This window comes from Hippoglossus stenolepis, chromosome 7 (assembly GCF_022539355.2).
Source record: "Hippoglossus stenolepis isolate QCI-W04-F060 chromosome 7, HSTE1.2, whole genome shotgun sequence".
NCBI classification, from domain to species: Eukaryota; Metazoa; Chordata; class Actinopteri; order Pleuronectiformes; family Pleuronectidae; genus Hippoglossus; species Hippoglossus stenolepis.
The window spans coordinates 26549507-26621595 of NC_061489.1; positions in this window are offsets into that span (position 1 = coordinate 26549507).

Below are 72089 nucleotides of genomic sequence, written 5' to 3' on the forward strand. Positions count from 1 at the left end.
GCCTCGGGAGTTTAAACGCAGGACGTCAGCGGCGCAGGTTCGTCAGGTTGTCGGATCCCGTGGGAAGTTTTTGCTGCTTGGAAAAGGTCAACACACACAGAGGCACAAAGATCTGCAGGAGTTTGTTCCCGGGGGGGGGGGGACACACGTCTGTCCAGCTTCAGACGCTGTCCACACTCTGATGTTTCACTTATATAATAAAGGGAACAGGTAGAGGGGCGACATGTGTGCAGGGAACGGGCTGCGTTCAGTTAGAGATCCACACGTTGGTGAACACTGCTCCACAGCACTAGTTCTATAACTGTAACTCTTACAATGTGTGATTCCTTATATAAAAATGTATTATATCAAATTACATTTATGTTAAAATAATGTATTATACCTATATAAACATACATATTAATATGGGCTGGACCTATATTTCATGTATGTTATTCTATAGGTACTTTTATTTCATAAATGGAAGTTTAATATATTACACTTTATATTATATTTGTTTCAGTCCTGTTCTCATGTGTCTTTGAACATTTATTTCATTTACACCCTGTATTTACATTTTATTATATTTATATATGGTCGAGGAAAATACACATCCAAGATGTTTTGAGTTGACAAAAGTTTAATTTCTCTCCAATTTTGTTCAGAAATGTTTTCATATCTGTATGAGTGAACATTTGTGGTATTTTGTTGTATGTTGTTGTATCTTTGTTTGCACATTTTAAATGTCGGAGGAGCTGTTGTTCTCCTGCTGAGAGTCCGATGACAGGACAGATACGACCCAGCAGCCAGTCAGCTTCTCAAAGTTCACAAAATAAACCTCCATAACAAACCTGCTGATTATTTAATCTGTACAAACCCACGCTGCGTCTCTGCGTCTTCAGTGACTGAAATCTAGTTCACCACTGTGAGCCTGCAGAGCTGTTGCGTCACGTTGAAGAGCAGCTTACAGAATGTTACAGGCAGGATGGGACTGAGTCAGCGAGCTGCCTTCTGGACGCCGTCCTGCTGGTCGCATGTACCCAGGGACCTCATTAGTCTGGGCAGAGCGCTCCGTGGTCACCGGTGGCTCCTTTGAGGTCGGCAGACAGCCACAGGGACCTGCTTCCTACCTGCCGCCGGTTCAGAGCTGAAAGGCCAGAGCAGCGACCTGAGACTCCAAATAGGCCGGCCGCCTTGCCGGGGGGAAATCAGTGCGAGGGAGGGCGACACATCGGTGCGCTCCGACACTTGTTTGGACTTCAGGAGGTAGATGCTCGCCGCCGGCTGCGCCTCAGAGTTCAGATTTTATGGCTTTACTAAACCTTCAGAGTTTGTGTGCAGAGAAAAGGAGAAGAAAGCTTTTATCCTCAGACTTGAATCGTGGATTTAACCTTTTTGTTTGAACACACTCGCACAATTTAACTTTAAATTAACCTTAAAGAACATTTTAAATCTGCTGATTGAAACTAATCCATTATTTTTCAGTGAACAGTATGTAGAGTATTTATGAGTTTTAACAGCTACTTCATGCTTCTCTTCACTGGCTTCAAATTACATTAATAGTCAAATTTAAGATTTTATTATTAACATGGAGGAGGTGGTGGTGGTATAGGTGGTATACTTCAGCCAGCCATCATCGATCGAGGGGCCTTGGGAAACTTGAGTCTTTCCTGAGATGTTCACAAGAGCAAAACCATATTTGTGAGATCACAGTGACCTTTGACCTTTGACCAAAACATTCGGATCAGTTCATTCTTGAGACTAAGTAAATGTTTTGAGAAAATATTTCCGTCTTCCATCTCCAGGGAAACCACTTGCTTCCTGATAATTTGCTGTTTCAGACACGTGTGGAGGAATCTGACCCCGACATCGTCCACCAACCACAACACAACCTCCAGGTCCGATCTCTCAACACAAACCTCCAGGTCCGATCTCTCAACACAAACCTCCAGGTCCGATCTCTCAACACAAACCTCCAGGTCCGATCTCTCAACACAAACCTCCAGGTCTGATCTCTCAACACAAACCTCCAGGTCCGATCTCTCAACACAAACCTCCAGGTCCGATCTCTCAACACAAACCTCCAGGTCTGATCTCTCAACACAAAAACACAAGCCTCCAGGTCTGATCTCTCAACACAAACCTCCAGGTCTGATCTCTCAACACAACCTCCAGGTCTGATCTCTCAACACAACCTCCAGGTCCGATCTCTCAACACAAACCTCCAGGTCTGATCTCTCAACACAAACCTCCAGGTCCGATCTCTCAACACAAACCTCCAGGTCCGATCTCTCAACACAAACCTCCAGGTCCGATCTCTCAACACAAACCTCCAGGTCTGATCTCTCAACACAAACCTCCAGGTCTGATCTCTCAACACAACCTCCAGGTCTGATCTCTCAACACAAACCTCTGCCCTCACACTCACTCTGTGTCTGCAGCAGCCGGGGTTCGTCCTCGCTGCTGCGAGTCGATGTTAATGTGAACGCTCTCCGCTCTGCAGCGCTCCGCCTGTGTCCTGGACTGTTTCCATGGCGATGTTCAGCTGCTTTTGTCCGCCGGTACACAAAAAGGTATTAGTGTTCAGGATATGAAGATGCATGTAAACAAATCACCCTGCACTTATCTGTGAAGCGACCAGGATATGAATCAATATGTGGGGGAATTTGTTTAGAGTTAATTTCCACCGCTCTCACTCGGGCCCTGATGTGACACACGTTGTTACAGAGGAAATAAAAAAGATGGTACTGATTTTGAAAACATTTTTTGGCAAGAAAAACATAAAATGAATATAAATGTTCATTGCATCATTGTTGTGTGGTCACGCTGTGAAGACTCACCCTGAGGTTTGTCCTTAAAATCCTCTGCTGACGTATAATTCTTTGAATTTCTGTGACTGAAATCCATCAAGCGGATTCACCAGGAGGATCTTTTCAAATCTAAAGCTCATTAAAGACGAGGACGTACAGTATCTGATGATTGATTATTCCACCAATCAGCTCTGGAGCAGCAGCGTTAATCAATCTTTGCACAACAATGCTTTAACTGACAACAATAAATCCTCATTTATTGAGCTCGTGTCAATTTCACTTCTCTGTAAGTTGATTTTAGTGAAATGAAGCGAATGCAAAGGTCACCTGAAAGCACAAAAAGGACGTAGAGAACGACTTGATCAATCAAACTGTGGCAGGTACTGAATCATCTGTAAAGTAATCAAGAGCCTGGAAACGCTCCGATCCCTTAAAGGTGCACTGACGGCTGTTGTTGGCCACTTGGGGGCAGCACAACAGGCTGAAAACACAATGTGCTCTATTCTAATGATCTTAGCTCACGGAATAAAGAGTCCCGTGGTTCAAAAGGGTTCAAGAACGGGAAATAAACAAATCCCACTGCGATTTTCTGTTTCCTTTAAAAGTCAAAGTCAACTTTATTGTCAATTCTGCTGTTTCTCTCTGATCCCAGGGCCAGAGGAGCTTACAGCTGCGTGTATAATGCTGGGTTTACCAGCCAGTGAAATAAAAGCTTATCTGCAATAAAGATGGACGATATGATAGCTCCCTAAAAAGTGAAGTCAAACATCTGGATCGCCCCCTGGTGGCTGGCTGCAGTGTAGATCATAAACCCCACTCGTAAATAAAGATGGTCGACGCATCTCCACTTCCTGTCACTATCCAGAAATGAAGCTAAAACATCTCAGAGCCGAACGCTGCCATCTTGCTGTAGCGATCTTAAACTCGTCCGTCTCAGCTGTCAATCATGACGTCTCCCCTGTTTTTATATCATCAAATAACTAATTAAAACCAAACTTATCTGAAACATGAACAAACACCAACTAACTTAAATGACAGAAACCAAAATGTGACAGTTTGTGTTGGGTTAGGTTTTTAGTTTAGGTCCATGTCCTATCTCCTAACATGGAGGAGGCAGGCCACCAGGGGGCAGTCAAGACACTTTGGCTTCACTTTTAGGAGCCGTCACGTCGACCATCTTTATTCACACTCTGTGGTTTGCAGAGAAAACTCACATCAACAAATTAATTAAAACCCTTTCTCCAAAGAAGTTGAAAAAACGTCTTTGATAGTTGAATAATTTTAACCGTTTCAGAGCTAAACTTCAGAAACACTTTCCCTCCGTGTCGCCTTGAAGGTGAGTCGCCGCCGCTCTGCTTCACCCGAGGCTCTGGATCAGAACTGAGCTGAAGGTCGTTCACCTGCCGCGCTCGTCCACTCGTGACATTTTATCAGCTCCACTACAAGGAGGGAATGTCAGAAATGTTTTCTGAGTCCTCTGTCTTCAGTCCGCTCCTCATTTCAAATCCGCGGGCGTCGTGTTTGTGTTGCATCAACATTCCAGTCTGAGCGCGCGACCTCGGTGTCACTTCGTTTCTGACAAAGCAATCAGGTAAAAATGGGTCTGAAATGGCAGATTACTTGAGACGGCGCGGCGGGCGGGGAGCGCAGGCGGACTGCAGGCAAATTGCCTCTTTCAGCACTTAAATAAAGGCGGGAGGTCAGGAGAGGCTGAACGAGAGGCTTCACACACACACACACACACACACACACACACACACACACACAGACACACAAACACACACACGTCACACTCCTCCTCCACGCCTCCGTCCTCTCTCTCTATCTTTCTCCCAATCCCGTTCAATTAATCGTTATTGACATGATGCTTTGATCCAATGAGAACTGAGCTCAGCGTCTCTGCTCCTGACTTCATTCAGATTTCACTCGTTCAGTTTGACATCGTTCAGGCTCCATGTGATTTTCTTTTTCTTTGAAAGGAGAGGACACTTCACGGACACTTGTTTCCCACAATGCAATGCACAAAGCAAAGCGAGAAAAGACGAATCGGCCCGGACCTTGATATCGCGGCTCCGCCTCACAAACACTACTTTGCAGACTTCTGCTCCAAATTAAGTCAAAAGCGCAACTTGGCGGCGTTTCAGATATTTAAGCTTCATTTTTGTGCACTGGAGGAAAGTGGAGATGCGTCGTCCATCTTTATTTACAGTCTATTGTCTTCAGCCGTCTGACAGAAGCTAATTTAGTTTTGAATCTAGTTTGAAAAGCCAAAAGCTGCTGTTTGGATATTAAGTTTAAATCAAATAAGTTCCTGTTTTTCGTTATTATGAAACTTGCCAGTTTCCAGACAAACTGCAGCGAGTGAGTTTTCTTTAACTAGACAGTACTTGTCTTCCTCGTTTTCTCACAGTTTAACAATAACGCTGTTTTTTTTTAGGCTTTTTATCTGAATCTTTAATCATCTCGACCAGAAACAAATCCAAAAACTGTTTTATTAAAAATAGAAACCAAGAAAAGAACCTGGTTCTGAAGTTTGGATCCTGTTTATTCAAACAGAGACGATGCAGCTCAAGATGACAGTTGCACATATTTTCATATTGTACATATTTTTAGACATATTTACTATTATTGTATATTAATTTTGTACTGTAGCTTCCTGTCCTTGTCTTTCTCCTTCAACTTTAGTACTTGCTTCAAAATGTACATTATTTCCCCCTTATTTTTATATCTAATCTGTTTTTTATGCAACAAAAACCGAAGCTAATTCTTTGTATGTTGAAAACCTACTTGACAATAATTGGATTCTGTATTTATTTAGTGTAAACCTACTAAATGGATAAGAAGGAGCTGCTTGTTCCATATAAATAATAAAATAAACACTGATGGCCATCGGCCTTGCTGATTTCATTTCTTTCCAAAGATCACAACAAATCAAATGTACATAAAATCATAACATACGTTTCTTTATATTGAGAATAAAAATAACATCTCACGGTTTTAAACAAGCTTCGATTGTCACAGAACCTTTTTCCAGGAAAGTATAATATTTTCCCACAAGCTGAGGATAATCGTCAGGAGGGGGTCTCCTTGAAATCAGGCTCTGAACCCGCAGCACATGGCAGCTCTTCTTCATCCTCCTCCTCCTCCTCTTCCTCCTGCACAGCTCCAATCATCAGACCGACTTCTGTCACAGACGATGGGCAAGAGAACGACCCCCCCCATCCCTCTTCAGATTCACCACGAGCATGTTAACCATAACCCCCAGTAACACACACACACACACACACACACACACACACACACACACACACCACCATCACTCTAACACCCCCCCCACACCCACACACCCACACACCTCCACCGACGCATCACTGTCTCTGTGGTTTGTCCCCCAGCTGCTCGGCCCAGGTTGGCAGTGTTCACTGAGTCTGGGTTTCTGAGCCGTCGTCTGACATCTGTTACAGTAAAGGTTCATCCTGGCATGTGTTCACACACAGACACACACAGACACACACAGACACACACTTCTCATGAGGCCAGGAGACTAATGACTGAGATGGCTGGGCTTTAAAAAAGGGGAGAAAAGGGAAGGTGACAGGAGATGATTCATCTGAGCCGCTCTCTCCGCCTGCGATGACTGACGGCTGATTTATGATTCAGCGCCGAGCCGTGAGAGCTTAGAATCATTTCCACCCATTTCTTATTTTAATTCCTTACCGCAGGTGACGGCGGGAGGGATGGGAGCCAATTATCTTAAGTGTCTTTCTGCTCTCTCTCTCTCAGACACTGACAGTCACTGAAACTCTCCAATCCGCCTGCGAACAGGTGACTGCGCCGCCGCCGCCGCCGCCGCCTCCTCCTCCATCACAATCAGAACTCAGGTTTTTCATTTGCGTGTCAAACTCGCACTCATCTGAAGCATGTGAATCCTCCTGCTGCTGTTTGACCGGAGCACTAACAAGCTTCTTTATGAAATCTATTCACCCTCCAAATCCTTTCAGTCAGTCAGCGTGTTCTGGAGAAATATGTATTTATATTTATGTTTTACAAACGGTAAGTCAGTCTTACATAACTGGGTTTTCAACATGTTTTCAATACAATTCATTTATTCATTTCACAGTTCAATTTCAACCAATGACCGAATAATAATAACAAATGTCAGAGCTAAACAAATTATAATAAATCAACATATTCACCTGTGATGATAAAGTAATTCACCACATGATGATCTGAGCAACATGTCGTCCAACTTATATCAACTTTAATTATGATACAGGAACCAGCGGCGTACTGGACCTCTGTCGTCACGGTAACGGTAACAGGTCCACACACAAAACCGACTTTGATGGATTTAAGAGAAGTTATTGGTTTGGGTTAAAGTAAGAACTTTGTTTAGGTTAAAACCTGTAGTTTGTTTTTTATGTTTATGGAAAAAACATAATAACATATAGACACATGTTCAAAAAACACAGAGGTACATACACACATACTTATATACATATTTAATAAATCATAGATATAACTGTATGACATAAAAACATGGACATTGATTGATTGATTGATTGATGACCCTCCTTAGCAGGGTAAAAATACTTAAATACTTTAGATATGTATTGATATATATATATATATAGGAGTAAATTTCAAACTTTATAAGAAAAGGCCAGATCATTTATGAATAAAAATATGTTCAAAGTTTGTATATCTCTTTTTACATGTGTGATTACAACAGGAACCATCAGGGTCACTCCAACACTCCATCTTTTAAATAAAGATGTTTTTTTCAGAGTGCAGATGGAGAAGATATCCAGTGTGAGACGTCACAGCGCGGCCTGTCACTCACCCCCCCGCCCCCCCATCCAATATACTCCAATCAATTTAGCGTCCGCTGCGATCCAATGTGACAGAAAGACAAATCGGACTTCCAATGTAAAATAATTGAAACAGACACTTATTTGAGTGGGTGGTGGGGGGGGGCAGAGTGAGCGGCGTATTCTGCATCAGCTGAATGCTTCACGTCCGTCCGTGTCAGAGATGGATTGTGGTGTCAGAGTTACAGATAAGCCTCCGTTTAGTTAGGCCCGTCGGGAGGAAGCAACATTGTGGTCATATTAAAGATAACAAATGTTTTTATCCACGTCACTGCGCACACACACACACACACACACACACACACACACACACACACACACGCTGGGGAATCAGACGCTCGCATTCCCGTCAAGTGAATTGTAATTGCCGTTTGCCAGAGGACACATGATTGAAAAATTGGAGGAGAGCAAAAAGTCAGCAGCGTCTGCGTCGTAAACAAATATTGGAGCAAATCCTCCGCGGTCGTGGGCGGACGACATCAGAAGCTCCGTGAAAAGAAGAAAAAAAAAACACGGAGAAAAGGCTTCGACTCTCGACTGAAATCCACTTTAACAAAATATAAAACAGAGGTCTTTGGGTAGCAGGGGATTTAACCGTGTTCACGCACACAAACACACGGATTCACACAGCGAGCGGCCGCGTTCGCTGCCAAACAGCCGTGTTCCGACGAGCGAGAAGTGGTGCTTGAAAAGAGAAAAAGGTTTGTGGGGGAAATAAAGAAGGTGAATTTGGCTTGATGTGAATCACGCTCGCCACTCTGGCCTGGAGTCGGTCCAGCCGGGGATGAATCGCCTACCTGTGTCAGAGGGATGTGTGAGAGCAACATGCAACAACAACAACCCCCTCCCCTCCAACCACCACCACCATTACCCGCCACCCACGCCTGCCTCGCCGCCGGGCACGTTGAAGTGAGGATTAGATCGTACAATCAAAGGCATTCCACCTTCAGACTGGCACCACCTCAGGGTCTCCTCTTCCTCGCCGCTTCACAAACCGTCTCCGGGAGCCAAACGGTGAGTCAAGCAGGACGACAGGCGAGGAGGGGTCACCGCAGCCGAGCGAAACCCACCCACGGCTCGGGGAACGCACGGCAGGGGTCAGAGGTCGGGCGAACTCCACCGCAGCCGCCCGCTAATGGAGCCCAGAACGAGGAGGCGAACAAAGAGGCGGGCAGGAGGTGAAAACCTGTTTCCGATCATCTGCAGAATCCTGTGATGAGATGGAATCAAAGTATTTTCTACAGAAACAAACATTTAACATAATGAGATAACAGGCGTCAGCGCCCCCTGCTGTTAACGAAGAGTGAAAACCAGGAATCATGGATGGTATTTATTAATGAAAACGTAGAAAGTCTGACGGACTGTTTAAAACCATTCAACACAAATTACATTGCTCAATCTTCAGGGTTTTTAGTCGTGCAAATCACGTATTATTGCTTTTTATTAAAACTCTGATGTAATTAACACTAACTGAGTTTTAATTAAAGGTTTAAAAGGTTTTAGAAACAACGTCAACACGCTCGCTGTGGATCTTCCTTCTGTTTTCTCACATGGACTCACATGTTCTGCTCTATGTTTTATGTTCTGCTCTATGTTTCATGTTCTGCTCTATGTTTTATGTTCTGCTCTATGTTTCATGTTCTGCTCTATGTTTTATGTTCTGCTCTATGTTTCATGTTCTGCTCTATGTTTCATGTTCTGCTCTATGTTTCATGTTGTGCTCTATGTTTCTGTTCTATTTCATGTTGTGTGACGGCACTAATAGAGACACGTTAATGAAGAACCCAGAGCGGCATACGAGCGCAGCAGGCCTCTGTCTACAGCTCTCGACTGTCTGATTGATCGGGGAAATCCCTCTAGTCGTGTGCAGATGTGCATGTGTGTAACCGTGGTTACCGAATGATTTTCATAAATACTTTACTTAAATAACTATGAGTTCCTTTTCCGAGCAGTGAAGCTGAAGAACTCATCGCAGGTGAGTTCACCTTCACACCTCAAACACATCGATTTAAACTGGACCAACTGTAAATGTGCCCAAAATAACTAATCGTACGTGAACCAGATCAATGCAGCTGCTAAAAACAACAATAAATTGAACAGTGTGAGATCAGCGTTGTATAACTCAGCACTTAGCTACCGGGGTTTGAATCGGTCAATTTATTCTTAACAATAAATGAGTGTAATAACGAAGGTCTGCAGGGAGCGAGCCTGAAAAACGTCTGTGACTCGGAGCCGGGGAAAAACAAAACAGTCTTTTATAAAAGTCACTGTACACAGTTCAGACTTCACTTAAATTACAATCATATTTAATGTTAATTAGTACTAATGCATTATTTCATTGGACAAACGGCATCGGCAGAGGTAATTAAACACCGCAGGGCCCAGCTTCACTGTGTGTGTGTGTGTGAGAGAGAGAGTGTGCACGTGTGTGTGTGTGTGAGAGAGAGAGTGTGCACGTGTGTGTGTGTGCGTGAGCGTGCACGTGCAGTTGGCAGGTGAATGCACTCGGTTCAATAGAATCTATTTCTGTGGCTTTGTTCTTCCGGCGGCGCTCCGGCCGACGCTGTGATCCTCGGAGGTCGACATCCAGCAGCGGCAGCAGCAGGTAATGAGGTCAGAGGTCAGAGGTCACAGCCGACACTCGCCGGAACAAACATTCCTGTGACCCCGGAGTTCACCATGAAAGCTGAGACTGAGCCGAACAATCTGCTGAGGTCAGAGAGCGCGGCCACACTGAGCGCCAAATCTCATTGGCCAACACACGTGTCAATCGCATGAAGGTGTGGGGCAGCATTAAAGGGATATTTCCACATTTTGTTCTGTTCTGTTGACCTTTGACCTTTCAGGCCCTTCAGGGAGCCTCATGCTCCAATTGTTTGCTTATCTGATATCAGAAGGAAACTGAAACCAGGTCAATTTATCTGAAATAAAATAGTTTCTGAGGCTGGGCATCAAATTTGAGACAAAAAAAAGATTTTTTTTCTGCTTATGCTTTTACTAATGGCTAAAATACAAAAACCACATGTAAGAAAATAACTTCATTAGCCCCTCCTCCTCCATGTTAGCAGATGGGACATGGACCAAACTAAAACAATCTAAGTGGTTTCTGTGATTCAAGGTCGTTCTTATCACACTGATGTTTGTTTAAGTGTTTCTATCTGGATTATTTCGGCGTCATACCAACTAGCAGTTCACTTTTTTTGCTGCTACAATTTTTATTATTCTTTTATTTTATTATTTGTATTATTCGTTAGGGTTAGGGAAAAAACAGCTTAGTTATTTTAAATCAAGGCTAAAGACTTTTCTGTTTGTTTATTGAATCAAATAATTACTTTTACTCTTCTTTATCTCGTTGTTTTGTTAATTTATAATCTATTTAGGTTTTTTTTTGTATTTTCTTATGTTGCTTTTATATTTTCTCACGATGCCTTTCATGAGAAGGCACTTGGAAACGGACTCGCTCTCGTAATGTGCTGCACAAATATGCTGCTTTTACTCGAAGCGAGTCCACACAGAACAAACAGGTCTCAGAGTGGAAAGAACAGCATCGACACAAATGTCCTCTGATGGGAACGTACAGAATTACAAAGTGTTTACAGACAGAAACAGAGAGCGAGGGACGTTGTGACGGCGTCTCTGTGGTCCAAGGACGCTGAAGGCCACCACATCCTTGCAGCGAACATATACTCAGGAGGCTGTGAATTGAGTCTCGTGGCCTCTGCGGGCGGCCGCCCCTTTTTCCTCGCCGCTCCGACACTCGCTCGCTCGCCACTCAGAGGAAACTTCGAGGGAAGAGGGGTGAGGAAGAAAAAAAAGATTGGAGCTCATTTCGTCAGGAGTGCTGAGAGAGGAGAAGCTCAACATCACTTGTGAGGAGCAGGAAGGAGCCGCTGATTGCACGGGAAGAGGAAGAGGGGTCTTTAATTTGGGGGCCTCAGCGGTGTTCAAGCCTTCAGCCTCATGGGGAGTTAATCAGCACTTGGGCTATAGATAGGACGACAGAGATGGAGAGGATGAAGAGAGGAGGAGGAAGAAGAGGGAGGCTCGTCTGTGTGAAGCCCTTCTGTCGACGGGTGGATCCACCAGCACTGTTTCCTACACAATATTCATTTGCTCGTCTTTCCAGGTGATTCCCGATCTCTTAGTAATGGTTTAATTCCTTTTTTAGAGAATCTAAAATGCTGCTGTTCTTATTCAGTCGACCACATTATAATAATGATTCACTCAGTGTGGTTGCAATTAGGGTGTTTCCACAAATTCTGGACTAAAAGATGGTATCACAAGCAAATTGGATGTGACAATGGGGGTAAAGGGAGAAATGACAAACATGTCCCATCATCCCAGAGAAACTAAGGTCGGGCTTTCACACCAAGGGGCATTAAAGGGGGCTGAACTGGGGACGCCAATCACAGAAACCCCTCGATATATTTTCCATCATCGGTTTAAAACGATTATTTCTGCCCCTACATCGGTTATTTATGTGGAATGAGTATAATAGAATTTACCAATCACATAATGGAGCCGTGACACTAACCAGCTAATCAATAACACGTATGAAGCAGGATGTCGTACGTGACTCGAGCAGCCGCCTCTCCTTCTCTCGGCCTCGTGGCTTCACTGCCGCCTGATTTATTGCTGCGTGTCAATGTAAAGTAAAGTCATCTTTCTTAATGTGTCTGATGTTCCCCTAATTTTCAGACTTCCACTCGCTGCCCTCTCTGCTTTTAGTCCACCTGATTCATCAGAAGTCACAATGATTTAGACTTTAGCGCTTTCAATTAAATAAGTGTGTCACTGAAGTGTTTTATAGAGCAATAAAGCACAAAACCCAAAGCATTAAAGTTAAAAGATAAACGAGGCCCACTTACGAGACGCTGGTGCCGAGTGTGAGAGCGTAACGTTCCTGCTGCACCGGGCATGTAAACACATTATAAACCTGTACAGCTGCACAAATAATGACGCACAGGAAACATTTGTCATTAAGAAATAAAAATAAACACTTTTTCAAATGTTTTCCATATTTTGGCGCGTGTCCGAACATTCATGTAACCATGGAAACCAAAGAGACAGTAGAGGTTAGGTCACATGTGTCTATAACTAAAAGTGTAAACGTCTTTAATCTTATTCTGAAGCATCATAAATCGTTCTTATTAATTCTGTGCTCAGTCAAATTCATGCTGACTTTACTCGCTTTAGGAAACTCGTTAGGTGTTTTCTAATGCAAGCAGCTGCAGGCGTCATATTAGCATTTGAAAATGAGTATTTACTGTACATGCGTGACCTCAGACCGACACAGCACATATTTAATAAATTGAATATTTATTACATGACCCAAGTCGTTGCACTAACCCAGAGAGTCCAGGCCACACGGTGCACATCAACAGAAAACACCGAACACACGGAGGAATAGACAAACCAGAACCATACACTGATCTGGAAGCAGCTAAATGCTTCAAGGAAATCAATGACGTGGCCTCGACCACCGCAGCACAGCAGTTACAGTTTATTACGACGGGTTTGTTTTACAGTGTGGGAAGAGGAAGAAGGCCGGTGTATCACGAGCTAAACTGGCCAAGGTGGTTAAAGCCAGTGGGACCAAGGTTTATCTAACGTGAGCGACACTTGTTCAGCTTTAAGTCCGAACCATGACCAGGACCTTGAGGTTTACATTACACGTTATTAGCTGTGTAGTAATATAATCAAACCAAAGTAATACATTTCTCAATTCCTGCTTGATTACAACATGTCGGCCTGAATTACTTTCATTCAGGAAAGACTGGGGTTGATTTGATAATTCATAGATGAGCGAGTTTACTCAATGACACAAAATGATAAAGTTACAAAACCTCTACTCCAGAACTTAGTTAGTGCGCAGATCCTGGATTTGATTGTTGTGGAGGTTTTGGACAATAAGACAAATGACACCATCGAAACCCAGCTCACTCTGCCAACTAGTGGCTGCTTCGTGTATCATCCACGCTGCACAGTTAACATCGCACTTCAGTGTAACACGACATCACAGCCGGGTGGGGTCAACAGACGAGAACCTCTTAACTCAGAGGTCAGGGCACTGTTATAAGATTAATGTGGGGGTGTGAGTCTGTATGACAAAGGACACACACACACACACACACACACACACACACACACACAATGTACAGTATGTGCAGGTTGTGGTGCTTCCGTTAACAAAACAACAAACACTGTGGCGGCGGCGGCAGTGAGGCTCCAGGACCGGCTCCTTCCAGTGGACGGACCTTGCTGCTGGTGACAAATTGCATGTGGAAGGAAATCTGCAGGGCCCATTGAACTTCAGGATTGCTTTTATTCCTCTGTCATGTTCCCGCAGAGATGAAATGGGAAAGGTTTCTTCTTCTTTTATTCACAGCTCCATGCCCGCCGGTTTGCAGGATAAACGGCCAACGCCGCCCGACAGTCAGAGACATTCTTCTCTCCTTTTCTTTTCTCTTTCCCTCCTTCTCCTTCTCTCACTCGCCTTGAGTTTTCGGGCACTTGAAATGAAGCAGGAGGAGAAAAAAAATATGAGAAAAAACGACGTACATTCATCGCGGCGGTGGAGCCGAGGCCGAGCAGCACGTCTGGACTCTTTTCTTCCTCTGAATGTTGCCGACACGGATCTTTGTCAGACGTTTTACACAACACAAAACTCACTTTCCATTCAGCAAACTCACTTTCCAGAACATTTTACATGTTGTCAGCGAATATGGCGGCATTGTCCTAAACGTACTGGAGCCTTTCAAAATATGACTCTGGTTAGACCTCGTCTTATTTCATGTGGTGTCGCTTTGAGATGGAGAAATTTGTCCGAACAACACTTACGTCCACAGCATGACAGCTGGAAAAAAACGACTGTGCAATCTATTGTGAATATTAATCGTCTCCACTGAATCCATTTGAGAACGATTTTGTTTTTTTCTGACCTTCACTCCAGCAGCTTCCCGACAAAGAGCCTGAGTATTAAACTACACTTCTAGCTTAAAGAAAGAAATGACAGTAATGTTATATAACAACACATCTACACTGTGTTTATAGAGAATGAAAATACATTACATTTAAAATAACCTGGAAAACAATATGAACGGTTTTAGTTTTATTTAGAGATGTATGGTGGGATTGGTGCAGCACGGCCTCTTGTGGCTGAAATGAGAATCACAACAACAAACAACAGGAGGTGAGTCAAAGAGCTTTGGAATCACAAGTATGGATAAAAAGAATAAGTCGTGCAATAATGACAATAATAACACAAACACAACACAAAGAATAATTGGGTGTTAGTCGGTCCATGTCCCATCTACTAACATGGGGGTGTATGACCTATACTGCAGCCAGCCACCAGGTGGCGATAGTCACTTTTGGGAGGTGCCATGTCGTCCATCTTTATTTAGTTTTTGGTTTACACAGATTAAATCGTACCAAAACAGAGGATGTTTGTCTTTTTCCTTGAAAATGAATTACAACAGTGCTTCTGTTATCTGTAATTACAGTTAAAGTCTCTAATTGATTAATTAACTAATGGCTGCAGCTCGATATCACCTCTAATGAAAACGTTCCTGTGGTTCTGAGAGAATCTCGCTGTGGACACTTCCTGCGTCAAACAATCGTATTGAATAATAACAAGTAGAGACTTAGAGACCTAATTAATCAGACTCGCGACGCTCCACTTGACCCGGGACTCATCAGCGCTGCGTTCAGCTGTCGACGCCAACAGCAGGTTATAAAACCTGTTGGTGGGGGAGTGTCTGTCGGGTTCAAACAAACAAACAAATCCCCCCGTTCAGGTGCTGCCTGGGAAAATAAAGACAAGCCACTTAGACGCCACTGAGCTGTTTAATTAGAAGCCCTGCTGCTTGGTAATGAGGACACTAACTCGGAGCGCCGCCCACTGCTCAGTAATGAGTGGCGGAGGCTGGAAACAGGGCAGGAGCAGAGGGGACGCCGTGATTGGCAGGCCACAGCAGGGGGGCGGGGCCACCAGGCCGCCTCGACTAATTGCAAAGTTAAGAAACAGCGGGAGTCTGTAATGTGTTGCTGCACTTTTACTTTTATCGAACAGGGCGCTATTGATCGGGCGTGCTGTTTATTTGTACAGATGGCGGCGTGGTGTGTTTCTCATAGAAAGGTTATCAGGTATCGATGAGCGAGCTGATGGGTTGTGGCCTTTGGCTTCGCTCCGCGCCGCGGCGCCGATGGAAACGTGAAGAGGAAGCGTCAGCAGCCGAATCGCAGCAGGAAACAGCCACGGAGCAGTGAGGAGGTTTATCACCGAGTGAAACTGAAGCTCCGCTGCAGGTTCCATCCTGTGATGAACCCACAAGTCACATGACGTGAACAAGTGTCACAGCTTCAACCTTAACACAAAATAAACACACAAACAGGTGTGTGTGTGAATCCACACCTGCCTGCGTGGACTTGTGTCACTGTGGGGACACAAATAGAGGTTTGGTTATGTTTGTGTATTACTGACATTACGGGGACCTACATCTGTTTCCATAGACACATTGTGGGGACTTGTCTTCCTTATGGGGACAAAGACCAAGTTCCCATAATGCAATGTTTCTCAGTCAGATTTGAGTCTTGTATCCCAACAGTTTTTAGCTTAAATCCACGTAAACAAACTTGACCTACACTACAAGAAGTTTGTATTTGGAGTCTGTAAATGAATCATGTTCTGTTTCCCAGTTACACAAAGTCAGAATCATGTTTTTAGTTTTATTCAGGATCTAGAAACTGGAGTTTTGATTGTTGATGTTTTTCTCCAGCTGCACAGACACGTCAAAATATAAAAAAACTGTTTCTCAAAGAAATTGTAAAGTTTAAGTTTCAAATCTTAAATAAAGTCGGATGTGAATAAACTGACTTAAGTACAAACTGGGGAGTCGTGCGCTGTCCCCATCAGTGTATACCTGGTTGCATAATGTACAGGTTTAGTATAAAGTATGGAAGTGGGTCGCAGCGACAGCCTCCTGCAGTCCGCTGGGAGCAGGTGTGGGTTCTGTGCCTTGCTCAAAGGCACCTTGAACCTCCGACCTTCCTTGCCGCTGTCCCTCCTGCTCAGCTGTGCTGCCGAGCGCCAGGCTGTGGCGGCGGCGAGCGGAGCTGGGTCACCTCCAGGAGCGCCGATGTTGCTGTTTCTCCTCCTCATCCGTCTTGCGGCCTCTGCGATGGAGGCGATGCATCTCCCGTGTCGAACAGGTGAGCACAGCCATGCATTACAAGCGCCAAGCTGCCGACCCTGCGGGACGCAACACACACACACACACGTATACATAGCCTACATATACACACTTACACACAACCGCACCAGGTGGCTGCCTGGCTGAAAAAAAAGAAAACTCAAACTCCTGACAGAAAATAATCCCCTGAACAAGGGCGAGCGGAGAGCACGTTTATTTTTGTATAATGTACAACATGCTGCGTGTATGTTCTGCTGCATCAGGTTTAAAATCAAATATCATCACAGGGAAGGCAGAGCAGGCTCATTAGCTGCTGCTGCTGCTGCTCCACCGCAAACTGAAACCTGAGCAAATACTCAAGTACTCCATTTACTGTAATTGCAGTGTCGAGGTTCTGGTACTTTAGTCAAGTATTTCCAATTTGCAGACATTCAAATTTTTCCTCCACAGGGAAATATTGTACTTTATTGTACAGTGCACTCTACTGCGTTAATCTGACAGCCGGAGTTAGTGGCTTTACTTCGGAGATTAACATTTCACATTCGAGAAAAACTGCAGGAATAAAACATTTGATCTTGATTTTAAATAATGCAGCAGTTGAGAAGTGATCCAGATCAGAAAGAGAACTTTTACTTTTGTTGCCTGATACCATTTTACTACTGCAGCTTCAGGGAGATTTTGGATATGTAACTTTAACCTCTTAGTGAAAATGGTTATACTTTTTAAATATTAGTATTTTGTGGTTTAACTTGCCTAAAAATCTATTTTAACTCATGACTCATGACTCATGACAACCTGTTACATCATGTTGAGGATTTTCTGGCTCTTGCACAACAGTCAGTGTTGGGTGATGAAATCATTCCTAATACAAATCATCACTAATCATCACAACATAGTTATTGGCTGCAGGAAACAGTCACACCTGACACTCAGCACAGGAACTGCACATCGACAGAGACACGGTGACCAACTAGAAAGATGATCATTCCACCGCCATCGCCCTGTTGACACGTACGCCCTCATCTCGCCACGTTAATGAAAAATCCATGCCCCGCCCCTTCAAAAACATTTCACGTGAACGGGTTCAGTAGTTTTTGCGAAATCCTGTTGACTCACAAACAGACAGACAAACAAACGCCAATAAAAGGTCATTAGAAACCTGAGCAGGTGGAAAGTGGACATGGAGACAAACACCAGATCTTGATCTTACGTCTGACAAAGTGTTAAAACCTCAGACTAATCAATCAATTATCACGTGATGGACAGAAGTTAATTGTCGTTTAGCTTCTTCAGTGTGAAGATAAGCTGCGTGCGTCAGTTTCATCTTCAGTGAAATTGATTCGAGGGTTTTTCTGGAAGGCTGGTGAGAAATTCAATAACAGAGACGATCAACCAATCAGGGGAAAAGCTCTTCAGTAAATTATTAACTAATAACGATAATCGCCATCTGCAGCCCCGTAGCAGAAAAGCCAGACTTTGCGCGCGGAGGAGGAGAAGTTGTGATTTCTGGGTTAGAGGATCCACTGAGCTTCAGAGGATTCTTTTCTCTGTTCTGCACGAGTCAGCATTGACCTGAATTCCAACAATATCACCCAGTAGGATGTAATACCGGCTGGTGCAGCGAGAGCTTTCCCCCCTCTATGATATTGCACGCAGAAAAGTCATCGGGCTCAGCCCCCGACAAGCACCTGTATTCGATTTCTCATCTCGACTCGGCGGAGAGCGCTAAGCCTTGTTCTCGCCGGCACTAATCCTCGCTAGAAAACAGGTTTCAGAGGATTAGCATCAAGGGGGGCAGAGCGGCGCTCATCGGAGGAGGAGGCACGCTTCCCCTCTTCTTCTACTCCTGCTTCTTTCCGGCCTCTTTCCTCTGTAAATTAACCTCACACACACGGCTTGACTTGACCCGGAAAATCTTCGACCTTCCGCTCGGCTTCCTCCCCGTCGACCTCCAGTATCCTCCATTAAAGCTCAGAGATCCCCACTGACATTCAGTTAAAACTCCCCTCGGGTCCGTCCCCCTTCACGCTGGCTGGATAACTTACCCGTGTAATTCCACGTTATCTGGAGGAACTGGACAACACGCGCGTGCCCCACATGCTGAACTGGACTTGACCTACTGCAGTAAGCTACTGTATCTCATTGTGTGAGAATAACAAAACCCTCCCAAAAGCTCAGGATAAAGAGGCCCTGGGGTGCACAGGTCGAGCGAAGTGGGGGAAACGACTTATTCCAGCTGCGAGCGATGCAGGGATGGATATCAGACCGAGCGCGGAGCAGCGTCCCGGCTGCGAGGAAACACAGAGGAGAACACCGGCGCTCAAGGCCTCCTATAGATCCTGAAAGCAACGACTGTGCTTCTCTGAACAAAGAGGATTCTTCTGCGCGGTGACGAGAGCGAGCTGCTGGAGGCCGCGGCTCCTGCAGCGAACACAAACTCAACAACTTTTTGGAGATGGCAACTTTTTCTCCCGCTTCCCTCAAACCTCTGCAAATATTTCATTCTAATCAGCGGCTTTGATTCCATTGCGCCCCCCACAAACAGCGGGCCGCTCTGTTAAGAGCACCGAGAGATGAAGGCTGGTGCATCCGGGCAGGGATCAAATTAAAAAAAAAAATGCTTTTCCCCTCAGCTTCCAAATTCTTTCTGGTTGTGACAGAGTTGTAAATACTCGAGATAAAAAGACGGCTCTGCCTGCTTGTACTTAACATTCCCATTAGACGCTGCACAATGGCTGCGTCTGTGCGCTCTCATGTACGGATAGGAAGGAAATTTCATTTGCCTCTTGTGCTTTTGCAAAAACACAATTCAGTCAGAATATTTCTGATAAAAAAAAGCAGCGAGCGAGAGACAGAGAGAGGGAGAAGAAGGAGGAAATGAAAAGATCAGCGCTCTCAGCGATCTGACAACGTTGTGGGATTTCTCCAAGGTGAGAGCCGAGGCATGGATGAGCTTCAGAGGAGGACGAGTGAAGAACTGACGACAGGACCGTGTGTTGTTAGCAAACGCTGCGTTTAAGCAGCTGCGGGAGGCCTATTAGAGATGAGAGAGTCACCAGCCTGATCGGGACTGTTCTAATGAGCCGTTAGTGACGACAGGAAACTAAATTCAGTAACATCCCGAAAGTTACTGGAGCGGGGTCGCTGCTTTAACAGAGGGAAATCTGCTCAGATGTCAACTTTATATATATATAACACATTTAAAACAACTTACAAAGAAGGTACAAGAAAACAGCAATATGTAATATATCAAAATATGTTTATATGTTTTAAATCAAGTAGTCATGTTCTCATAGACTTCTATAGAAACAACCAGTGGAGTCGCCCCCTGCTGGTCAGAGAGAGAACACAGGTTTCACTTCCGCATCGGCTCTATTTTTATAAACAGTCTGTTCGTGAGTTTGCCCCAAATATAAGTTTAAAACAGTTTTTTCTTAACATATTTCAACTTCTACTTTAACAAGTGTGAGAGTTTATATTGTTTAAATAAGTACAAGTTTTTAATGTTTATTCCATCTGCAAGACGACTCTTTGATTTGGACAATCAGCTGTTTTGAGGAAGGGGCAGTACACACATCATATAACTTCCATCTTTGGAGTCTTAGTATTTTCTATTCAGGTTCGTCTCTGTTTCATCAGAAAGAACAGTTGTATGTTTATTTCACTGAATCTCCGTTGTCTTCTCCTTTAATCAGCCTCGACTAACACGGTGGTTTATATCCAGACGTCTCTGAACTCTCGTGTTCCCAGATTAACCTGGTGAGCGTTATTAGTGAGAGAAATGATAGGCAAAGATATAAATGAAGAACCAAGCTGTAGTAAATGAGAGAATTATCCTTTAACCCGTGGTGATTATATTCATATCCGTCCCTGCTGCTCCTCGGCGGCTGTGTGCCGGCTGCTGTGTCCGTGTTCCAGCTGCTTGCTCGAGCGGCGGCCGTCCCTAAATGTGAGCTTCTGGTGGCGTGAGAGTGTCGGTTAAACCCCTCAGACTGTAAAATGAAAATGTAACGGGCCTTTCCTCGCTCCAGACTCACACGCTCACGGTGAAACCCCCGGCGCCACATCCAGGTTTATGAATGTGAATGAATCTGCTGCACTTAGTTTGGGATGCAAACGCTAACAGTCCGCAGCGCCTTGCCGCCGCTGGGGGGGGTGAACCGTGAGGTGACACGAGTCAGAGGAAGTCAGGACGTGACAGGGCATGACTGGGAAACACCAGGACTCGGAAAAACAAACATTGAACCGACAGAGATCGGATATTCTGGGAGAGAGTTAGTAAAGGACGCCAGCAGCAGGAAGGACAACAAAGAGAAAATCTCCCTCTTTTCCACCCACACCACCACCAGCACCACTATCACCACCACCAGCACCACTATCACCACCACCAGCACCACTATCACCACCACCAGCACCACTATCACCACCACCAGCACCACTATCACCACCAGCAGCACCACTATCACCACCACCAGCACCACTATCACCACCACCAGCACCACTATCACCACCACCAGCACCACTATCACCACCACCAGCACCACTATCACCACCACCAGCACCACTATCACCACCACCAGCACCACTATCACCACCAGCAGCACCACTATCACCACCACCAGCACCACTATCACCACCACCAGCACCACTATCACCACCACCAGCACCACTATCACCACCACCAGCACCACTATCACCAGCAGCAGCACCACTATCACCACCACCAGCACCACTATCACCACCACCAGCACCACTATCACCACCACCAGCACCACTATCACCACCACCAGCACCACTATCACCACCACCAGCACCACTATCACCACCAGCACCACTATCACCAACACCAGCACCACTATCACCAGCAGCAGCACCACTATCACCACCACCAGCACCACTATCACCACCACCAGCACCACTATCACCACCACCAGCACCACTATCACAACACCAGCACCACTATCACCAGCAGCAGCACCACTATCACCACCAGCACCACTATCACCAGCAGCAGCACCACTATCACCACCACCAGCACCACTATCACCACCAGCACCACTATCACCACCACCAGCACCACTATCACCACCACCAGCACCACTATCACCACCACCAGCACCACTATCACCAGCAGCAGCACTATCACCAGCAGCAGCACCACTATCACCACCACCAGCACCACTATCACCACCACCAGCACCACTATCACCACCACCAGCACCACTATCACCACCACCAGCACCACTATCACCACCAGCACCACTATCACCACCACCAGCACCACTATCACCACCACCAGCACCACTATCACCACCACCAGCACCACTATCACCACCAGCAGCACTATCACCACCACCAGCACCACTATCACCACCACCAGCACCACTATCACCACCACCAGCACCACTATCACCACCACCAGCACCACTATCACCACCAGCACCACTATCACCACCACCAGCACCACTATCACCAGCAGCAGCTTTCCAAAAGCACAGAGCCGCTCGCCGTCCGCTCTCACAGGTGACCCAGCAGAGGTCGCCATGGCTGACGAGTGAAGGGGCTGAAAAATGGTCTCCTGTCTGGGGGAGAAAACACACACACACACACACACACACACACACACACACACACGGGGATATAAAATATGATCACTTTTGTTGATTGAGCTTTTTTGGGTCTGCTCGTCTTTCTGCTGCGTCAGCTGTTCCTGTCCAAAGGGGATTTGATGACGATGCTAAATAAAGCTCCTCCGCCCGGGCAGGTCGTACATTTCCCCCCCGTTGCCTCACGGCTTTAACAAGTGGACAGCTCTGCTAATTTAGCATGCTGTTAAAGGTCGTGAGCTAATTCCAGAGGGCGGCGCTTTGCTCTGACGTCCAGTCGACCTCACCGACCTGATTCTACTACTTTCTTTTCCCCCGCTGTCAGCCGCTGCACACAAACACACACAAACACAGACACACAAACACACACACACACACACACACGATGTTTAATACCCAACAAGCCCCATTAACCAGTCCTTTAATGAACTGGGTGTCATTAACTCAAACACTGTCAGGTAAAGTGCTGTTATGAAGTTAAAATGAAGCGACGCATCATAAACTAAGTTGACACCAGTTATTAACTTCCCATAATAATAACAAAGCTCAGAAATGTGGCTGGTTGTGAATAAATGACAGTTTGCACAGAAGACTGAATTTAATATCTGCTCATAATGAGCCGCGCAGATTAAAAGTGAAGTGGAAAATGATCTCAACGTAATAATACACAGTAGTTTATATTTTTATTTTGGTTTGACCTTTATTGGAATGGGATGCCCCTCGTTAGAATAAAAAAATATTTTATTTACTGTCCTGGAAATAAATCACACTGAGCTGCAGATGAAGCACAAACTAATATTTAATAATAAAAAAGTACGTTTGACGGGTCACATGAAGGAACCAGCTGGAACAAACAGAGCTGCTCAGACGGCTGCAGGCCGCCGCCGCCGCCCGCAGCCGAGGAGCAGGGGGAAGTTTACTGATTGGTCCTGTTAATCTGGTGTAAGCAGAATGTAAACTTGCTGATGGTGACCTCAACAACAACAGCGGCGCCGCTGCTTGTGATGCAGTTATGCTCTGATTCGGTCCCTGTGGAGGTGGAGGTGGTGGATGATGTGGACAAAGCAACGTAAAGAGCGATTGTGCCGCGCTCAGCTCCCCGCTGACCTGCAGACCTTGATCAGCGCACTGGGCGATTCATAACAATAGGCAGACAGGTCATTACGTGAGGAATCCAACAAACACGCAAAGCTGCAGCAGCGGTCGACAGGAAGCTCCGTGCAGCAGCCAGGAGCCGGGGTCAAAGGTCAGAACACTGGGGCAGGAAATACTGACACCTCCTTTCAGAACAGGAGACATTCATTTTTGCTTTCTGCTCGAAAACACAACGCGTTTGGTTTTCAGGTCACTTCATGTCAGATCTCTGCTTCCTCAACAAAATAAATCTCCCTCCCAGAGCAACGAGGCGTCCAACCTTCTGTTTGTGCTGCTTACGTTAAAGTTCCTGCTCCTCTCACCAGTCAGAACACACGGGAGCCACAGGCAGGATCCAGCAGACACAGTAAAAACACATGTGAAGGATTGGTTTAACACATTTAATCTGAGTCTGCTCACAGGAAACAGTCTTTACACTTTGTACAGTTTCATTAAAAAGACAGTGACGGGGAGAAATCCCTCCTCAGGCGACAACATCAGTTGTTCATGTGATTATCCATGAAACCTATTTCTAAAGAACCTTTTATCAATGTTTGTATACATATAAAAACATAATCCATCCTGTTTATGACTCCCTCCTCCATGTTCGCAGAGGGGACAGGCTGAAAACTAAAAGTAGACGTTGAATAAATGTTTCTCAACAATGGTTTCTGTCATTTTAGGTACGAGAGAGGGAGCCACTGCTGTTCACACTATGATAAACACACATACACACACACACACACACACACACAGACACACACACGTCGCTGGTTGTTTTGCCCTCCAGGAGCTTCCATAGCGACCCGACGCTGAGCCTCCCGCTGTGTGATAATTCTCATTTACCTTCATCGCGGCTTCGTTGTGACGCTGTTCACCTCGGGCCACGTTCACCTCACACTGCGCCTGTAGCCGCCAGCGGACTCCAGCGGTGACGGGTTCAAATGAACATGAAAACACGAGGCATGTTTTCTCACCTCCTCTGATCTTTTTTATTTTCCTTATTATCCCTTGTTAGGACACTTCCTGTGGGGGGGGGGGAATCGTGATCTGCAGGGAAATAAATCTGTTTATTCTCACAGGATTATCTCGTAAAACAAGTTGTATGAGTTTCAATACAGACATTATGCTGCCTTTATGAAATGAAAGAGTTACCGTTAGCGGCAACGTTCCATGCGTCCTTTACGTGGGCCTGGTTTTTTAACAATACATCCACTAGAGGGCAGCGCAGAGTCGAGACTTTCCGACGGTGGTGACGTAACATCGTATCGACGCTTGTCTACAGTTTCCTGACAACTCACAAAGTCTCTCCTCAAACACATTTCAGGTTAAAACTAAGCGTGTGTTGAGCCTGGCTCCGTTTCAGTGGAACTGGAGAAGAAGTGCAGCTGGACAGACGGAGCGAAACGCTTCGTCTGCAGACGTGATCACCTGATCGATAAGTAGATCGGGCTAACGTCAATAAGCATGTGTAGTTTCCTCTGCTCCGGCGACTCGAGGAGCGGCTCCACTCGGCCCTTCAGGCGGCTGCTCCGCGCCAACACCTGCCGCATCCGCCTTTTTCATTATAGATGTGATGATGAAGAAGCGCCGTCACCTCCTGACGCCCTCACGAAGCTGCTAAATGCAAAACACTTCTGCCTCTGGATGTTTAAGTCCATAAACACATCGCACCACAAAACACCTCCAGCAATGATACGATTTCCATTTCAGCTCAGGAGGAGACATCCACCGGGAACCGAACAAGACAAATATAATCTTCACCAGGAGCAGTGTGTTCTTAAGTGGATACTACACACGTCTGGTTCGCTGCAGACTCCATATTTAATTCCTTCGGCGCTCGGCATGTACGAGGAATTAAATCGTATCTAAGCTGTAATTCTGACTTAAATATCTGCGTGTTGTCACCGAAGATTGAGTCAAAGTCCACTTGATTGATTTTATTTACATAAACTGATATAAATGAACTGTGATTATCTACGAGAGATAATAAGCTAATTTATTAAACCCACATAAACTAGTGATGATTATTGATAATATCTTCATATGGAGGGTTTGACTTTAGAGCATCTCAACACAAAAATCGGATATGATTCAATTGAATTTTTAATTATTTATGTCTGTTACACTTGACCCTTTTTCTTTTCTCTTCATTATCATGTGAATATTTGAGGTTATCGAGGTGTTTAAATGCTCTAAACACATTAATACAACACAGCGATTTCATAACTCGGGGAATTGGATCCTCAGAGGAGATCGAGAAACCACAGAAAGAAAAAGTAAAATGTTAATTGATAAATAAAATCATCAGATTGTTCAAGTTATAAAAAAGTTTAAATGAAATCCATCCAGAGACTGAAAACATTTAACTTTCCAGTTTCACAACACGAGTTCAGTCATCGTTCACTTTCATGTGCAAACAACTTGATGGAATTTGATATAATTTACACGATACTAACGGAGCTTTGTGCGTCTCTGTGTTAAGAGACATGGAGACAGACTCGTATATTGCAGACTCTTGTGAAAAGGTCACTGTACGTTCTACACAGACGGTTCTTTGATTCGATTCAGCCTCGTCTGGTTCGTGATTGAGTTGAATTAAGACACGTTGTTTTTTTCAGTCCATCAATCTCACGGTGAAAACCTCAGCACTTGATATTTTCTGCCGTTAAAAAACGCGCTGAATGTTTTTCCGACCTTTTGATTCGAGTCTAATTCATTAGAGTGAGATGTTGTTTTCTGATTCACGAGCGGCGGCTGCTTCCCTTCACGCTGATCAATTTACCGGTAAAAACCTTTTCATATCCCTGTTGTGTTATTAATATTTCTGTGGATACAAATGAAGCAGGTCAAAGCTCAAAGAGAAAACAAGCCGACGTTTCCCTTTCATCCAAATTCTCATAAACACGGAGAATAAATAAGAATAAATAAGACTAAATAAGTGAAGCTGATGCAGGTTGGGCTGTTTAATCCTCCAGGAGATGACGGGAGTTTGTTTCCTGACGACAGTCGGTCGGAGGACGCGGGTCTGACGCCTCGGGGGAAATCACAGCCGCTCTGTGAGGGACGCCTCCGGGCCACCGTACACAATCAAACACAACCCAGTTCAAACGTCCAGTGAAAACCACTTTGGTCCAAATACGTCCAACAGCAAATTGTCCCGATATTGTTGTGCGACAGTTTGAGTCCCACCGTCAAATTTTAAATTAGGCTGCAGAAGCATTTTGTAAGTTCCTCAAATCAAAGAGACATAAAAGCTAATTTCGGAGTTTCCTTATAGACGGAAAGGACAATAGAGACGATCTGACTAAAGTCTCACAGGACACGTTCACACCTGGTTTGGTTCAGACCTCGTGAAACAATGTGAAACCAGAACTAACAGATCAAATCAAACTATGGAACAAAAATATGAAGCTTCAGACTCTCAGGTGAGAAAAACGTCCTTTGTGCATAATTTGCTCTAAAAAGGAAGAAACAGTAGATTTAGACGAGGAGAGTTAAAGTTAATATGTTCAAATAAAAATCAATACCAGTGAAATTGGTGCATTAAATCAAAAGGAGCCATTTGAGTCGGTCTAACCTTGTGCACAGAAATAAGAGCAACCCAGTATAAATATGCATGAGTCGATTCGATGTAACATTGAAGGGACAAAGTAATTATTCTTCTCATTGTGTCACAGAATTGTTTGTTTAAAGTTAAATCGCAACTCTGTGAAACTCCACTTGTGTGTTTCTCTCCAGCTGCGAGGTCTGATGTGAATTCATAATTATGATGCTCTTATTTAAAACCTGAAATGTGACATAACAGTAGCATTAAAAAGCTAAATGTTCACATTAATGACTGTAAACACAGATGGACGATATGACAGCTGTTATGAGTGAGGATGAAAACATCTGGATCGGTGGCTGGCTGCAGTACGGGTCAAAAAAACATAATTCATCCAGTACGTTTGGTTTTAATATTAATATGATCATCATACGATGCTATAAGAAAAGGGGGAAACTCATGATTGACAGCTAAGATTGTCTCGCGATTGGCCGGTTGCATCTTCTCTGCATGTTTGCATCATTTGTTATTTGATGACCGCGAGCAGGAGCGTCATGATTGACAGCTGAGACTGACTCGTGATTGGTTGACTGGACCTCGACACTGCGACTCCGGCTCCAAACGATGCATCCGAGATATTTCTGCTTAACGTTGGTAAAGTGGAATAAGTGGAGACTCCTCGTCCGTATTCATTTACAATCATTGTTAACAAGCTGTGTTTTTGTAGATAACGTTTAAATACTAAACATTTGAAATCACTGTATTTGAGTTAATGGTCCTTCCCACTCGTTTTCTGTTTCCTCGTTTTATAATTTAGATTTTTGGCATTTCACTATTTGGTTCTTGAATAATGAGTTGATACAAACCTAATTTCCACAGATATAAACTGAGGTTGCGGCTCTCGGATTGGAAATCAATCTACAAACTTTGCTTTGGCAGATCTGATGACTTAACTAACATTATTTCATTATCCTACGTGTTCCACCTCCAGATCTCAGCCTCGGAGTTAAGATCCCCCACACCCCCCCGTCTGTCAATATTGTCATGAATTTTCAAAAGAGCATCTGAGCAGAATCCAAGTGTTGAATGAAAAGAGATTTACTGCTCCTCCTCCTCCAGAGAGCTGCCTGCAAGAAAGAAAGAAAAGAAAGAGCTGAGGATGTCACACTGAAATAATATAATCCTTTTAGCATGGGAGGAATATTGTGGCAAAATGAAGAAAAGACATAAAACAGCTGAGAATACACATTTCTTTCTGTTGCATGTTGACAACCAGCAGCACAATAACATCGCCTCGGGCCCCAGCACTCAGCGGAGGAGAAGAAAACACGACTTTCTAAATGAAAGACTGACACGACCGAGAGGAAGAGCGAGCGCGAGCGAAATAGAGACGGAGCGACAAATAGGACGAGGGAGAGAGATAACAGGCGAAAAAATTAACAGGAGAGTGATGTAAAGTGAAGTCTGGAGGCCGACACCTGTCACTGCCATTTAAACCCTTTTTACTAAACCTTATCAGGATGAGTCGGGAAATGAGACATCCAGCAATCCCTGCTTTGTCCCTGTCAGACCGCCGTGACCAGGGCGCCGTCAAGGCGACAGTGACGGCCCGCCATGAATAAAACATCAGCGCCGCCGCTGAGGAACCTGAGAGCTGCGAATGTTCAGGTGTGGTTTTGTGTCAGTCAGGTGACAAACAGCAAGAGTTTTATAAAGTTATATTTACTAAAACACACCCAGGCACTTTGAAGATTCTTGATAAAAGTATTTTCTTTTTGTTTTTATTTATATTTTAATATATATATCATTTTATATTTGTATATTTCCTTTGCAAGAACAGTAACAGTTCAATTTGAGGATGACTTTGGTAATTTCGTTGGGCTAAATTGCACAAAGACGTTAAAGTTCTTGAATCGTGAGTTAAATATTTCATTGTTCGTCTTTGCTTTCGTCTTCAGAGAGAAGTGAGGAGATAGAAGTCCAAGCCTGAGTTAGCGTAGCTTAGCATTAGGACAAGAAGAGGGAAACATTTATATCTGTAAATAAAAAGATAACACAAACGTTCCTCCATGTTTCCCGGTTGTCTTCATTTCCACAACGCACATTTTACCTTGTACACATTTTCTGTCGTCAGCCATTACTGAAAAGTTTACTGCATATTTTACTCTGAATAATACCAGTAAACATGACGTGAGATTCAAAATGTAATGTACATGAAAACATGATTTATCTTTTGACAGAAAAACCTTTACAGTGCGTTTATAGAAAGAAAAACGTGTACGACTACAAACGCTTCTGAAAACACGTGTAACAGCGCTGGATTCATCTGACAGAAACATCTCAGCTGTGGTGAACGAGCTTTTTAATCTTAATGTGATGGACCAAACAGGAAGAAACATCACACACACACACACACACACACACACACACACACAGAGACACACACACAGACACACACACACACAGGTCTCACGACTCATTAGACGAAGGTTTCGACAGTTTTTGACAATTCCAACAAAAAATATTCATTTATCTGCTTCACGTCTTTCTGATGCAACCTGAAGAAAGACGAGTTCAAAGTGTTGTCACAATGACAAACACACACACACACACACACACACACACACACACACACACACACACACACACACACACACACACACACTCGGGCTGGAGAGAAACGATTCAGTGTTCTCACTCTCTCATCTTTCTTATTAATCGCATCTTTCAAACAAGCGAAGCTAATGTCCAGGAATCCGACAGACAGCAGTGAAAACACAGAGAACAAGAGAGCGGCGCCATTAGAGTCTGTAAACGCAGCCGATGTGACCATAAAGATAAATACTAATTGGCATCGATCTCGCTTGTGTACGAACAGTGAAACCTGCGCTCCGTGACAATTAGTTTAATTAGTCTGTCACGAGGACGCAGCGCGAGCTACAGCGGACGAGGAGCAGGATGACAGCTCATTAACGGAGACGCAGATCAGCGGCGTCCTGCTTCAGATCAGGTCTGAGCGTTTGTTCAGGGAACCGACACAGAAACCTGATCGTTAAACTACGAGTCGCCCTCAGCTTCAATCAGGGGCTGGATTCACCAACGTTCTCACACGTCTCCATCACCTCAGTGTATCAGATATACGAACGCCGCCATCTTGCTCCGTCACTGGAGTCTGTGCAGCGGTGATGATGGAGTTGAGTCAGTGATCTGCAGGTTACCAGGAAACGTCAGGAGAGAAGAAACCTGGAGCACGGTGGGGGTGAAAAGTCATAAATATATATATAATACTGTGAGCAGATAAATAAAAAGGTCTGTTGATAGACCTTCCCACACAAACAGGGGGCGCTGTTTCACCCAAATGCAGAAACTCTGGGCCAAAGTAAAGATATGCTGCCTCTTAAAACACAATAACTAAAGAAACTGATTTAATCTTTTCATTAAAGAAGTCATAAAAAAAAGATACTGGTCCAGCCACAGATTCATATCATGTGACGTCTCTGTCACTCTGCTGTCACGGCTCCAGCTCACCAACGCGGAAACGCCAGAGAAACAATAAACACACAAATATATATATATTTGTGTGTTTGTGATCAGACAACAGCAGATTAATCCCCGACAGATTCGTCCAAACTGGAATAAAAACTAAAAGCCGGCGGGTTAAATAACCTGCAAACACAAAGCTGCGTCGAATGAATCCGTCAATCAAACCGAAGAATAATTGGATTGTTGAAGTTGTTGTTTCTGATTCTGTTGCCAGGATTTCTGCTTCATCAACATCTGGCCGAACTGCTGCATTTCTCATTTGGACTCCTGTGGAACGAAAAGACACACGTGTTGGCGGCGGTTCAGACGGAGGTGGAGACGGGAGAACAGGATGTGGAGGATTCCTCCCTCACACTCGTGTTTCCACTCGTTCTCGTCCACAGAGTTTTACAGAAACACTTTTTCCTGGTCACCAGAGAAACGTTTCTGCGCGTCTCTCAAAAACTCCTCGTAATCTGCCCTCGGAGGCATTTCCACAACAAATTAGAGTGCCACGTTTCATGTTTTAATTACAGTTTGCCCTTCAGATCGGGCCTCAGTGTAGCAGCCCGTCTGGATTTCACACTGTCCGATAATAATTCCTCTCACTTTCTGTCACACTCGCACATTCCGGTTCCCGCTGGCGGCGGCGCTCGAGCGGTGAAGTGGCTCTTTCCCTTCGCCTCACATGTCGGCCCCGGAGTGAGACATCTCGAAGACGACAGCCTGCACTTACATGAAATATGATGTAAAAATTCATGAGCGCCAGGGGGCGAGTTGTATAAACCATCTCTGCAGAATGCCCACGTGTGCACAGGAAATATGATGAACTGCATCTTATTATGAGAAAAGTGTCCTGATCCAAGGGTCATTTTGAAACATGGACGTGATAATTAATTATTGCTGAAAATCAAGAACCTGCTTTAGATGCTGATCCCATTCAGACCTGATATTAACATCTGTCCTGATGTTTCCTCAACGCGTCTCGACCTGATCTCTCAGACTTCAGGTTAAACTGTTGCTTCGGATTAACGAATAAAGTAAAGTCAAAAAATCATTTGCAGAATTTGAACTTCAAACACAACAATGTAGAATTTCTAAAGAAGCCTGAAAAATCAGCCACGAGATTCTTATTATGCGAGAAAACAAAATAAAGTCATTTCTGTGCCGTTTTATTTATTTAACAGGTGAAATTTCTGGGCATGTAAACTCGGAGTGTGAGTCATCTCATTGTGCTCCGGTGTTTCAAGTCGTTCTGTGGGAAAAAGATGTTGAATGAGTTAAAGCAGGAAACAAAACGAACGCCCTCGGCCTCCCGGCTGCCAGGACGCTCCTCCGCTGAGCCTTCGCTCGTTGAGACTCTCAATCAGCTCTGGCACCGAGACGTTGCACATATTGGAGTAGGCTGATTGGCTTTCACGTGTTGGCGGTGGAAGAGAAAAAAAATGGAATGGTTAGTGATTAAATTCACTGGCAGCCCGGGAAACACAACACACACACACGTCTGTATTTATGCTGTTGGACGGTAATCCTGTTAATGAAAAATGTGCTGTTTTTCACAGCCACTGGCACCGAGAGCGCCAGCCCTGTCCTGTGGGACGGGAGGTGGGATGAGTGTGCGGCCGCCAGAATAAAAGACACATTAATAAGAAAAGAATGTCGCAATCAACTGAAATTATGTCCTGGACACAAAGCGGAGGCCGGCGCTCGCCTGCTGCTGCACCTGAGTGATGGACCTGTTGTTCCTGAGCAGGTGAAGCTCTGACGCCAGGAGACGGAGCTGGGATCTGACAGACTGTGTGTGTGTGTGTGTGTGTGTGTGTGTGTGTGTGTGTGTGTGTGTGTGTGTTCTCCTGCAGGGATACTCCAACACAACTGCAGAGGAGGCAGCAAACACACAACAACGTGCACACAGGCAGATAAAAGCGCACACATCGTGTCACACAGTGCGGTGACTCCTTCAGGCGGCAGCTGGGAGAAAAGGGTTAATCTCTGAACACTCAGGTGATTAGAACGCCACTGAATTCTGAAATATCATCCATAAATCGTATTCTTTCAAAACCGCTGCATGAGGCTGGAGCCGATCTCAACAACCGTTCACACCCACATTTACAGCTATGGACAAATGGACTGTGGGAGGACCAGACACGTGAAGAACATGCGAACACAGGTTCAAACCCTCGGTACTGACTCACTGAAAGCTTTGTCCTCAGAGAGGAGATGTTGGGAGGTTTAGTTCTTAAAATGTTTTGAAACATTTTCACCAATCAATGTTTTTATGAGTTTTGCCCAACTAACAGTGTAAATACCCAAATATACAGATAACGATCATCAAGGCCAGAGGAAATAAAACTTCAGAAGCTTGTGAGTTTTCGAGCATTTTCTTTAATAAATTAATTGCAAGATGATGAATGATTTTTTGTAGATTGAATAACCATTTATTGCATTCATCTCCTGTGGGTTTAATTATCGTTGCAGTCGATGAATAAACAACACGTCTGAGCTTGTTTTTCAAACATAAAACTTCCCTTTTATTTACAATTAAATAAGATCCTGAATTTAATTGAACTCGTTTGTTGAGGTCGCTGCTGCCAGTCGAGCTGAAATTACCACATTTACACTTGTGGCTTCATTTGAGGTAACATCATAAAATACATCGAGAGTTTCTGGCCCAGAAAATCGTCCTGTCAAATATTTAACAGCGGTGCAGCCCGGCCGCGACTCCGAGCGGTGACAAATATCCGTCTCTGAAGTTTCATCAAAATCTGATCAGCAGCATCCCAGATATTGTGTGTGACAGACGGAGGGATGGGGGGATGGACGAGTGCCGACCCTCAGTCCTCCGCGGGGGGGCAACAGTGGTACCAACGGCTAATTAATCAAATTATATGACAGATGGTGTGGAGGAACTATTTCCCCCACAGGAGGCTTCTCGATGAGCCTCCCGCCTCACGGTGAAACGGAGCGTCAGCACTTGACTGAAGTCCTTTCATTCTGTCCAATAAGAGGGGGAAGCCTTGGGAGGGGAGGGAGGGCCCGGCGTTAGTGGAGGACTGGGAGAGAGAAAGAATGATGGAAAAATATTGCTCTTTCCCTTTGGATGTGATACGATCGCAGTCTGGTTATATTGCTTTGTGGAATATTGCTGGAGCGCAGAATTAGATTGGGTCCCCCCCTCTGGCTTCCATGATAAGGCCTCGGGAAAAGCAGCTTTGGATCGATCCGACGGACAAAAAACGGGACGAGAGAGGCTTAAACGGATTATGGACCTTTGAAATGGCTTCATTTCCAGGCAGAGGGCCACACCCACTCACCCAGAATCCCCCCCGCCCTCCAGCCTCCTCCCCTCAGCAGGAGGGAGCCCCCCCCCGCCCCGCCGAGCCCTCACCACCCACACAAACGTTTATTTTACATGTTGTATCTGAATCTGACTCATTGGTCAAGTTTCTTTGCACACACAAGGTTTTTGGTTTCTGCAGTTTGGTGACAACACGGAGAATATGATTTACAGACGATACACAAGCAATGTACTGGTGTTAAAGAACATACAGAACATACAGAACCTCGTGAACACGTCTGGAACACGTCTGGAACACGTCTGGAACGTGTCAGGACTTCAGTACAGGTCCAGCAGCAGATTTCTCTGTGAACCAGGATGTAATATCGAGGTCTATCTGAAGACTTGATCTTTACGAGGTGACGGCTTCATCTGCTGCTCATTTGCATCGACACTGAACCAAAGCACTGAATGAAACTGCTTCTGACCGTCTCCGTCCTTCCAGGGAGATATTTCTCTCCGTCTCCGTCTGTCTGTTCGATTCTCTCGACAACCACTCCACCGCTCGACTTCTGGGTGTCGAGGGTGTGAGGAATCTGTAATGATTTTCTTCCAGAGGTTGCCAGAGGTTTGATTGGGGGCTGTTGTGTGATGGGGAAGCTGGAGCGGGTGTGGAGTGTGAATTTGTCACTTTCAAACCTGCAGTAGAAGATATTGAGGTCGTCAACCAGGTCTGTGTTTGCCCTCAGCAGGGGGTTGTGTGTCTGTGTGTGTGTGTCGTTGGCTGAAAACCTGTTTTCCAGCTTGTCTTTGCAGCTTCTTTCAGCCGCTCTGATCTCCTTTGTCAGAGTCTCTCAGCTGCGTGTACTCGGCTCTATTTCCCGATTATGACAGTTTCCTCCTTGGCCTGACAAAGTCTTTATCTGGCTGGGAAAAACATATTTCTATTGTTGCATGTGCAGGAGGGCTTAGGTGGCACATGCACGTCTTCACAAAAGATGATGGACGGTGTCAGTCAGTTGTCAGTTACAGCTACAAAAACACTCCAGTGTGTGTCTGCACAGCTTCTCCTCGCTGGTCCACGTCTTCACTGGTTCGACCTCAGACTCTGCAGATTGGAGTCTGTCCCTGTCGGTGGGAGATGAACCGAGCAGCGGTTCGAGTGTCACACTGCTGCCCACGGTACAGACTGGTCTTTATGGATCGTGGAGCAGTGGACCAGTGTGTTATCTGGTTGCTCCGGGTGAGCAGTGCATCGCTCACTCTGATGAAAACAAAGAGGAGAGGAGGAACTCAGACGGTGAATAAAATGGTTTTGCGGGTTGAGGACCTCCGAGTGTTTCCACCAACCTGCAGTGAAGCAGAAGCAGATTCATGCAAACTGCTCAGCTGAGACACATCTGTTTGTAATGTCCCAATGATACACTGGAAATGTAGAGTTTAATTTGTGTAGCCCATATTCATAAAGGTCAAACATTGTTGTAAGGTGTATTAATATATAAAGTATAATAATAGCGGTATTGCCAATAATTGTAATATCTGTGAGGAGGCATATTGTGTAACAAAGTAATCAAGTTGTATCACAATCCACCATCAGATACCTCTGTGATTCATAATCATGATTCACATTCCACGATCCATGAATTATTCTCTGGGAAATCGACCAACATGTTGAGAAATCTCTCAAGTGAAAATAAATTCCTCGATCCAGATCCACACAAAAGATTTAACAGGTTCTTTCTTTTCTCAAATCCTTCCACCAAGTTTCCCTCCTGTAGTTTTTGTGTAATCCTTCCAAATAACAAACAAACAGAAATAGAAACATAATTTCCATGGTGACGTATTTACATAGTGTACATGGTTCTGTACCTTTGTTGATGCAGAAGCAAATTTGTTTTGCGTTCCGCTGGGTGGAGATAGGGTGTCAACTTATCACACTGCAAATAAAGATGGACGACACATCTCCGCTTTCCCCCTCTGGCAAGAAATGAAGCCAGAATATCCTGAATATGAGTGTTGCCGTCATTTGGAGTCAGAGTCTGTGCAGCCATGGAGTCAAGGTCCTGACGTGCACATGGTCGAACAATCTCATCTTAATTATGACGTTTCACCCAATTTTAATAGCATCATCTCAACACTGAAAAGAAATGAAGCAGTAGATGGATATAAATATGAACCATCATTTAGATTTAACGTCATCTTTCATAAACAAGTCCCTGGTCCCCCACCACCAGCCTCCTGAATCAATGCTCCGTCGTGTCAGTTCACCTGGTCTCAATAAAAAAGACGTTAAAAGAACAAGAAGTAAAATCCAAATGAAAAACCTCAACATTACCTTTAACTTCCAGTTTATTACGTTTCCAGAGGCGCAGTGGTGTGTGTGTGTGTGTGTGTGTGTGTGTGTGTGTGTGTGTGTGTGTGTGTGTGTGTGTGTGTGTGTGTAGGAGAAGAAAAAGCTTCCAGATTTATTGTGAGGAGACGGCAGCAGGACAGCATCGTCAGAGATGACAAAACAGATCCAATATTGCTGCTCTCTCCCTCTAATCTTATGAGTGGTCGGGGAGCGAGGTGATACCGCAGATAAAAGTAAATCTGCTTGGCAGCGGAGATTTGTTGTCCTCATTTGTTTGTTGTGTGCGAGGCACGAGAGGGTATTAAGGCCGGAGCGCGCTCTGCACGGAGATTCTCCAATGAGAGCAGAGAAGACAACGGACACACGAGGAGATAAATTAGGACTGTGGCCGTCGCTGTAATGGCGGGATGATGGCTGAATTGTTTTCCTGGGGCAGAGTCGGCTCTTATTTTCCCGACAGGAAGCTTCTCCACCTGATTAGCGAGCAGAAAACCAGCTGAACGGAGCGAGCGAGGCGAGTGTGGGCGAGAGCCACAGCACAGAGCTGCAGCTTCCTGCTGAAGGAGAAACACACACAGCAAACCAGCAGAAAGAAGAACAACATAGTTAACCAGGTTCACACACAGAGTCAGGATGTGTTCTAACGAGTTCCCAGGGTTCAGGAACATGTCACATCCAGCACAGAGCCGTCAGTCAGCCCGCTGAGCCCCGAGAGTTCACTTCACAGTACTACACAGTACTGTGATCACTACTATACTGCACCCAGTGTACTCACAGTACTGTGATCACTACTATACTACACCCAGTGTACTCACAGTACTGCGATCACAACTACTATTTGTTAAATGTAAAGACACTGATACATACATGTTTTAATAGCTGCACTTTTCTGGATAATTTGTAAACCTCTGGACGACAAGAATTCAGAAATAAAGTTCTGTGGGTTTGAACGAAGCTGGATTTCGTGGATCTGACATCAGTTGTTTAGCAGCAGCAGTTTAATGCATAAAGTCGGACTAAAACACAGAGTATCGTGGAGCGTAACAGGTTTTCCTCCGGAGCGATGAGCTTCTTCAGTGCAGCGTGAACGACAGTTTCATCACCACACAGGAAATGGGGCTTGTGATTTAAACTGACGCTGAAAGCAGCCATTACTCCGTCAGTGCTTGAAACTGATCAGGGCCATGATCGGCCGCTCGCTGGAAAAAAAGCGAAAGCAGGAAAATACAGGAGGAGAAAACGTTGGAGGGAGATGAGATTCTCTGCGGTGAATCTAATCCTCGCTCGCTCTGTGCGGCTCTTTGCCGGATGATGAAAGCAGAGTTGGAGGCAAAACTATCTTCCCCTTAAGTGTTTCCTCCTCTCAAAGCTCAACCGCCCGTCTGCCGCTCAAACTGCAGGGAAACAGTGTTGCTGCTGCTGGAGTGATGAAGAGGAGGGAGGCGGCTGCACCAGGCTCAGGAGGACACAAGAAGAAATGGAGGCTCTTAAATGTTCTATTTACAACAAAGGCACAGAAATGTTTATGAAGCAGCGTGCTACGATTTCTTTTCAGGGCAAAATCCAATTTTTGGCACAGATAAATATTTTAAGTGCAGATTGTTTTCACTGTTTCTTTACGGACGTCCTCAACAAAATCCTCCTCGTCACCTAGAAATGCCGCCGTGGCCTCGACCTCCTGTCTGACCTGGATCCAGGGACACGGGTCCGCTCGCCCTCCTCAGAACCTACAGAGCTCCTGGAAGTCTCTCAGGGCTGAAACCCACAGGGACCCACCTCTGGACACTTCTTAATAACATTTCTTCCTCTCACAACTCGCTGACGTATTTGCATTCAAACCTTTTTCCTCGCACACAAAAACAAGTCTTTCCTCAGAAGCCGAACTTGTTCTTGTTAGAAGCGTCTTCACACAAAAACAACTGACTCACACGCTCTTTCTTTTCCTGCCAGTGTGTTTCAGCCTCCATGCCAGACTCTTAGCATCCGCGCAGCCGAGGAACAAGAAATCACAAACTGAACGAAGAGATGAAACGCTCGCTGCAGCTGCACGCAGAGACGCTGTCCGCCCACCTTCATCTCACCCGGGATCCTAACCCTCCACGCGCTGCAGCCGCCTCACCCTCCTCGCTAACAGTGACAGAGGAGGAACACAGCGCGCTGTCGAGAGGAGTTTTCTCTGCCGGAGCCGGAGGTGAGTCAGTGCTGCGAGCTCCAGCATCACCTGCAAAGCACAAACAACGGGCGTCACATGGCAGGGAGAGGCCGCAGGACTCAGGGAGGTGAACTCGGACAAAAGGAAGAGTCGAGACAATGTCGAGTTTAAGAATAAATCACTTCTACATTACGTGATTTTTATCAAATTTAAAGTAAATTAACAATTTTACTTCTACATCTTCCCCGTCTGAGACCTTGTTAAACTCGAGTTTGTGAAACTGCAGGATAAATAGTTTTTTTCTTTGTATCTATCTTAACGTATATGTGCGAAAACCTCAATTATCAATATTCCGCCCCACAGTTTTGTCTCGACGTCCACGTTTGTTCCTCGTCTCAGTAACTGGCAGACGTCCGCTGTGCCGACAGTCGTCACGGTGATAAAATGTGACGGTGCCAGGAAAAACCTCGGATCCAAATCAGGCCCGTCGCGACTCGCGGAGCCATAAAGCAGCTCGCTGAATACACAGCGCTGATTAAAGAGGTCAGCGGCGTCCATAAATCCTCCGTTATATTAAAGGACAATTTGGTCTGTGTTGGGGAAGCTGTAAAACGCCCTGATGTCCAATCTGGTGGAAGCATATGTGAGCTGTAAAAGGTGCTTATGGATGACATATTTATCTGTGTGCACGTTCAACAATCCACCAGGAAAACAGCAGAATCAGGAGCTTCTTCAACGAGCCGCTCCAGGAGGAGGAAGAGGAGGAGGAGGAGGAGGATTGATGAATCAGCATATCTCATCGGCCATCACGTCTGGGCACGGCCGATGATAGACCCGCCGCCGGGCTGAGAGGCTTTTAGCTGCTGGACGGGTCAAACGCCTGTATCGTCACGGTAAAAGGCCGGCGTAAATCTCCCCGCCGCCGCCACTGCCGCTGCCGCTGCCCTACCAGCTGATCAATACTGATCTAAAAGTGATGAACGAGAGCTCGGAGGAGTCCATCGTTCTTCTAACGGCGGCAGGACGAGGAGCATCTTATCTCTCTCTCTCTCTCTGTGGAGTGAGTGTGTAAGTGCAGGGGGCGAAGGTCACGGAGATAAAACAGAGCATCTTAAATATGTTCTGTACGTCATTCAGTCTCCGAGGGCAGCGCCTCACAGTTCTGGTCTCAGGGTCACAGGACGGTGCAGAGGTCAAGGACTGAAGACACCGAAGCTACAGCGGATCTGTTCTGTGATAACATGTTTCTCCTTCTTCCACCGAGTGAAAGGTTTCAGGATATTAAACTCTGACCCTCTTCACAATACCAAGGAGAAAATATGAGAAAGAGAATTGTCTCAACGAAGCACAAACAATATCGATGCTTTTTTCCATCCGACCTGCGCTTGTGCTTAGATTTGTACTTTTACTCAGATAGTTTGTTGCTTGGACAAATTTCCAGCTGTAGCTCTTTTTCTTGCGCTCAGGTGATTTCTCAGCCGCTCCATGTTTGACGAGGTATCTGTCAGACTCCGCTGTAGAAGATGTGATGTACGTAAAGTTAGCTCATGTCATCGCTGCAGCGTCAGCGCTGTGCAGCGGCGCTAAATCTCCACAACACGACTGAAGCTGCATCAGCAACAACTGCTTTCACTGCACACGAGGTGAAAACGAAGTGAGAAGATCCACGAGCGTTGATTTGATTCTGAGACTCTGGTTGTTATGGTGGAGTGAGATCCGCGCAGCTCGTTTCAGACCTGCTCTGAAATCTGGACGAACACTACAGAGAATTGTCTGAACCTGATTTTTCGAACTCTTTCGACAGCTTAACAATCAGATAAACAACCAGACTCATGCTGTTAATGAAAGAATCTGCTTTAATGAAACAAAAATGATAAAACCACATTCTGCATTTGTTTTAATGGACGTGAAAACAGTTGACGGTAATGAGCCTGATATAAAAGCCTCCATTTTCTCCTTCCAAAGTACAAAATATCCCTCTTTCTCTCATAAGGACCCACTTGCAGCTCACCTAGAAGCCATTAGTGACCTGCGGGGCCTGAATGGAGATGATGGACCTTCACTGGGGCCCTGGGGAGCCACACGAATGTGGAGCTCGCTGACGTACGGTCAATAAAAGGACGGTGTGACAGTTCATCTCGGGGCATTACAATGAGCATCAGTTGTTTTCTCTCGCTCTCAAGCTGCGTTTTTCCCCGAGACGAAGCCTCCCCTCCACCCGCCCGCCCACACATTATGATAAAGGCCATGAATTGAAGCCATAAATTACCTCCCAACATTGAAGAGAGTGATGATTAATCACTCCACAAAGTCTCCGCTGAGGAGACACACAAAGACGCAAAGTCTCCCGGTGCCAAGTGGCGTCTGTGTTTGCCTGCCGATGATTTACAGCGCGTCCGAGCAGCCGCGCTCAGCTCGACTGTCAGCGGCTGAATCAGAGAACGGCTGGAAGATGCCAAGCTGACAAAGAGCAGGAGACAAAAGTCGGCCGTACCTGAGAAAAGCGGCGGTACGCGGACACATTTCGCTGATGACGGCCGCGCTCACTCCTGCTTCTTTCACTGGCAATAATGGCCAACCGGTCAACGAGGCCCTCCATAAATCAAGCCGACTGCCGGTTTGTTTACCCGTCGGGGTTGGGGAGAGGTCTGAAACAGCAGTATCTGTCCCAGCCAGCTGTTCACTCCCCCCCCCCTGTCTCTCCGCAGCCTCGGCTAATCTCTGCTTTCCAACTTTCTTTAATTCTGCTCCTTCATTGTCCTCCTCATAAAGAGTTTTGGGCAAACTTTACCTCTGCACCCCGCCTGCTATCTCAGCGCCAGAGCCGTGACTCTGTGTGCGCTCGTTAATTCAGTCCCTCTCTGCTGTTCCTGGGAGAGCTCAGAGGAAACTGTTTGCTTTAGCCAGCCGGGGCTTGTGGGTAAATAGGTAGCTCCTTGACTCCTCTGTGTGTGTCCAGTGTAAACAGCGGCGTCCGCACCGGAGGCCGGCGGCCATCGCTGCCTTCGCTCAAGGTCAAAGTATCATATCAGACCAGGAAGCAGATCTTTACCACTGACTTCCTGACGTTAGAACCATTCAACTACAACAGGGCTGAAGACGTAACCTCCTCCATGGTGGGGATAAAGTACGGAGGTGAAATAGATGTTATTTAAATGCTATACCAGCACATATGGTTATGAGCATGTTATGAGTCTGAGCTGCTAACGCCTGTTTTTTTACACAAACTGTGTGAAGGTCCCAATGAATGTGTGTTGACAACATGGAGAATGTGTGAGTTGGATTTATGAGTTTAAAGCCTTTAAACTGCACTTTTTTACCATATTTTCATCACAACGAAGAACAAACTAAAAGGATCGGGTGTGACAGACAGACATTTGCACGTTAATCATAAAAACATCTGTTTTGGATAAAAAGTGTTGTTAGGAGCTTGTGAGAGAAACACATAGTTTGCATTTCCCCATTAGCAGCTACTTGTAATTTATGTTAATTGGTTTAAAAGTGATGACGTCAGCGACTCGTGTTCCAACATTTTCATTTTCAAACTTTCGCGAGCTGAGTTTGCGTTCACGTTTTCCCAGTCAGGAACTGAGTTTTCCGTTTATTCCGACACCACATGAACGAACAAAGCGACAGTTCATTGCTCGATTTGTTCGCAGTCGTCATGACAACACAGAGCGATCAGCAGCATTTAAAGATTCAACAGATCACAAGTAACAGAAACCCGATTTAACCTCGGCCGTGTTTCCTCATTGGCTGATTCAGCAAAATGTTGTAAAAACATTAATTTGCTTGATGGAAACAAAAAGATTTTTCCCTTTTGTCCTGCACTCACAGAGACGTGATGTTTCTTCAATATTTTCCGCTCGTCTTCCTCTCGTCCGACACAAGCTGCAATTGATTCAAAGTCCTTAGTGGCAAAACAGACAAAGGGGTCATCTATTATCCTCGCCCACCACCCACCCCCCCATCCTCCCTCTCCGCTGCTCAACTCTCCTCGACCCATCTTTGGCGGTCACCCGTTAAAGGGAAACTCTGGGGACGTCACGGAGCTCTTTGCAGCCGCCGGCCTCGCTCCACTTCTCCGAGGCCGGGGGCCGGGGCTAATTGGCGGATCCACCAGGGAGCCCTCCATCCGCCAAACCTCGCAGCCAGGGGCCCCATTTGCAAGCATGTGATCTCCGCTGAGCAGGGGCGAGAGCCAGCGACGGAGGAGGTCGGGGGAATGCTGGTGGGTCTGGAGGACATGGCGAGCGATTCCCGCGAGAGGAGTGGGTGGCAGAAATAAAAGAGGGGGAAACTTCTGAACCGCTCTCTGAGCTGTGAAACGGCTCTTTTAGGCCTTTTGCACAGAATTTAAATATATATTTTTTTAAAGGGGGAGAGAATAAACAACATTATCTCTGGACGTCCTCCAAAACGCCGCCGTGACCGTATTTCTGCCGGGGGCACTGATGTACAGCAGGGCGGCGCCGTGCATTCAAAGCACACGAGATGTAGTGGAGAGCAGACACACAGCCTGAGAGGGTTTTAGTGGGTAATTGACAGGCAGAGCTGCTTTGTGAGCAGCGCCTCCACCAGCAGCTCTTTGTGTTTATCAGCTCGGCCGATCGATGGTCATCTTAACCCCGGGAGAGCGAGGCCAGGAAGGGATGAAAAGTAAAGACTTCTCTTTTGTTGTCCGGGGCAACTCTGTCCAGCGCCATCGGCAACGCTCCCAACAGGCCGAGCACACAAAAATATGAAAGATGGAAACCATGACAAAGAGCTAGAATAAATCTCTCTATTTTTTCTCTCCCCGACCATCCCCCCCCGATGCATCCAGATTCTTTCCTCTTCAGAAGAAATGCTTTCAAATATTTTGGTTGCTCTCGCTTTGAGCCCCTCCTCAGCGACCCGTTTGGGTCCAGAGGGAGGCGCCAGCAGAGAGGAGCTGGAGGAGTGAAGCCGGAGTGACACAGTTGGATTTGATCATGCAAGCCAATGCAAACTCCAAACCACAGCAGCACTCGGCTGCAGCGCTGCGGCTGCTGTGGGCTTTGTTGTCTCGTTGAAATGTTGGAAGGAGTTTTTTTTTTTTTCTCGTCCGACAGTAAAATCTTGTTCCAGAGTTCGTCTGTGGAGAATCCGTCCACTTCGTGTTAATGTGTTTGTAGCAACGTGGCTGCAAATCGCCGAGAGGAGTCGTGAGGTTCTCCTCGGTGAAGTGGAGCGAATGGAGCTGAACGAATTCAAGGGTCGTGCTTAGAGATAAAAAGGCCACATTCCGTTCAATAGTGGGGTGAATATAGTATTGATTGTTTATCAGACTTTATAATCAGAATCGTGCTAATTTTAAAATTTAAAAAATGAAATTAAAATTGCTGCGTCTACCTGTACTTGACTCTGATTGGTTTGTAGCTGGCGTCTGACGTGGGCGTGTTGGACCGAGGAACCTTTCACACCTGATGTTTAGGTTCAGACTAAACTGAACACACACACACACACACACACACACACACACACACACACACACACACACACACACACACACACACACACACACACACACACACACACACACAGTCAGCAGTCTTCAGTCGTCTCTCAGTCTCGTCTGTTGAATCACCATCGAAAACACTTTGGGACAAACGGCCCTTTATACGTTTCCCCTCCACGTTTTTTATTCTGCTGTTAACCGGATTTACTTTACTCTTCATCCCGGTGCGTTTTATTACTGCTCGTCTTCACTCCTCAGTCACTTTTCTGCAAAGTGCCGTGCTAATAAAGTTTATTATGCTGAGTGGCTGATGGTGGGAGTTTTGTTTGAGGAGCGCAGGAGGGATTCAGCTCTGATATAATCAACAATAACGTTTCACGATGTTTAGTTTCGGTCTGAACACTCGATCGATTCACAGCAGCAGAATCTCACGGAGCATTAATGAATGTGTGTGTGTGTGTTCGCTCCTGTTTTCACTTTTAAACAATAACTTTATCAAACTGGACCTGATTCAGTTGTTGTTGGATCACGTTGTGTTTCCTGAGGAAGGAGGTGAGGTTTAATAAAAACAGATAGTGGTCGTCCGTCTGTCCCTGTGGACACGATGTCTCACGAGCGCTTTGAGGGACATTCTTCAGATTTGGGCCTGGCCACCGATTCTTCAAATGTGAAACAGAAAGTAACATAACATGTCTCCCTTCTGCTCCTGTGGTGTCATCCAAGTGTCCACAAGCCCCGACATTTATATTCGACTTGAAACAGTGTAATTTCATCCTAAATGTCCTCTGATCCTACGCTGCTTACAGAAACCGCCTCACCCACATCCAATTCTCTTTCCACGTCAGGATCGATACAGAAACCGAGTCAGAAAGCAAACTGCCTCCTGGCTGCAGGATTTTCCCGCCTCTCTCCTGCAGCTCGTGTTGTCTTTATTCCGTTGTTTTCCCAGCAGCGGTGGTGTCTGCGACCTGCTGCCCCGCGTCGCAGCAGACGAGGTGAAGCGGAGCTGTTCTGCTTCGGGGTTAACACTTCTCCTCCACTACATCTCCTCATCTGACTGCACTGCGGCCCTTTGTCCTCGTCTTGTCTGCTGTCAGGAAGTGGTGGTTTGGGGCTGGTGCCTGCCACATACTGTGACATGGTCACAAAGCGAGCGGCGACAAGCACATTTCAGGAGATTCGCACAAAGAGAGAAGATGTGGGGGGAAAAGACGCTTTCACAGTGAAAGACGGCGGCGGCGGCGGCTGCTATCAGCACCTCTTTGTTGGTGGAGAAAAGCCAGCAGGTTCCCTCCACTTTATCTGATGGACAGACGTCCGAGCTCACGCTGCAGTCGCCGTCTGGGGGTCGCACAAATCGGCGGGGCAGGACCGATCAAACCGCAGACGCACCCTTTTAACTGCAGCATCACACGGAGCCTTCGAGAAACCTCGGTTTGAATGTCAGGACGGAGCCGTCGCGTCTTCTGGGCGCACAGAGCAAAGCTTTCTGAGCAGAGGGGATTTATACAAACCTCCACCTGAATGAGGAGCAAGCATGAGAACCATCCTCAGCAGATTCTGGAGGAAAACACACGTCTGATCAAATAGTTTCAACTAAATATGAAAACTGCACCGAAACGTCAAAAGCTTAAATATGTGTGTTACCTGTTACCTGCATTTTTTAAGTTGTCAATCAGATTTTGGGCTAAATTGCAAAAAGGTCAATTAAATTAAACTTGATTCGATGTCATGCAGGTGAATGACGTCTGCAATCTGAGTCCAACTCAACTATATGGGCAAAAAGAAATCCTGCTTTGGAAGTTCCTTTAGTCGGAAGTTGGGGTTTTCATTTCCTGCGAAGTTGCAAACGTGATTTAATATCGTCTGAAGACTCTGAAGTTGTGGATCAGAGCAACAAGTTTGTGTTACATTACATACATTTGTTATTTTTAAATACCTCAGAGAAACACGTCCTCAGTCACTGTAAACAGACATCATGTCGTTCATAACTTCAGGATCAACAAACATGAGAACACAACCTGCCAACATGTTATTGACCATTAAACAAAACCACAAGTGAAATATTTGTATGAGAAGCTCTTTTCCAAACACTGAGGTGGGAAACATCCCTGCAGCATCTTTCTCTTTCTCTCTGGCTCGAAGCAGAGAGGATATTTTAAGCAAAGTAAAACCTCTCATCTGTTTAAAGCTCTTCATCATTACTACTCCTCTCCCTCTTGTTTGGGGGCGTCTTCTCTCTGAGCTCGGTGCATTAAAAATTGAAAGCGTTCTTTGTGTCGATGCAGAGAGAGACGGGCGGGGAGGGAGGGAGCCGGCGACGTCTCTCCTTTGAGCGCCGCTCCTGTGCTCTTGAAAAGCCGACATCAATGGAACAGGGAGGGAGAAGGGAGGAAAGGAAAAGTGAAAAAAAATATTAGACAAAAAAAAAACAAAGAGGGAAAAAGAGGAGAAGGCGACATGAAGAAGCTGTTGTCACTCTGTTTGTTTTTAATGTTGAGATGTTAAAAAAAGCCGTGTGAGCGTCGTGGTCGTGGTGAGACGAGCACATACAGTACAGGATGTTAGATCCTGCTCCCACAGGAGTCTGACACTGGAAATGTAACAAATAAAAAACACACACATCTCAGCTGCTCGAATCCAACAGCTCCTCTCACACACAGACCTGCAGCTGCTGCAGCAACTATTGGTTTTATAATATTTACGTGTTTATTCAACAGAGAGATGATGAGATGATGCATGTAGACAAGGATTGTGGCCAGATTCAAACCAGGACATCACTTTCCTTATAATAAGAATAAACAAATAAAATCTTAAAAGTACTTTCCTGTGCACGTATGTATAAGAAACTTAAAATTACAACTCAGGAAAATGTACGTTTTTCACTTAATAACTCAGGTCCCCACATTTTCCTGAAACTCTCCAGAGGGGCTGTATGTGAAATTGCACTTTCCAGCAGCCCTCTAGTAAAATGTGTGGAAGCTTCCCAGAGAGCGAGTGGACGTGTTGATGAGGTTTCTAACACGTGACGGACGTGAAACTGGAAGAACACAAACATCTCAGGATGAAGAAGAGGAGCCGTACACGTAGAAGACGAAGACGTCAACTTGGAAACACGAGGAGGTTCCAGACTTTTGGTGATGAGGGCCGACGCCGGTGTGGATGAGCTGTAACAACAACACTGATCTTTCCACAGCAGAGTTTATACGTCATGTCCGGCCTCCTGCTGCTCTACAGGCTCCGCCCCTCGCCTGGATGTTCCCCACATGTTCCTGTTGGTGTGAACGAGTCGGACCCGACAACCACCTTAAGAGTTCCGAGCCTCCTGACCCGTGGAGGAGATGAAGGCTGTGGAGGTCAGGGCGAGGAGGAGTGATGTGGTCGGATTCAGGAAGCCTAGAACTGTTGTTTCTTGACGTGCGTCTCGACAGACTGAAAGTATCTGCTGCTCTGTCAGAGTCGTCCAGGTCTGATTCCCTGCCCTGCCATGTTCTGACCCGAGGGCCTCACCTCGGTCCCAGAGGGAAAACACCTCCAGTCCTCCCTTCATCTTCCCTTCATCTTCCCTTCATCTTCCCTTCATCTTCCCTCCACCCCTCAGTCCCCCTGCAGTTCTGACAGCAGGCGACAGAGGGCAACCTCCCCTCAGGCAGTCAGGGAGGCGGTGGGAGTAGAAAGAGGAGTTTTCCTTGAGTTGCCAGACGTCTCGATGAATAGGAGCTTACATGACGAGGGGAAGAGTTGAGTTCACATGCGGCTTTTTGTTGGGAAGAAGGAGAAGAAGAGAAAAGATGCTGATTCTTCTGTTGCGTCTCCTTCACAAGCTGCTGAGACGAGAGGAGGATTAAAAGCTTCTGGGTTCATGGCGTCTCGCTGCCGTTCGGGTTTAGTCTGAGTCGCTCCTCGTGTATTTGTTGTATTTTCGTTTTCTCGTCCTGATCTGGAAATATCCGATCAACCTGACGGAGCTTCGACTGTTCAGAACATCTGCACAGATGATTCTGGTCTTCGTCGTTATACTGATGACTCTTCATTTACCTGGAGTCAGTTTCACATCTGGTGTGACAATAAGTATAAAGCGTAAATTAAAAACACGGAGGAACAAGTTTATTATTTAAAACATTTAAAAACAAGCTAGTTTCTGTGTGTTTGGGAAACGAGGCCTCTGAGGCTTTATACCGATTTCCCTACGTTTTATTCACACGATAGGTCTAATTACAAGTTAGCAGCTAAATGTAGCATCAGTGCACTGCAGACGTCGGCCTGACACAATCTTACTTGGACCATCTACTGGCCCGACACAGGAAACTCTGTTAAAAAAATAATATCTGCAGTCGTGTAGAGAAGATTTAACAAGAGGCAATAAAATCTTTATCGTCCCCGAGCTCATACGATACAATTTGAGTGCGTCAGTGGGACTTAGCGTGAGAATAAACAAGCGACTACTTCTGGTTTTCAAAAATAAAACTTTTAGTATGAAGTTGCTGGTGCAGTCACATGCACAGATAAAGAAAAACTTCTGTGTTTGTCCAGGCAACGTGTTTCATCTGATCCTGTTTCCAGTCACGCTGACATCATCTGACCCGCTGAGAGCTTCAGGTGCGACGGGTCACAGTCGTCTCATCTCACACGATGCAGAAATAACCTTCCTCTAACAGAACAAGCACAAATGTCCTCAGTGATATTAGATATTAATGAAAATGATCATTGTTCCCAAAGATCAATAATGAAGCTCCACACGTTTCCCTTCACTCGAGAGGATCAGTTATTCTGAGGTTTTCTGTTCCAGGGGCTCAGCAGAACATCTGTCATTTACATTATTATTAATGAGAAGTAATGAAGGGCAGACTTTTTATTTGAGTAAATAACACACTCACACACACACACACACACACACACACACACACACACACACACACACACACACACACACACACACAGTGGCTGATTATCTCTGTTTGATTTACTTGAGAGAATTTCTCGGCAGTCTGAGTTAAAAGCTGCGTACATGACAGACAAAAGATGAGACGAGCCCTGGAGCCGACCCAGCATCACTTACTGTGGAGGGCTTACATCTGTTGTCATGGAAACGGAGGACTCGGCGATGTTCCTGTCAAGAAACTCTGAACGCAGGGGGTGACACAAAAAAACACGTGGAGCACGATTCCATAAGAGCCTTTCTACTGTTGGTGTGAGCGGGGGGGCCGAGCGGAGCGGACACGCCGACGGCTGGAGGAGCGGCGCTGAACAGAGGATCTGACGTGAAACGCTGGAGGGACGGAGAACAGCAGGAGGCCTGAGGAGGAGCAGGAGGCCTGAGGAGGAGGAGGAGGAGGAGCAGGAGGCCTGAGGAGGAGGAGGAGGAGGAGGAGGAGGAGGAGGAGGAGGAGTTAGGATTTGGAAATCGGCATCATGCTCCAGAAAGTGTCATTTACGTTCTTGCAGCTTCTCCGGAAAGTTCCAGATCAAACATGTTACAAGAGCTCAGTGTTCTGCAGCTAATTCCGAAGCAATATAAAAAATCATATAAAATCAATCTTTTTTTTTTTTAAATGTGTCGTTTGAACTGAATTCACAGAAATAAGCTCATTACGAAAAGTGGATTGTTTATATAAAAATTCCTCTTTTCAAGTAAATCTTTGGAAAGAGTTTAGCAGCGAGCGAATCAGTGGGCGGAACAATTAAGTTACATTTTCCAACTTGTCCCTGATTTCCCACCTCATTAAAAGAGCACGTTTCCTGTCTGGATCAAGCGGCGCCCGGCGGTGACCGGCAGCCATGTTGCTGCAGCTGAATTAGCCGAAGCGTCGGGGGTGAAACAACACGGCCGCGTTCTCTAAGTTTTTCTCATCGCGAGCGGGAAGTGAAAAGAGGAAGATTTCTCAGAGACGCGTTTGATTTGTTTACGTGTCACATTTTTCTTCCTCCTCGCCGTCTCTGCCCGTCGGCCCCGCCTCCTCTTCATCTCTCCCGTAGTCTTTGATTGATTGGCCGAGCGAGTGTTGTGGTGTGATTAGCCGTCTCTAATTAGGATACATGCTTTGTTGTAAACACAGGGGATTAGCCGCAGACAAACACACCTATCAAACAATTAATACACTAATCAGCTAAAGAGCGCTGCTCCCTTTCACTGCCATTAACGCTGCTTAGCAACTATCAACTAACCTGTTTCCAGTCCCTTCCTCTTTTGACACGTCTCAAGTCTTTCTTCCTCTTTTCATTTTGTCTCTTGTCTTTTGCCAGAAGAGTCTCTCGCTGCTCGTCCTCACAGATTTTTCGGCAGAGCCGATTCCATTTGTCCACCTCTTTATTTAATTCATATTCTTTTTTTGTTATTCTAAGAAAAGAAAAGAAAATGAGCGGTGAGTCAGTTCATTCATTTGTTTCCTTTCAGGAACCATGAAGTGTGCTACAGGTGCACAGAGCGAAACCAGCATGGATTCAAGTCTTTTACCAAAGGCAAAGAAAAGAGTCTGAGATTTAAAATGTGTATTTTGGTGAAAGTGGTCTCCTGCAGGGAAATGTTCACAGGAAGTTAAGGTAAATAGTCCTGGAGGTTAAACCATTGAAGGCAGTCAAGCAGTTTTCCAGTTGTGCATCATATTTTGAGAGTGTGTGTTGAAGTCTGCAAAGTAAAGACGACCAAAGCGATGTTTACATCAGAGCATGAAGATCCACGAGAGCCGAGCTGCACCACGTCTCACGCACTCGTACAGATCAGTCGTCTTCATGTGAACGTGAAGTCTTCTCTTTTAAATCAGGAAATTAAAACCAAACTGATCAGAAACCTGAACAAACATCGGTGAGATAAGAACGACCTGAAATGACAGAAACCATCTTTATGTCCCACCTGCGAACGTGGAGGAGGTGGGGTTTATGACCTATACTGCAGCCAGCCACCAGGGGGCTAACGAGACGCTTTGGCTTCACTTTTGGGAGCCGTCATGTCGTCCATCTTTATTTACAGTTTATGGAGAATAGTAAAGAATAAGAATAATAAAACTTACTTTATTTAACGACTCATTTTTAGTGACTCATTTCATCCAGAAACACATAAAGATTAAATCTTTGTTGCGACGGTGATAACATGAAAAATTCATCAAACTAATGATCCTTGGAGACAATATGAAGAATCAGGGATCTGTCCGCGCAGAAAGCCACGTTTTATTTTTGAATATTTAAAACTTTATTGAGTCTCACCTGCTTTAATGACACAATTTACAGGTTTCTCTCCTCAGTGTTTAACAGACACTGGGTTTGATTAACGGCTCCGACAGGAAAATTCATCAGGGCCACGAAGATTGTGCATCAACTAATGGAAAACAACAGAACAATCTTAGTTGATTAAAAAATACGGACCCGAGACTTTCATTTTTCATGCTCCCGGGCTCATTAAAGCTCCTGCACGTCGTTAGGATAATGACAGACAAATACAACCCGGATAAAAACAAAGATTCTTAATCAGATACAGACTCGCAGGTGGAATCGGGGGTTTTCTTATCTTGATATTCGTCACCATCCGTCGGGTTAGTGTCCGTTTACTTGTCCTGTGTTGATGCTTCAGAATTATTCCTTCTACAATATTCTGTCACTTTTAATTGTTCGTGGGTGAAGTTAGAAAACTTTGTGTTCATCCTACCTGGTTTATCTTCACTTAAGATTTTATGGTCAATGATTCTCATCAACTGAAACAGAGTTTTATTACTTTTCATGTGTTTACTTTATATAAGTCTATATGATTTACTGGCCTGATGTTATTATGTCGACTTTTTCAGAGTCTGTTAAACAACCGACATCAACTTTAGACCCAAGTTCACAGCTTTTCAAAAATAAAAGCTCTGTATTTCATGTAAAGCAGCATGGAAGCGACAAAACAAACAATGTGCTTTTACTTTGAAGTTAAACTCCTGAAGCGCAGGTGATTCTACGAATGAAAGAAAAATCCAGATCATCAAACTTGTTCAGTTTTGGTCCACGAGCGACCATCTTCCAACCACAGCTGCAAATTACCCGAGGACGTTAAACTCAGTGTTTCCAGATCACGTTAAATTCAACACTTCACTTCCTTGGGTCCGAGTCTGAAGCCGATAAGATGAGCGGTTCTGGAGACTCGCAGATGTTTGTTCCACAGACAGATGTGTGGAACTAGCAGAGTAACGATCATGTGAGAAGTGACCGCTCACACTCGGCTGCTCTCGCTCCTCCATGTGGATAAAAGGGCATTCAACCCAGAAATCTGTCGCCCTCAGGGAAACCCTCTGCACACGGCAATTAACAAAACATCTGAGCAATTCAGCAAACAGTTCTTCTCCTCGCTCACTCACAACTACACGCTGCATCTCTGCAACACCATTTATCATCGAAACCCCCCCCGGAGCATCCTCCGACAAAACTCTGAACCTGAACACATCCCGGCTCCAACCGGAGCCGTACACGTCTCCACCCGCGCTCGCACTCCGCTCCTCCTTTCTTCTCACAAACACCGTTTTTGGCATCGTCCCGAGAACAGAATAAACAATTCCCCAGCTCCTGCAGCTCGTCTTGTTAGGAAGATTCTTGAGATAATAACAGTTCAGCGAAAACCTTCTGCGAGAGGAGAGAACAGCGGAGGGGAAATCAAGTGAACGAGTGTGGGAGTTTTTAAGTTCATTGTGTGTATTTTAAATTTAATTTTGTCAACTTTAACCTGCACGCAGCATAAATACTGAACACTTTAAAATTGCAAAGACGTCAGATTTCATCATGTTTAGTCCAAGACGACAACAAAAGGCTTCTTCAGTAAAGTGAAGCCACAGTCACGACAGAAACGGAATATTAAATTAATCCTAGTGATGTTTGTTTCATCTAAAGTTGACAAATTGTTGTTTTCTTTACCCTAGAATGACAATTTATATTTACATTCTTTATATTTACATCAGGAGCTGGTCCCTCATGTTCTTTACAGTAGCACAAACCTTTTGAGTTTTTATGACGACTGAAGGTTTCCACAGGTTCTCTCATGTTTGGAATAGGAGGGGAGGGGAGGGGTGTTCAGCTGCAACATGACACTTCACCACTAGATGTCACTACATTCTACACACTGAACCTTTAATGCTGAATAATACTGTAAAAGTTTTTCCAAATATGATTTCTACAAAACTTTACCATGAAACCAAGAGGTCTGACAGTCTGCATGGACAGTTTGAAGCAAATTAAATGAGGACAGATTAAAATATGGCAGCCGCCACAGTCGAGATAATTAATGGGAAACATCTGCTTTGTCATGGCGACATTTCAAACTGTTTTCATTTTAAACAGTTTTCATTTTAAATCGTATCAGTGTGGACGCAGACTTCAGCCAGATGACATTTAAATGAACAAATAAAAACCGTGACCAGAGTTCAGAATAAACCACGGAGCCGTTTTTAAAGATGTTTGCCAAAAATCTAAAATAATCTTTTGTAACATTAGTAAAAAGTCGCTTTCCGCCCACTTTCCTCCTAATTAGTTTCTCACAAAATCAGTGACAAGCAACAAACCACAACTGCAGGCGTTGAAATCCCTCCTCAGAAATCTGCAGGGGGCGTCACACACACCACAGACGAGTTCCTTCACAGAGCAGCAGATGAATATCTGTGTGATCAAGTCGTATTAGGTGAACAACATAGTTGACTGCTAATCCCAAACAGTCGCTGCAGCGCTGTGTCTCCGAGCTGCTTTTTGTTTAGTTGATTTCTGGGAGTTCAAAGCTGCAGCGAAAGAGAGAAGAGAAAGAAGAAGCAGCAGGAGCTTGTGAGAATTCATCAGTGGGTTTACACTCCGCATGAGCTGCAGCGAGAGAGAGGACAACTAAAAATACACCTGTAATATTCTTTAACCAGTACGACTCCCGCCTGCTCAGGTTCAGTCAGGACACAGAGTTAGAGAACAGATTATTACAGATCATCATATCTCATCGTTAGCATCAAAGAAACATTTCTAATTACTAAATCTAACGAGGAAACCTTATTGATCCTGAGATAGAAAACATTCTTACAGCAGAAGAATAAACCTGTAGATACAGATTTGGAGGAAAACTGCAGACAAACAACAAGTAAAGTTATTTATTCTAGATTTTCATGACTTACAAAAAGATTTGCTGTCTCCTCGTCCTCTTTTTAGTGGCTGTGTTGAAAGGTGCTGTGTGAATGAATTCATTAAAGTTGTTATCTTATTATCTGCCCTTGAGTTATTCCTCAGTTTTTTACCAGTTGTTAGTTGAACTCAAATATGAATGAATTAGATTTAAGTAACTTTATTTAAATAGAAACTTCCCTGGTTCACGGAGGCAAAGAACCAAACTGAAGATGTTCAAGGTGCTAAAGATGAAAAACTTTGAAGAGAAGCAGGTCAGACAAACAGCTTTTTCCATCTGATCTTTTAAAGAACTCTGTTGGCTCTTTTATGTCTTTACTGTGTCCTTTTAAATGACAAATTAAATATGAAGGAGGCTCCAGCTTTTGTAAATCTATAGACATACATTATTGTTCTGCACGTCAGCGGAGACCAGACGGCTCAGAGGAGCTTTAATCCCACACAGACTCGTCCTTTGTGGAGCCTCCGTCTGATTTTTGTCTTTTAGCCCAAAATGAATGAAGGTCTGCAACCAGCCAGAGAAGGATTTCATCCATTCCAACTTCTTTTTCTAAATGAACAAACAGCGCTCTCCTCTTCTGAGCTCCAGCCACATCCTGTACAGTCTCACGGCTACGTTTCCATGGCAACAGTGTCCGAATGGGTACACATGGGAAAGCAGCGAGAACAGACAGAGCGAGAGAGGAGGAGGAGAAAAATAAAAAATAGAAAGTTTCTCCTTGGAAGAGCAGAGAGAGAGAGAGAGAGAGAGAAAGGAAGATGTGGCCGAAGCTTTGAGTGGCATCACACGGGCAGACCTGCTGACTGAGAAGTTTAGCTTTCTCCAGTTTGCCCTGCAGCGCCACAACGTTCCCATGACAACTGCATCCCGGCGGTTCACGGGGCGTCCGCTCGGTCTGCCCCTTGCTAATTCACAAACAGCAATAATGAATGCGGATGATGCAACTCTGCCATCGGTCCTCAGGGGCCGGCGGAGCGGCGGCGTGAGGTGTTCATGTAAACACACAGAAACCTTCTGCACACACACGATGCGACGGACACTGAGGGAGACCAGATTTTATTCTACAGCATTTTCTGCTGGAACAGAAGCTGACGTTTCGTTTAACAGTTAAATCTGCGTCCGAGCTTTTTGATTCCTCGTGTTCACGAGTTCGGTAAAAACATGAAGCTTTGAAGGGAACTGACGTGATATTGATTTTAGTTCTGCTCACAAGCACATGGCGGGGGGGGAGGGTAGCACCATCGTCACTATCATACGCTTTAAATAAAGATGGACGACATGACAGCGGGCAAAAGTGAAGCCAAAGCATCTTGATCGCCCCCTGGTGGATGGGATATGGACCAAACTGATAAAAAAAGTATAGTATCACACTTATTTGTTTTACACGAGTACGGACATATTAAAAAATAAATAAACAAATAAGAAATTAACCAAACCTGCACCCAGCATGTCGGGTAGCCACAGTTGTGTTTGCACAAGTTCCACAAATTATACGATACAAGTTTACAGGACACACATTTCAGGTCACGTAGGCTCTGATCAGCATCGTGCAGACCAAGATGACGAGTTATGTTCTGAACCCTGAAGCCACTGGTTCTGAATTAAAATTTGTATATTTACACTGAATCAAAAAAGGGATAAAAGCCACAATAATGTAAATTTTAGCTCCATATGCAGAATGACAACATGGAAAAGATCATAAGATGTTTTAAAGGGAGGCAGGTGATAGGTTAAATCGTGTCTTTTGAAAATAGGGATATTACAGTAATGATATAATATAAAAAAAGACTGACGGAATAATATACCCCTCCTCCTGCACTCGGGCCTTTTCCCCTCGGCGTTGATGAAACTCGGAGTCAAACGCGATCCAGATGTTTGTTTAGCTCAGTGTCTCTCGCTGCGTAATTGAAAGCTGCAGATGGAGGGACGGAGGACCGATGAAAATGAAAGCGTCAGAGAGACGTCCAAATGGCAGCCGTGCAATTACCCTTCTTTTTTCCGTTGGTGCCGGGCTCCAGTTTGATTAGACGGAGTAAAGAGTGATGTGTGCGGGTGCGGAGCGGGTGGCCCACAAGCAGCTCTCAGTGTAATGGATCAGTTCTACATATGTTTCACACAGATGATTATTACTGTGTTGTTTTACGCGAGGTGTTCAGGCTGAGCGCTGCCAAACAATTTCACATTTTGCGGCTGGAACACTGACTGATTTCCTCGGTGGTTTGATCGTTTCAACTCATCCCAGAATCATAATTACAACCAGACGGGTTTTCTTCACCAGTGACTTCGCTTAATGGGTCCAGCATCTAACTAGGCCGCAGCGCCCCCTACTGACCAGGTGCTGCACCGCCGGGGTTTGGTTTTAACCTATGGTTTTAACCAAGGTGCTGACAGACTCTGACATCGATTAAAATCCTTAAACTCATCTCTGTTCCTCGAATTTACAAGAATCAACGTGTTTTATTTAAAAAAATAAACATTGTTCTGGTTAGATGTGTGAATATGTAAATGAGCCCCGCAGGCTACGACTATACTTATACATGTCTAACACACACGTCACATGACCATTTCTACACTGGTCATGTGATGTAAACAGGAAGTAGATGGTCTCCTCTGCAGCTGGTTGCTTAGTAACAGAAACTCCTCTGAAGGAGGAACAGTGATGGTGAAGAGTCGGAGCAGGGACGACGAGGTGGAACTGTTACTGACAGGAAGTGTTAGAAACAGGAAGTGTTACTGACGGGAAGTGTTAGCGGCGCTTTGTGTTCACCGCTGGTAGTCGAGTCACGTGACTGATAAGAGCCAATCAGGAAGAGAACGTGGGCGTCTAAGTCATCGCTTACGTTTTAGAAACTAAAAACGTGGCCGTGTGGATGTAGCATCACCAGCTCTGACTTAGCTGAGCTTCTCCTGAGAGAACGTCTCGTGTGGAGAAAGAGACGTGCGTCATGTTACGGACACTCCGACCCACAGGTTGAATCTGATTCATATCTTTGTGATGTTTCAAACTTTGACTGTCTGAATTATTTAGTTGGATTAAATTTCCAGTTTGGGTTCAGGGTTTTACTTTGAAATGCTCAACTTCATTTGTCCCTAAAGGGCAATTTGTGTTAACAGCAAAGAGTAAAACACAAAAACATGAAAACATAAAACAATTACAAACAAAGTGAGTAGAATCCTGAAGGTAAAGACTCGTTTTCCTGCAGGATCGTGAACAAAGCATCACGTTATAACCAATATTCAGTCCTTGATGTGAGGTTTTAATAAATGCATCAGATATTGAACCTCATCTTAAACCTCCTCTCATCTATAAACATCTGTGTCTTGATATCTGTAAACCTAATATATATTAATGTGTGAAGTACAGTTTGCACCTCATAAGTCCAACTTCGTCTTTATCCTCCTTCGTGTGTTGATTTATTTATTTACACCTCGAACCTTTTTCTCTGAATGAAAAGGAGCAAACAGAAGGAAAATGAGGATTAACTCCGTCTGACCCACAGAGTGAAAATCTATAAAAGTATCTATCAAAGTATTTCCACGGCCTTTTCACTATAATCACTCTGAGGTGATTACGAGCTGTGGACTGTTGGAATAAAGTTGGTGCCCTGAATGTAAATTTTGTCCAAAATTGCAAACGACTGTAAATCTTTTTATAGCCGACAATGAGAGGAGGCTTTGAAGCCGGTCGGATTTCTGCATCAGCATCATGACTCCAGACGCTTCTGCTTTAATCTTCCACATTTGTTGTTTTTTTTTTTTAAATCCCAGCCTTGTTGTTTCGTGCTGCATTAACCTATTTTGCTCACGAGGATCATCACAGCTCCGGCTTATCTTTCACACGGCTCCACAAACATCATCTATCGATAACTCCTCCGCTGCCAGATCATAATTCGATTACAGAGAAAAAAGTACATGGTCAGATAAATCCTATCTGCGGCTCGGCACAGCTCTTATCTGAAGGGTTAAACTGGAGCAGCAGTTCACCCCGTGTTACATCTTTGGCTCGGCACATGGATGAATTATTTCCATGCTCCGTTTCTACAGGAGCAGCTTTTCTTGGAGGAGGTCGCCTCCAGCTCAGAGATTCTTGGCAGGGTTTCTTCTGTGTGTTTGTTTTCAGCGCTGAGGCCGGCGTGTCTGCCAAAGACACGGACGCCTTTTAGAAAAGAGAAAATAGATATGTCTCTAAACTCTTTAAAGACGTGATGAGCCGATCACCACTCGGGGAACGCGAAGTGTCCCTTGGATGATGTCCTCCGCTCCATAATCCGCTTTTAAATTGTGACTCGTAAAAAATAGCAAATCTTGTGAAGCTTTGCTTTAACAGAAAATAATATTTCAGCAGTTTCATTTATTCTCTGTCCCCAGAAACTGATTTGTATAATGATTTAATCAAAGGTCAATATTTCTATTGTTTTGTTCATATTTTTAAAACTACGGCTCAGATTTACCTTTAAAATTACAACTATATTCATGATCCCCAGAGGAGAATCCTTATCATAGTGGAGAATATTCTGCCATCTAGTTGACTCAGTCAAACATATTCTACTTTAAAAGAATAAAACTTATGACTGTGAGGATTCATTATTAAAACAAAATGTTGGAACAAAATGTCAACATTGCTGTTATTTTATAAGGAATTAAATATTCTCGTCTGTTCACATTCATGCTCCCTGGAGGATGAAGCCTTTTCATTGAGGGGAATCTGCTTTTGGAGAATGTGTTTTTCAGCTATTAAAACTAAACTAGTGGATTTCTCCAAGGTTTCCTGTTGACGTTCATTGTCCACAGAGGATATACGTAATGAACCTTTCTGAATTCTCAAGCACCGACATCAGTCTGAAACCTCAAATGTCAAAATGAATTCCACTTTGGTTTATAACAATATTATCCAGACTCACTTCTGAATTTAAATGAAATTTGTTGAGAACATTCAGACTCCCAGTAGGATGAACTTTTTATCCCCAGTGATCACATGACTTTTTCTTTCTTGCATCGATGTGGACAAATTATTAAAGAAATCTGTACGACTAAGTCTTGATATTTTTTGAAATGACAGAAACCATCTCTGAGAAACATTTATTCTACTTGTCCATGTCCCACCTGCTAACATGGAGGAGGCAGGGTTTATGACTTATACTGCAGCCAGCCACCAGGGGGCGATGTCATCTGTGCTCCAGAGGGTCCGCCTCTTTCTTCCTTCTGAACTGCCCCGTGCATTTTAAAAATCCCTCCTGTAGCGCCACCTGAAGTTCACCCTCAAAACATGTTTTACTTTAACGTGCACACAAACAGAATGACGGTTAATTCTCTGTGACAATAATTCCCCCCCCCCGTCGCAGTCAAACTGTCGGCTGCACCAACACATCTGGTTTTCTGTGCACACAAACACATGACGCTGCACTTCTGCGCTGCTAAGTACTCCAAAGTAGAGGGGATGCAAATCTCCCACAATGCACAGGGCAAAGCTACTTTCATGTGAGGTCAGTAAACACAGTCGAGAGTGGAGGGGAATTACAGTTATCTGTCAAATGCAGATCTTTTGATGGAGGGTCTAAGTGCTGCTCCCGTCTGAAAGGAGGAAGGAGGGTTTTAAGCAGGAATGCAGATGAGAGCAGCTTAACAGTCGGGCACCGCGGCGACGAGGAGCTGCCTCCCGATTGGTCGCAGCCGAGCAAATGGAGGAGCCGTCACCATTTGTTCTGCTCAGTCGAAGCTCCAGAGTTATGCCGACTTGCATCTGCAGCTTTTAATGTGCACTTTCAGCAGGTTTCTATTTATAATGTCTGTTTGTTCTGGGCTTTAATGTTTCCTGACATTTACGAGCCTTATCTTAGTTTTAATGCTGATATTTTATCAATCCCGTTTCCATTTTGCTTTTTATCCTCCAGTCATATAATGCAGGGGAGTAGAGTGATCAGTTTATCTGTACATCCATCAGTATCCATCTTTGGGGGCCTCAGGGGGCCTCAGGGGGCCTCAGGGGCCCTTCATCAAACCAAACCCAAGACTTGATACTAAACCACATCGTTCTAATCTTAAAACAAAACAGGATCAAAGTGCAGACTGTGCATTCACATAAGTAGAAAGTAGAACAATTTAAGTGAAATAACTACCTGAAATGACAGAAACCATCAACGTCCCGTCAGCTAACATGGAGGAGGCAGGACTTATGACCTATGACCTAAATGATGTCAGACTCCATCATGTCGTCCATCTTTATTTACAGTCTGTGGTTCTGACGTCTAAACCTCCTGGAGACGCTCAACCTGCGGCCCTCGGTTTCATATGAATGACAGAAACCATGTGTTGTGCATACGACGAGTCACCGTGTGTGTTATTCATCTCCGAGGAATCACAGGTTACCATCACAGAGTCTCACATATCGCCCCCGGTCTCTCTCGTCTTCAAACCTCAGCCTGTCGCTCTCAGGACTGAAGGTTCCTCCGGAGCCCAGCGAGAGGAACGTTCACGTGGGCAGATCCATCTGCTCACACTGATCCAGAAACAGACCGGAAAATACAGACATTAGTCACTGGGAAGGATTTTAAAGTGATTTAGCTGCAATGGGCTTGTTGAGTTGTTTGTAATGTGCTGTTTTGTTACAGTGCTCCATTACAACGCCTTCCTTTTATACTTTTATTTTCTGTGTCTTTATCTTCAGCTGGTTTTGAAGAGCAGGACTTATTTGGCCGGGAATCCTCAGATAAGGAGCGGCCCCTGTAAATAATAATAATAATAAAATAAAAGGTCAAAGAGATTAAGGGAAGTAAAGAAATCATAATAAGCACATTTTCTTCTCGCTGCCTTCAGAGCATCGATCAGAGGCAGCGCACAGACTTTGAGGTTGTTGCACACGAAGAGGAGACGGTCGTCTTCTTCACCTCCGCGTTCATCTGTTTGCTTTTCAGGGATTGAGACGTTCACCTGTACGTCACTGAAGGTTCCACACACACTGATGAGGTCGGGGAGAAGGAGGAACGTCCTCAGAAATCAAGCACCGGCAGCAAACCGCTCCCTCGTTACGGAGCAGAATGTTTCCTCCACACACTCGGCAGCCTGCTGTGATGTGCGCGGCTCAAAAATAGTCCCTTCGGCAGGAAAAACAACTGCTATTTATCATAGAGTCTCATCGTAAGTGAGAATAAGCAATTAAAATATCTGGGTCAGAGCTTTCTGAGATAGTGCTTACACCGAGCCGCAGCAGAACATTCATCACTGCAGAAGAAGAGGAGGAGGAGGAGGAGGAGGAGGAGGAGGATGAAGATGAAGGAGCAGACGGACCGGCAGCAGCACTTTTCTACACCTGAATCCACAAATCAGCAGGAAGTGTGTGTTCGTGTGTGTGTGTGTGTGTGTGTGTGTGTGTGTGTGTGTGTGTTGTTCGAGGATCAAAGGCACTTTACAGCAGGTAAAGAGGTGAGCTCTGATTGGCCGGATCAGAATTTGGCTTTGTCTGAGGAAACTCTCATTAACCAGCGTAGACACGACCAGTGTAAAGTAATTGAGTACATTTACTAAAATGTTTTACTTAACTACAGTTTTGATGTACAATATTTTCTCTATCTGCAGCTTTACAATTTTCACTTGATTAGTTTTCCAAAAACTACCTCTTTTATCAAGTTCACTTTAAATCTGGAGATCAAGACATTAAGTCAACTTTAAGAGAAGTTACATTTCAAAATAAGTTCCCTGCTCTCACATTAAGCAGTTGGAGACGAGTTTTACTTTGAAACACGGAGCATTATCCTGCAGGAAGTGGCCATCAGAAGAAACGGGTCATAAAGGGATACACATGGTCAGCAGCACTCAGACAGACCCAGAGCTTTTAACAATGACTGGTAGTAAAAGGGCCGAAGTGAGTCGAGACGTTTAGTTCATTAATCTACTTTTCTACCAGCCTGAATAATCTCTGGGGATTTGTGTGAAAACCCCCGGAGCCGTCGCCACCAACAACAATCATGTCACGGTCAAAGTCGCTGGGATATTACAGGAAGTTTGAAGTTGAGCGTACGAACGGAAATCAAACCCAACACCACACCTGAGAAAACACAGATATGAAAGCAAGTGGTCAGGGACTTAATGTCCAGGTTTCTTTATTCCTGCAGGTTTCTGCTTCTTCACCTGCTTGTCAAAATATCCAGAGTAAATAAAAGCTGGTAAAATATCTCAATGTCCATGTGAGTGTATTAATCTGTGGTGATGAAATTAAGTGAGAGGACACTTGCTCTTTGTTAGAATGGAACTAACTCTTTTAGCTGCTTCAGAAGAGCATTGGATCCTTTCAGATAGTTGCTGTGGTTCTAAATGGATCCATCTCCGTGCAGCCGATACGGATCCATTCGAATCTCAGTCCTGATCCGGCGGATTGCTTTGGGACGTCCTCCCCCTGAACAGATTCCGGCTGCTTCACTAACAAGACGAGAGGCTGTGGTGGAAACCAGTAGAAATCAATGTCCAGCAAAGACTGGGAGCATCGAACCAGTCAGCGGCAGAGAAACAAACCCGATAACTCACTGACTCATCGTGTGACCTGTGATCTTTGTGGGAGGAATCATATCGAGATGCAAACTGAAGATAATGAGTCGGGAAGTCTAAACACCAGCCTCTCTGCTGGAAAGTGGCGTTTAATGGCCTCCTGATGGCGACAGATGTTTACAACGCTACCAGGCATACGGCGTTCATTAAAATGCCGTACTGGGACAATTGCCTCTATTGCATTCAGCGCTTCTAATGACAACATAAAAAAAAGGTGGGACAAGGTATTTCCACAGCTGTGTGATTATTTTCACAAAAAAAAAAAAAGATGCTCCGACAAACACTGACGATGTTACTCACAGGAGTTTGATGCTGGACGCACTGTGTTGTGTTAATGCTCAACAGTGTCCAACGCGTCGTGGTCGTCATAACAACGACAATCACGCTTAAGACACAAACATGCACACACAACATAACCGATTTCTGTGCTAACGTGCTATGCTAGTAAAAAATTCTGTGCTAAAGAACACAGGAAATATAATCCACTGATTCCGTCATCCTTTGAATTAATGCGATCTGATTGGCTGGTGCCTCCGTCGGTGCAGGAAACTTCCATGCAGTCAGTGAACATTATATTATTTTCGGTCTCTGTGAGTTTCTCCCTCTGAGTCTTGACGTGAAGAGTCCTGGCTGAGAAACACAAACCGAAGCAGCAGCTTGAACAACTTCTAACTCACACCTACTTCTTTTCGTCTCCTACATTCAGTTCTTCAATTAAGCTTTGTTATTTCTTTCATATCAACGGTAGATATTTAAATATTTTCCAACCCCTTGTCGAGTTCTTTTTTAAAACGAGTTGACACTCCGCTCTGCAGTCGGAGGGAAACAGATGCCAGCCTCCTACAAGCCGAGATCCGGTAAACAAACCAACCTGACGCCACACACGAAAAAACATATTAAAACAATGCAACTTTATCAGCCGCCCACGACTAATGTGAAAATATTCCTAAGTGTGATAAAAGAGGGGATGAGGTGGAGAACAGCAAGTCAAGAGGGTGAGCCAATGACGAGGAAGCTGCACTCAAAGTGAAATGGGTTGATGTCGTCATGTGGTTATTTATAAAACATAAAGAAGGGTAATGACAGGAAAGGTTTGAGGAACACAAACTGCGTATCGTCCTGCTCACTGCACTCACAGGGATCAAAATATAGACTTTTCTTGCATTCATTGTTTATTATCTTAATAACATTTCCTTATATAATCACATAAAAAGGCCAATAGAGCAGACAGTATCTAGAACGTTTTCCAAGAATATAATTTCTGTCCATACGAGCATTTTAGCTCAATATCAGAAATAGTGTCTAAAGCCCACTAACACATGATTATCCACAAACATAGGTTGTTTAATTATCTAGAACTCAGACAATACAAACCTCTGACAAGCTAAAGCCGTATTTTGCTATGTCAAAGAATTAAGTTCCCATTAATGTGTCCATCTATCCATTAATTAACTAGACTGACAGTCGACATTTTAATTTGTCCTGTCACAGTTTCATAATGAACCAAAAAAGAAATGCTGACACTTCTCATAACATCAGAGATCAGTAACCTGGTGTTTTGCTCCGTTGCTGCATTGCTGATGTTCTATTTTCCTCGTGCTCACACGTGCTATCGTCCAAAAAGTTGTTACCGTCCACGTAGACAATCATAGTTTCAGCTGCAGTTGTTTATGAACCCAGATGGCATCAATTTTCTTCCTCAGAACTTTCAAATCAATCACACTCTCACTCTTCAGTCTGTTTACTATATTCCCTCGTCACGTGTAATGTGTAACAACGATGTTCTGCTCCAGCTTGTCTTCTTTGTGTGAAGCTCCACACATCGTTACATCACTTCAGTATTTTTAGAGTAAACCTGCCGACAGGGAGAGACATAAATAATAACGGCAATGAAAACATAAACCTGCTTGGTGGAGGTAAAACTCCTGACCTCAGCATCACACACACACACACACACACACACACACACACACACACACACACACACACACACACACACACACACACACACACACACACACACACACACACACACACACACACACACACACACACTCCTCTTTAGAAACTTCCCGACGTCCGAGCACCAGAATTCTTCTTGTTCTCCAGCAGAGAAGCCTGGTGTGTTTTCATGAATTTAAAACATTTCTAACCTGTAATTAAGAACTTGTTGAATATGTCGAACTTCTTACATATTTCATATCACATATAAAAACACTCAATTGTAACTATTTCCTGTCCCACGACTTCACAAAGGCCAAACAGAGGATGAGATTTTTTAGCCTGAACATCGACTTATTACTGAGACCTCTGGATTAGTAACAAACACACAATCATCATCATATCGGCGTCTGTTGGTAGAAACAATAAAAGCATATTGTTGCTGAGTCATGAAACCCATTAATCAGGTGTTGATTTAAGTTCTGTGTGGACTCCCCAGCTCAGCCCATCTGGGCCTGCTGTTCTCTCTGCTCCCAGTCAATTCAGAGCTCCCTCCACTTCCTGCTGTTATTGGTTTATTAAGTGTTTGCCTCTGAAGATCTGTAAATTTAGGTCGACGCAGATTAGAAAAGAAAAAAACACTCAGATAAACACTGGTTGTTCTTTTTTTTTCCATGGTGGGAATCCATTCATGCAGATTACTGATGTTGTTTACTAAGATGTCCAACTCTAACTCAACGGCTTTCAATCTGTGATGCAACCGCTGAATATTTATGTTCATCATTGGACATTTTCCTGAAGAGGCCTCTTTACTCTGGTTTCACATTTCAACATTTTTCTAGGTTTATTTGTTGATTATTTCCTCAAACTGACTTTACATTTAAAACAAGAACACGTCAAGTCGGAAAGTTTCACAGTAAAAATCACTTGGTGGCCATGAAACAAGCTGTGACCTCGGTATTGACACAATATACATTTTTAGAAAAGTCAGCGAGAAGTTGATCATTGACACATCCAGTAATTAAATTCAGTATTTCCTCACTTGTAGCCCAGTTTTTAATCTGCACCACCTCCTGAGGGAAGTTAACAACTTAGTTCACTAGTGTGATCCAGACAATGACAGAATAAAGCTGCTAATGTAGCTTCATTACAACGAGAGACACCTTTTCACGCACATTTAAGATTTATATATAACCTTCATGTTTTTAGTATAAAAGAACTGATTACAGCTGCTTTAGAGAAATTGGGATTTCACACTAATAAAAAAATACAACAAAGATGGTGCAGCTGCTGTTTCAAAGTTTCCACAGCAGCAGCTTTATGTGCAACACTGCATGTAAACTGAGCCTGGATCAGCTTTAACTGAGGTCACACCTGCTTCGCTCATTTAGCATAAAACTCAAACCAATTCATCCTATTTTTATGTTTCAATTTGTTTTGACGAACAGAAATTCTCTATTTTTGGCTAAAATCTGATGACAGGTGGAAATTAAATGAGAACAGCAATGAAAGAAAAATACTTTAAAGGTTTGTTATGAAATTACAAAGATTTTGTTTTGCTGAAACAACACATTGTGGAGTTGGAGACTTTTGTCTCAAGTCAAACAACCTGTCCCTCGTTTCATCTCCAAACCGACACCGTTTCCCTCCCGGTGTTCTCTCCTTCCTTCCTTTACCTTTATGCTCTGAAACTAAAATTTAAGAACCAGGAAACGAGACAATCAGAATCTATCCATTTTGTCAACAGATGCATGCGACACACAAACAGCTGAGCCGACAACATCTGCAGAGGAATCCTCCCTCTCAGCTTCTCCGGCCTCCGGAGCCGACGTCCAACACCCATATGGTCGGAGCTTTATCTGCCTGCACACGTCGCCTCTGTGCTAATAATCCTGCTGCACTTAACGCTGTGAGCTTTATGGATTACACCAGGGGGGGGGGGGACCTTTCTAGGACTCAGATGGACGGTTTAAAGTTCAAGCTCCACCGTCCTTTTCCCCGAGCGCTCCGTCACTCAGGCTTACAGTACATCACAGCCACATGACACGCTGCGGTGCTTTTAATGAAAAGGTAGACACCGCGCTGTCACCAGTCATCCTGTCCAACAAATTAATGGTATGTTATTCTCTCAGGATGTACAGCGCACGTATTGATCCTGTGACAAGCGAAAGCCATTAGTGAAGTTCTGCATTTCAAAGGCAGCAGATGAAAAGTGGTGAAATTGGAGGACATGTGTAGTTGGACCGGGCTGATTAAAGGCTTCGTCTCCTCAGACGCAGCCAAGAATCAAAAGAACACAGAGCTCATTGTCTCTGCCGCTGAAAGTTACTCCAGGATGGATGAAAGTGGTGCGGTGGAAGGGAAATGAAATATCTAATGGGTGCCTAGGTAACAACATGGCAGGCCGGCAGTCAGGGAATCATCACATGTAAGGAGAGCAGCTTTTTGGGGAACAGGGAGAGAACAGCATCACCGTGGATCAGTTTGGATTCACGAGCAGCGAGTGAGGACGTTTGATTCAGATTTTACATGAATGTAGACGAAACGTTTGCTTGACCCACTGATCCTCTGACTCAGTCACAGGAAAACCAGGACTTTTTAAACATTAAATATCCAAATCCTCAAAAGAGAGAACGAGCCCAGTTTCCATGTTGTGGTTCGACCCCAGAGGAGCTCTTTGTGAAACGTGCTCAGTAAACAACAAGAGGCTGATGGGCTCGGGACAAATGAACAAAAGAAGGGAACCACTCAGACCAGCTCACAAACAGCTGATCTGGTGTCTTCCCTCTGACCATGAACACCAAATCTGACCCTGACAGAAATAAAACCATGAAACGGACCCATGAAGAGAAAGGAAACCAGAAAACATGAGAAACACAAAGTGCTGCGGTGGAGAGAAGGTGGACGAGCGAGCTAAGCTCCTCCTCTTTATTGGTGTCCCCCAATCAGACGAGATCAGACTCACCTGAGCGAGGAAGCCATGGATCACTTACACATCATAACCAGCAGGGGGAGTGAGAGTTCACACACTACAATTTATTTTAATTTTCAAGATGCATTCATGGTCCTCAGAGGATAAATGTTCTGCTTCTGCGACACCTCCACGACTAAATTTGATAGAAAATGGTAGAATCTGGTGATTGTACGTTCACAACACTGACGCCACCCAGAGGATGTACGGAGGCTTGAGTCCATCTCCAGTGGTCACAGGTTTGATTCCACCCTGACCCTTTGCTGTGTGTTTTCTCGACTTAAGACTTTTTTCAAAACTTGGGTTTTTGTTATTATTCCACGTACGCAGTGTGACGCAGGAGCTTTCAGGAAACGTTCGACTTTCCTCCGTCCTCCTCTTCCTCCCATCGCTCATCCTCACAGCTCCGACCTCCACCTCCTCCTGATCCCTTTTTGTTTTACTGACGCATATTTTACATCCACGGGAGCAGAACGCTCGGCACGTGCACGACACTCACAGCGTTCAGGTGTTACCCCCCCCCCATGGCGGCGCCAGCGAGGTGAGAGCTGTCAGCTGTGGGCGGAGCACCGGGCAGGTTTTTATTAAGACAGAGGAAGCATGAATCCATCTGTCTGACAGACCTCCGACGTCTCTGTTAATAGCTCCATCATCAGACGCTGCCAGCAGCTCTAATTGGCAGAACGTGGGAGTTGATGGTATGAAAATGGCCGCCGTGCTGTTCACCTCCATGACTGCAGCCTGTCAGTTACATAGGAGGCTAAGTGAACATGAGCGAGCGAGGCAGAGGGAGTGGGAGGAGAGAGAGAGAGTTGGAGATTTATCTGTGTGTTTGAGTCGTAGGTTTTTTATTATCGCCCTCAGATTTTAAAACGTAATTCAGTGGAAGCAATCTGGCACCAATTAAAGCAGCAGCTGATGGTTATTTTGGTTAATTGTTAGTTAAACGCTAAGTGCTTAGGTGGAATAAATAAAGAAGCATCGTTATCTGTGTTTTGTGACAGTTCATTGATTATTCCCTAAATTTTTTATTTCACTATTTTATTTCAGCCGGTAAAATTCTGACCATCCTCAGAGCAGCCGCTCATTCACATTAATTAAAAATGGAACAAACGCACAATCCAGCCCATGATTTATTTAACTTCCTCCTTCAATCCACCGATCACAGTAATTCCAGGGAAATGAAATTAATATTGATCCGATCGATTGTCTCAGTCGGTCAAGTCTTAAAAAACACTGGAGCCTTGAACTCGATGACCAGCGGCAGTTCAGTTCATTCAGACTGTCAGATCATCACACAGAGAGCACATCAGATATATTCATGGTTCCCAGTGGATAGACGGATGCAATCTTGAAATCTAATCGGGAGCCATGTGGATGACGTCTGAAAACTTACTGGAAATCTGTTATTTTAGAAAAGTTAAATATTCCCTGCAAATGAAAATTTGCCTTTTTTCCAACACTTATCATAATTATGTGGTCCCCAGAGGATGAATCACAATGTTTGAAGCGATGTCCTGATCCCTCCTGTTGCACCACTGTGAGAAATGAGACCCTGCTCACATCTAATGGACAAAGTCCGTCCACATTCCTGCTCCCTAATGGTTGAACCCTTTTGATCTTTACGACATTTCCTCTAACTCCGTCTCAGGAAAAAGACAGGATCAGGTTATGATTCATCCTCTGGGCACCATGAATGTTGGAATCTGTCGATGTTGTCGATGTCAATTTTGCAGAGAATATTTCTCTTTATTTAAAAAGCAGATTTCCAGCATGTTTACAAAAAAAATCTATTTATCTCCCAACTGGAATTAGTTAGAAAAACGAGATTTGATTCTTTTCCTCTTATATAATAATCCCACTTGCTTCAGTAGCTTTCTGAAGGTGCAGCAGAGAACTGTTTCTCAAGAGACAGTCCTGCTCCCCAGAGGACGAACCATGTTTCCCTCATAAAGACTCTTTGAGATGATACCAATTAAAGCAGCACAAGGGGAATTTCATTTTTTTTTATTTACTAGTGACGTTCAAGTTTCCTGCAGGACGAATCTTTTCCATTCTGGATTCTTTAGAAGCTTTTTCTCCACTTCAGGTTTAAGTATGAACCGTGTCACACGTGCACGACGTATTATTCCACCATGACACTTTAATGTCACAGAAACCCGATGAATGATGTGAGCAGGGAGAGGAGCTGCTAACAGAGTCCCTGCTGTTCGGTCAGGACGGATCCTCTCATGCAGCCGTCGCCTCGCCACTCGTATCTCGCCCTGCGATTGGCAGGAAATGAGAAGCGCCCGGAGGCAACATTCTGACCTCGGTGACTGCACATCACAGCGGCGTGGACATGGAACCAAAGTGTGTCTAATTGCACTAAAAGGAGGAAATCTGACGAGCAGGTCTGTGGCTAATGGCGGCCAGTGACTGATGCTCCCCTCACGCAGCCGAGCACCGAGCACTCAGCCGGCCACTGCTTGTTTGTAATCGGATAAAGAGCGGACGCGAGCGGAATAAATGGAAACCCACACCGGGTATCTGATTCCTGCTGCTGCACAGACCAGATATGATGATGATATTTACTTTATGCTTTTCACCGGAGGAGGTTTCTGATGAAATTTAGTCGCAGTGGATGGAATCTGTATCTTTTAGAGCCGACCAATGTGAGGTTTAGATATTTAATTCATTTAAATCGATGATGTTTAACCCGGGTTTTTAACACCTGCACCTGTGGTTCTCCACCTTAACCTCAAAATCATAACATGTATCTACACTCAGATAGTACATGTACACATAAATATTCACATTAAACACAGGCAATATATCCATTCTATGATATAGTTGAAAGGAATATTTGTCACAGTACAGTAACTGAATAACGGCCAAACGATGAAAAGGCCAAACGATGACATTAGAATCATTTTCTTTTTCATTTTAGTGAATCTGCAGAAAAAGGAACAACTCCAAATAAAAGCAGTGAAGTAAGAAGATAATGTTTCTCTCTAAAATCCATCCATCCATTTTCTATACTGTTTACCCTTTCAGGGTCGAGGGGGGGGGGGGAAGCTGGACCCAATCACGAGAGCATGGAAACTCCACAAAGAAACATATTTCTAACATGGAAACAAAAATCTAATCTATGAGCAATGAGTGAATGACAATCACTGTAAACGTATCATTAATGTAAAAGCCTCATGAAAAACACTCATTTCTCTGCTTTCACACGGGGAGTAATTGTGCCGCCTGGCTGCCCCGTGTGTCGAATCAAACATCCCCAGCAGCTCCATGTAATCACACGCGACATCGTCTGTCCCGAGCGCGGCTGCCGGCCAATAGGAGGAGGCGCAGGGGGGAGGGGGCGGGGGCAGGTGAGCGGATGTAGTTCTCGTCGGGCGGCGGCACTCCGTCACTTTGACAAACATGTGCTTCAATTAGAAAAGCCATTAATTTCAATTTCTGCAGCGATCTGGGCTCCGAGCTCCGCCCGCCGCAGCACAACGGCTGACTTTGTTCATTTTGTGCTCGGCCGGGTTTGAGTAATCGAGGTCTTGCATGAAATCTAACAGGATTCTTTTGAGTGTACGTGCGTTGAAGTAGCTTCAGTCTTCAGGAAGCTGTCGAGCCTCCAGCCGAGCGACGTGTCGGCTGAGTCCAGATGTGAACGTGGGAGCCCCCCCCCTTTTGCCTCATGATGAACATCAGCAGCTTTTAACGGCTGCTTCACTTCAGCTCAGATCAACAATCACTGTGAAACGTTCTCGTTTGGGAAAATGTAATAACTCGGATAATATCATACAGAAATAACATGTTTACAGCAGCTTCTTCTCCTAATGTGATGTTTTAAATCATTAGATCAGTGTATAGAGAGTAATTCTGATTGATTTTATAGGTTTGTGCATTGATTGATTCAGTAATTAAACTGTTTCCATCAGTATTTAAACCTTGAGCAGGGGAATAAATCAATGGCCAAATAAAAACTAAACAGAAATACATCTGTTCGGCAACAACTATAACATATACGTGTGTATAGCATGAACAAAATATACTTTTACATTTTCACATAAACTCATGTAAGTGTAAATAACTCAACTTTGGACGTATCACAGGGTGAAATACACAAATACCTCTCTTGCACTAAATATGTGCAGCGATACTGAAGTGTTTGTAAAAATAGGTTTTGCTGAAAAGGTGATTTCCCGTTGCAGGAGAGGAGTTTGTCTGAGGCGCTCTCTCACCTCGCTGCTGAATTAGCACGTTAACCTGGGTGTTACGTTTCCATCACTGCCAACTGGAGTCGTATCGAACGTTTCAACAACAACTCACAGTGCTTTACATTAAATGTGAATCCTGACAAATTGGTAAAGCAACATGGGACAATATGAAAAAGAAGCATTCTAAAATAAATACAAAATAAAGAAGGAGCAGCCATTTACATTCAATTTAGAATCTTTAATTAACCTGATCTGCACATCGTTTACCTACATTAAGATCCAGAACTTCAGATGAGCTTCAACAGTATTTTATCAAATTTAAATCCAGCTCAAAATCTTTGTTCTTTGTTGTAAAAACCAACGACCGTTAATATAACCATTATTTTTATTTCACAGCAA